The sequence below is a fragment of the Nelumbo nucifera genome, chromosome 5 (genome assembly GCF_055504915.1).
Source record: "Nelumbo nucifera cultivar China Antique chromosome 5, China Antique-T2T, whole genome shotgun sequence".
NCBI lineage: Eukaryota > Viridiplantae > Streptophyta > Magnoliopsida > Proteales > Nelumbonaceae > Nelumbo > Nelumbo nucifera.
In genome coordinates, this window is record NC_142653.1 from 63199293 (window position 1) to 63260742 (window position 61450).

The 61450-nt window shown below is 42.6% G+C and overlaps 1 pseudogene; it reads right to left on the bottom strand.

Moving 5' to 3' along the window:
• Positions 1-20319: 20319 nt before the first annotated feature.
• LOC104588636 (GTP-binding protein YPTM2-like) lies at positions 20320-37236 on the bottom strand (annotated as a pseudogene).
• Between the last annotated feature and the right edge of the window lie 24214 nt (positions 37237-61450).

Genomic DNA, 61450 nt, shown 5'->3' on the forward strand with positions numbered 1-61450 from the left:
TAATATGTTAGTTACTTCTGTGTCCTGGTGTGTTGACTCCGGGGCTTCAACTCATGCGTGTAACTCACTGCAGGGGTTCAAAGTTAGCAGAAGGCTGAGTGAAGGTGAAGTGACACTGTTCTTGGGAACAACTGCAAGTGTTGCAGCTGCGGCAATAGGAACCGTAGAATTGGTTTTTAAAGAAGGAGTCCTTGTACTTAAAGATTGTCTTTATGTACAGAACTTGAAAAGGAATTTAATTTCTGTTTCAAAATTGTGTGCTGATGGATATACTGTTTACTTTAGTAATATGATTACTGTTAAACGGAATAATAAATTCATCGCATGCGGGGAGCTAGAGAACGGTCTCTATGTTCTGCATCCTTCTTTGGAAACTAACTTAACCGAAACTACGCCGGTCGAAAATCCCAAGAAAAGGACTCGTGATACAGTAAATCTCACGTGCCTCTGGCATTACCGACTTGGCCACATCGGTGTCGACCGAATCACAAGACTGGTAAAGGATGGTCCTTTGGATTTTCTAACCGTAGAAAATCTTCCCACTTGTGAACCTTGCCTCCAAGGTAAGATGACTAAGCGGCCATTTGACGGTAAGCCTAAAAGATGTGCAGGCACACTTGACCTAATACATACTGATGTATGTGGTCCCCTGAGTGTTAGGACACGGAATCAACACGTGTACTTCATCACCTTTACAGATGATTTTTCACGATATGGTTACGTGTACCTAATGAGACATAAGTCTGAATCATTTGAAAAGTTCAAAGAGTTCAGACAGGAAGTCGAGAAACAGTTAGGGAGAGAAATTAAGGCCCTTCGATCAGATCGAGGTGGCGAGTATCTCTCTGACGAATTCAGGGACTACTTAAAGGCCAATGGGATAGTGTCACAACTAGCTCCTCCTGCTACACCTCAACTCAACGGTGTTTCAGAGAGGAGAAATAGGACCTTGTTGGACATGGTCCGGTCACTTCTCGTACGCTCAGAATTACCCACATCCTTTTGGGGATACGCATTAGAGACTGCTATCTACGTGCTGAATAGGGTTCCAACCAAATCAGTTCCGAAAACTCCATATGAACTTTGGACCGGAAGGAAGCCAAGTGTGAGACACTTGAAGATTTGGGGTTGTCCTGCACACGTTAAAAGAACAAGTGCGGACAAGTTGGAACCTAAAACCAGCCGTTGCCTGTTTATAGGCTACCCAAAGGATTCGGTGGGTTATCTATTCTATGACCCAAGTGAGCAGAAAGTGTTCTGCAGTCGAAACGCCCGATTCTTAGAATCCGATTACATCCTGGACACCCATCGTCAGGAAATAGTTCTTGATGAGGAGAGCTCAGGAGCAGTGGGAGATGACCCACAAGTTCCAGGTAATGACCAACCTAGAAGGTCCACCCGGGTATCCAGACCACCAGTCCGATATGGTTATGACCAGGATAGTTACCTGGTGGAAGCCTTGACTAGTGAAGAGGATCCCGTGTCTTACGCGGAAGCTATGTTAGACATAGACTCCCAGAAGTGGGTGGAGGCCATGAGAGCCGAGATGGACTCAATGGAGACCAATGGAGTCTGGACTCTAGTGGATCCGCCCTCCGGGGTAAAAGCAATTGGTTGCAAATGGATCTACAAGAGGAAGAAGGGCCCCGATGGTAGGATTGAGACCTTTAAAGCTCGTTTGGTGGCGAAAGGGTATACTCAGAAAGAAGGCATCGACTATGAGGAAACCTTTTCACCGGTGGCCATGCTTAAATCCATTAGGATCCTGCTAGCTGTAGCAGCGTACCATGATTACGAGATTTGGCAAATGGATGTCAAAACAGCGTTCCTGAATGGAGATCTTAGTGAAGATATCTACATGCAGCAGCCGCAAGGCTTCATTGCTGCTGGTCAGGAACACATGGTATGTAAACTTAATAGATCCATATATGGACTTAAGCAGGCTTCTAGGAGTTGGAACATCCGTTTTGATTCTGCAGTCAAAACGTTTGACTTTGAGCAGAATCCGGATGAGCCCTGTGTTTACAGGAAATCCAGTGGGGATAAGATCACCTTTTTAGTCTTGTATGTGGACGATATCCTACTCATTGGGAATGATGTAGGAATGTTGACTTCGGTCAAGGTGTGGCTATCACAGCAGTTCTCCATGAAAGATCTTGGAGAAGCTTCATACATACTGGGTCTTCGACTCTATAGAGATAGATCGAAGCGGATAATTGGATTATCCCAGGCTGCTTACATTGACAAAATTGTCAAAAGATACAGCATGGAAAACTCCAAGAAAGGAAACGTTCCTTTCAGGCACGGAGTCACTCTCTCCAAGAAGATGTCTCCCAAGACTTCTGAGGAGATTGAGAGCATGAGAGACGTTCCCTATGCCTCAGCTGTGGGGAGCATCATGTATGCCATGTTGTGCACTCGCCCGGACATAGCTCAGGCGGTGAGTGTGGTAAGCAGATTCCAGGCAAACCCAGGACAGGAGCATTGGACTGCTGTGAAGAACATACTCAAATACCTTCGAAGGACGAAAGAGTTTTGTCTGGTATTCGATGGTAGTTCACTGCAAGTTCTAGGGTATACCGATGCCGATTTCCAGTCGGATCCAGATGATAGAAAGTCTACAGCTGGGTATGTTTTCACGATAGGATCGTGTGCTGTTTGCTGGAAAAGCAGCAAACAGGGGTCCACTGCACACTCCACAACCGAGGCCGAGTACATTGCCGCAAGTGAAGCTGCCAAGGAAGCCGTGTGGATGAAGAAATTCATACACGAATTGGGAGCGATTCCATCCAGCACATCACCCATCCCGTTGTTGTGTGACAACAATGGAGCGATCGCCCAGGCTAAAGAGCCTCGGGCCCACTCGAAGTCAAAGCACATCGAGAGGAAGTACCATGTACTGCGGGAGATCGTTGGTAGAGGGGACGTCCTAATTCAAAAGGTAGCATCAGCGGATAATGTGGCAGACCCATTGACTAAGCCACTGACACAGAAGGTGTTTGAGAAACACGTGGAAAGTATGGGACTCCGGCTTGTACCAGATTGGACCTAAGTGCAAGTGGGAGCTGTTAGACAGTTTTGTATGCCCTTAGCTTCAATCATTTTGATGTACTTTTGTTGTTTAGTGGAAATAAATAAAGTGCATGTTTGATTCATGTTGTTTGGTTTAATTCTGTGTAAAACCCTAAAACTGGACATTTGTAGCATTAGCCATCTCCTGAGTTATGCGCGAAGTGGATATGGCGCTAACATCAAGCTCGGGGTACGTATTCCGGATCTGGGAAAGGGATTAAGATTATCCCCTATCCAAATACTGATTTGGATTGGGATAACTCCTAATTAGGAGATTTCTTAATCAAGAAGAAAAGAGAGGAGATTTTCGAATGAACCAAAATACAGGGAAATCAGATTTCGATCCAAGAGGTTCTGGTAAGCAAGAAAGGTTCCTGCGAATTGAGATTAGATCTCATTCTCTCCAGAAAAGAAAACAGTTCAGCCTTTTCGTTTCTGGAAATCTCCTCCTGCCGCCGCCATCTGCATTGTTGCAAGATTTGATCTTTGCAGAAAAGAAAGTCAAGAAACCAGTTCTTGACATCAGTCTTGCAAGAAAGACTGAAAGAATTTAGTGTTTAGTACATCCAGGGGATTCTTGTGAAGGATCCAGTGTGTAGGACGCACCCTGCTGGTTCTGTTCCATCCACAGCTGTGTCATCTTCAGCGGGGACAGATCTTGGAGCATTCTTTGGGCGTGAACACCAACTTTGGGAGATACTGCTTCTCCGGATCAGGTATAATCCTCCCATTTATCTTTTGGTACAGATCTGGTTTGATTAGGGTTCAAGTAGATCCTTGAATATTGTATTCTAAATTCAGGGAATATGATTCCCAGTTGGGAGAAGGTAGGAAATTTTTGAAATTCGCCCCACCCATTCCGCAACCTTTATGGCGTCCATTAGATGGATCCTACCATTCTTTCACCACTACTCCTGGGCTCTCCTCATCAAGAACAATTTCTTGCTGAAGATTCTCTAGTATGTAATCTTCTTCTAAAAATAGGAACTTCGACTGCAAAACACCTTTTGTTCTTTTGGATCATAGAATAGGTAACCTACAGAGCCTTTGGGGTAACCTACAGAGCCTTTGGGGTAACCTACAAATAGGCAGCGACTAGTTTTAGATTCCAATTTGTCAGCACTAGTTCTTTTAACATGTGTCGGACAACCCCAAATTTTCAAGTGTCTCACACTTGGTTTTTTCCTGGTCCAAAGCTTATAGGGAGTTTTCAGAACGGATTTGGTTGGAACCCAGTTAAGCACATAAATCGCAGTCTCCAATGCGTATCCCCAAAAGGATGTAGGTAATTCTGAGTGGATGAGAAGCAATTGGACCATATCCAATAGGGTCTAGTTCCTCCTCTCTGATACACCATTTAATTGTGGTGTAGTGGGATGGGCTAATTGTGATACTATCCCATTGTCCTTTAAGTAGTACCTAAATTTGTCAGAGAGATACTCACCACCTCGATCTAATTGAAGGACTTTAATTTCTCTCCCCAACTATTTTTTGACTTTTTATCTGAACTCCTTGAACTTTTCAAAGGATTCAGACTTATGTCTCATTAGGTACACATAACCATACTGAGAATAATCATCAGTAAAGGTTATAAAATAAACGTGCTCATTATGTGTCCTAACATTCAGGGGACCACATAAATCAGTATGTATAAGGTCAAGTGTGCATGTAGATCTTTTAGGCTTACCGTTAAATGGCCACTTCGTCATCTTACCCTGAAGGTAAGGTTCACAGGTTGGAAGATCTTCTACGGTTAGAAAATCCAAAGGACCATCATTTACCAACCTTGTGATACGGTCTATGTTAATGTGGCCAAGTTGGTAATGCCACAGGCACGTGGGACTAACTGTGTCATGAATTCTTTTCTTAAGGATTATTTCTGATGTAGTTTCGGTAATATTTGTTTCCAGGGAGGGATGGAGAACACAGAGACCATTCTCAAGTTCCCCATATGCCAGGAATTTGTTATTCTGTTTAATAGTAATCACATTACTAAACAAAATAGAATAACCATCCACACACAATTTTGAGACAGAAATCAAATTTCTTCTTAAATTAGGTACGAAAAGACAATCTTTCAGTACAATAATTCCTTCTCTAAAAACTAATTCTACAGTGCCTATGGTCGAAGCTGCAATAGTTGCAGAAGTCCCCAAGTAAAGTGTCACTTCTCCATCGCTCAGTCTTCTACTTATCTTGAACCCCTGTAGTGAGTTACACGCACGAGTCAAAGCCCCAGAGTCAATACACCAGAAAGCAGAAGTGACCAACAAATTGGCCTCTATGATGAAAGAATCGAACATACCTTGTTTCTTAGTCTCCAAGTATTGATGATAATTCCTCTTCCAGTGGCCAGTCTATTTGCAAAATTGATAGGCATCTGATGCCTTGTCTTTCTTCTGCTTTTTGGTTTTGCTACCCTTCTTCTGAGCCTTCCTTTTAGCCTTCCACTTTTTCTTGCCCGATTTTCCACCTTCAACAAGCATGGCTATCGGCTTATCCTTCTTAATCAGTTCTTCAACCCTCTGCAACATATTGCTGAGTTCCTGAAGACTAATGTTTAGCTTATTCATGTTGTAATTCATGATAAACTGATTGAAGGACGGAGGTAAAGAATTGAGGACAACATCAATTTTGGTGTCATGATCTAGCCCTGACCTGAGAGCCTCTAGTTCATTGATATAACCCATCATCTTTAGACAACGGTCATGAACATGTTGGTTCTCGGTCATCTGTGTGGTCATAAACAATTTTAAGACCTTTTGTCAAGTAGAACAGTTCTGCTCTTCATACATAGTCTTCAAACTATCCAATATATCCTTGGACACTTTGATCTTATCGAATTGTCATTGTATTAGATTATCTAAAGAGGCTATAATATAACATCGGGCAAGAGAATTTTTCTCTTCCCATTCTTGATACTCTCTTCTTCGGGCCTTAGAAGCCCTGTCACCCGGACGATCCGGAGCAGGGTTCTTAGCAATTTTGTCCAGTTTCTCAGAACCAGTTAGCATAATTAGGGCCCTTGAGTTTGTCATCATCCAACAACTTGGTAAAGTTTCAATTTGCCATTTTTTGTAAAGGCAAAGCAGATTTATAAGTCCACAACCTAATTGATTCATCTCATCACATAGAAAGAGCTTTTAATCTATGTTCCATTTCCATTTTTGGCATCTCTGAGATTCCCTCCAATCTCTATGATGGAGATAGTTGTCTCTGAAAATGTGGGAAACCACATGGGGTGCATGGAGCCAGCTGTTTTAGTTGCAAAACCCCACCACCTTCTGTGAAGGATCTCATCCACTCATTTTATGAGCTTTCCCTTTGGCCTCTGTCAGACAAGGTTCATAGCCATTTTAGGTTAAACCTTTCTCTCCAGTAAGTGCTCACCGATCATGTTCGTGAATACCAAGGTACCGTGAGAGAGTCTTCCATTTTAGGATAGGCCCCTCCCACATCGGTCTATGACACCCCTATCATCTCATGAAACAATCCAGCCAACTGCATTAGCAGATGGATAACCAAATTTTATGGTGCATCTCTACCCACCATTACATCCAACCTTCATACTAATGATGGAAGGCCTTTAGAGAATTCATCATATGAAATTTTCTATCACATGCACTTATATTTAATGGAAGGAACAAAAACCCCCTAAATCTGATTTAGGTCAAACCAAAGTGGCTCCCACTGACTTTCATAAAGCCAAATTCAATGTAGGCCCAAAACGGCTAGGGTTCCAGGGTGTTCCTCTTGGGGAGAAACTGAAGTGAGCCCCACTGAGAAAGGGAGATCATCCAATGATCTTAAGGGCACCATGGCAATGATGTGCATTCAGGCATGGTGTTCGAAAGAGCCACTATCGAATTAACATGGGCCAAGCACTTATGGCCCATGTACGCAACACATCACATGCATGAAATCCATAATTGATCCAATTAATTAAATAACTATAAAACCCATAATTAAAATTTAAAAACCTTTTTAGCCCATTTAAAGCCCATAATATTATCTAGGTATATGGGCTGAACTGCAAAGAGCAGTTCGCCCCATATAGCATTTATGTTGGATTAGGCTAAAGCAATTTTAGTAAATCAAAACTGGGTTTTACAGATCTGGGCTGAATTAAATCTTGCAGTTAACCATCAACTTCTTGGCCCATGAAGGAAATTTTAGGGCTGAGAACAGCCCCATCGAACCACAGATTCAATCCAACCAATTTGGTCCAATCTGGTTTATATGGGTCTAGGGTTTGATGTTTAATTCATGATCCAATTCAAGAAACATGATCTAAAAATAAAGAAACTGAAACATGACAATCAAGAATCAGTAAACAATAGCAAGAGGGTTGTTCATAAGGCTGCAACCCTGCAAAACAAAAGTTAGTTCACAGTTTGCAGTTTCCAAAATTGCAAATCGCAGATTGTTGAACCCAAATCTACAAAATTTTCTCCTTCGCGCTTCTAGCTAGTCTTCAATAAAATACGAAAACCTAATTTTTCTATTAATATTACATCCGAATCAAATTCCTATACATTCCATCTAAAATTAAAAAAAAATAAAAAATTAATTACACACCAAGAATGAATAGAAAAAAAAAACGCAAATGCGAAGATTTCTTGCGTCACAAAAAGATTTCGATCTCCTCCATACAAACAGCCCAAAATTCAAGAAATATAAATAGAATGATTCTAAATATATAATAGAATAATAAAGATTTATTTTTAGATCATTCACCCAAAACAAGGAACCAATTTCCTAGAAAAAATCGCTAACTGCGCAAATGGGTAGAACGCCCCAGATCCATATCTGATTTAATTCGGTTCAAGACATGAACCTGGCTCTGATACCACTGAAGGGATGAGAGATCAATCATATGGATGGCCAAACCCTACAGGAAGGTTGGAAGAAATTTCAAAAATTTCTCTCTCTCCCATATGTGAATCGCATTCCCTATTTTAGAAAACTGCATTTTCAAAGATCTGTTAGACAGTGTATGCCCTTAGATCCAATCAGATTGATGTACATTATGACATTTATTATAAATGAATAAAGTACATATTTGATTAATATTATTGTGGTGTGTTTCTGTGTAATACCCTTAAACTGGACACTTAATGAGACTCGTGTTGGTTTAGAATGTTCACAGCCGTTGGATAAGTATGGGGAGATTTATCCTGCTAAGGCTGACACTGATGTGCTGCCAAGTGTTGGAGTGTCCTGTCTCAGCTGCCAGGGTGAGACCTGAGGTACATGCAGTGTAGGTTTACTTGAAACCCTGAACCAGACTAGATTTCCAGTATTGCCCTGGACCTTGGTGATTAATGGGCAAAACTGGAAAGTTACACCTGACCCCTAGACACGATTATGATACTCCACAAGGTGTCAGATTGGGCTGTCTTTGATATGCCAATCAGTGTGATCCTTAGAAGGGGTCAAAACCTAGGTATGTTGGCACAGCCCGAGAATTCATCTGAGTGGGTGATCATAGTGACAGGATCAACCCCTTTGTCAGACAAGGGTAATGATCGGGGATGCACTCTCTCTGATGAAAATCAAGACTACCGAAAACCGATTTCAATCATTGAAAATTGTTTTGCAAAATATATTTTATATACGGATATAAATATATTATGGTTTCAAATTGTTTGCAAAAAGGTTTTAATTCCTGGGATCCATGTGAGTAGAGAGTGCAGCACTGTCCCTTGCAGCCGAGGGAGAGGTCCTCTCTTGTCGGGCAGTGTTTGATCATTACGGGCTGAGAGGCTAAGTGTAAAACCATTGATGGTAATACCTGATGGGCTAATCTTGCATCTGCCCACAGTCCCTGGGTGTTACAAGGTAGCTTGGCCTAGGGACCACTTAGTGTAAGTGTTGGGCCCATAGAGTCCATGTGATGGGCTCAAGGGGTTCACTGGGCTTTCCAGTGAATTCGGCTTGGCCTTGTAACAAAGGCTGGGCCGTACCCCTATGGCTGATGTGTAGATCAATGCTTGGGTCCCATGCCATACAAGGAAGCCCAACTGGGCAGCAGTTTGGAAGGCTAAGTGAGCACATATACTTATTGGGCCTAAAGCCCATTTCGAACTGGGCTGATTTGATCAGTTAAAGAAGGGGCGAATCTGAGATTAGATTAGCAGATAGGATAGGGTCTTAACCCTATCCACTCAGAGAGTCTAGATTTGAATACAGATTCAAATCTGGAAACCTCCTAAAAAGATTAGGAGAGTATTGATCTAATCTACAAATAAGATAAGGGTCTATCCTTATCACTTAAGGGGAATTCAGATCCAAATATAATTTGGATCAACAACTCCTAATGCGATTAGGAGCTGATCCCTTTAAGGTTATAAAAGGAGGAGGGGGTGGCAGCCTTTAAGAAGATCACATTCTCACCTACAGAGAAAAGATTACAGAAGAGAGAAAACAACTTCTAGTGAGACTGCGCTGATTTCTCCCTGCCGCCGCCGCCATTGCCAGTGCATCTCCACGACAGTAGTAATGGTCAAGATTGGATCTTGATATTAGTCCTTTGTGAAAGGGCAGACTGGAAGTCGTGCTCACGTGCCATCCAGCTGATTCTTGTTAAGGATCTGGTTCTTTGGAAGAACACTGTTGATTCTACTCCATCCTGCACTATGCCATCTTCAATGGGAGTGGTCTTTGGTTCCTTCCTTGGGCGTGAACACCTCCATTGGGAGATATTGTTTCTCCGTATCAGGTATATCCCTCTCCTACTTCTGGTTTCAGATTTGGTTCGATTTAGGGTTCAAGATTGATCCTTGAAAATGCAGATTTTCTAAAACAGGGAATGCAATTCCCAGATAAGGGGAGAGGAAATTTTTGAAATTTCGCCTAACCTACCTGCAGGGTTCGACCATCCATATGATGGATCTCTCATTCCTTCAAGATCAATCTTGAACCCAAAACTAGACCAGATCTGAAACCAAAAGGGAGGAAAGGGATATACCTGATACGAAGTAGCAATAACTCCAAATGAAGGTGTTCATGCCCAAGGAGAAGACCAAAACCCGCATCCACTGAAGATGACACAGTGTGTGATGAAACAAGATCAGTAGGATGGCTCTTCAGCAAGAACCAGGATTCTTCAGCAAGAATCGAATAGGGGCTGGTGAGCACAACTTCAGATTGTTTCTTCAACCAAGAAACAATATCAAGAACCTTTCTTGATCAATTCCACAAGAGGAGATCGAACTGGGTAGGGATGGCAAGAATAGGAGAGAATTCTATAGGTTGCAATGTGTTAAAACTGAGGAATTCGCCCCCAATTTATAGTCTTCTTTCGATCAGCCTCCTAATCTAATTAGGAGAGAGTTTCTTGATCCAAATCTGATATTTGGATCTAGACTCTTAAATGGGTAAGACTTATCTTATCCTTTTAACTAATCCTAATCAGATTATAAATCTGATTTTGCCTCCTTTTAATTAATAACTTAAGCCCAACACGAATTGGGCTTTAGGACCATTAAGCTTATGTTCTCACTTACCCCTTAACCTGCTGCCCAGTTGGCTCTCTTTGTATGGCATGGAACCCAAACATTAATCTACACATCAGCCACATGGGTTCAGCCCATCCTTTGTTATAAGGCCGGGCCGAATTCACTATAGGAGACAGTGAACCACTAAATCCATCACCATGGGCTCTTAATGGGCCCAACATTTACACTAAATGGTCCTTGGCTCCAGCCACCTTATGAAAACCCTAGGACTGTGGGCAGATGCAAGATTAGCCCATCAGGTATTACCCTCAATGGTCTTACACTTAACCTCTCAGCTCATAATGATCAAACACTGCCCGACAAGAGAGGACCTCTCCCTCGGCTGCAAGGAACAGTGTTGTACTCTCTACTCACATGGATCCCGGGAATTAAAACCTTTTGCAAACATTTTGAAACCGTAATATATATATATGTATATCTCTATATAAATATATTTTTCAAAAACAAATCTCAATGTTTGAAATCAGCTGCCAACAGTTTAGGTTTCCATTAGAGAGAGTGCATTCCCCGATCACTCACTTTGTCCGACAAAGGGGCTGATCCTATCATTATGATCACCCACTTAGATGAATTCTCGGATTTTAGGTTTTGACCCCCTCTAAGGATCTCACTGATTGGCATATCAAAGACAGCCTAATCCGACACCTAGTGCAATACCATAATCGAGTTTAGGGGTCAAGTGTAACATTCAAGTTTTGCCCATCTATCTCCCAGGTCTAGGGCAATACTGGAATTTGGTACAGTTTAGGGTTTCAAGAAAACCCACACTGCATGTACCTCAGGTCTCACCCTGGCAGTTGAGACAAGCCTTGGCAGGATAAATCTCCCCAGATCTATCAAACGGTTGTGAAGATTCTAAACTACCACGAGTCTCATAAATGTCCAGTTTAAGGGTATTATAAAGAAACATACCCCAATGACATGAATCAATTATGTACTTTATTCATTTACAATAAATGTCAAAAGATACATCAATCTGATTGGAGCTAAGGGCATAACTGTCTAACACAAGACACGACCAATGTGGAGACTGATGGAATGAGAAATTCATCCCATGGAAACCCAAAGATTGTGGAATAAGGGGCGAATTTCAAAAATTTTTCTCTCCTATCAACTGGGAATCACATTCCCTATTTAGAAAATCATATTTTCAAGGATCATTCTTGAACCTTAAACTGAACCAAATTTGAACCAAAAGGAGTAGGAGAGAATTATACCTGATACGGAGAAGTAGTATCTCCCAATGGAGGTGTTCACGCCCAAGGAAGGATCCAAAGACTGCTCCCACTGAAGATGGCGTAGTGCGGGATGGAGCAGAATCAACAGTGTTCTTCTCCAAGAACTTTGTCCTTCGCAAGAATCAGCAGGATGGCACGTGAGCACAGCTTCCTATCAATTCTTTCTCAAAGAACTGATCTCAAGATCAAATCTTGACTTCTCCCACAACTGGAGATCGAACTGGCAAATAGGGTGGCAAGAACAGGGAGGCGGCATGAGAGTATTCGCAGGGTGCAGAATTCTCTCTTCTTGATTTCAGCACTCAAGAAAATCTTATGTGTGTTTTTCTAAAGGCTGCCGCCCCATTCTTTTGTTAACCTAAAAGATCAGCTCCTAATCCCATTAGGAGCTGCTTATCCAAATCATATTTGGATCAGCCTTCTCTTTAGGTGCTAAGGATAAACCCTTATCTTATATGTAGATTAGATTAACTTTCTCCTAATCTCATTAGGAGGTTTCTAGATCTGAATCACATTCAGATCTAGACTCTCTGAGTGGATAGGGTCAAGACCCTATCCTATCTACTAATCCATCTCAGAATTTTCCCCATTATTAACTAAATAAATAGCCTAGTTCGAAATGGGCTTTAGGCCCATTAAGCTTATGTAATCACTTAACCTTCCTAACTGCTGCCCAGTTGGGCTTCCTTGTATGGCGTGGGACCCAAGCATTGATCTACACATCAGCCACATGGGTTCGGCCCAGCCTTTGTCACAAGGCCTGGCCGAATACACTGTTAAGGACAGTGCACCCCCTGAAACCCATCAAATGGGCTCTATGGGCCCAACACTTACCCTAAGTGGTCCCTAGGCCAAGCCACCTTGTAACACCCAGGGACTGTGGGCAGATGCAAGATTAGCCCATCAGGTATTATCCTCAATGGTCTTACACTTAACCTCTCAGCCCATAATGATCATACACTGCCCGACAAGAGAGGACCTCTCCCTCGGCTGCAAGGAACAGTGTTGCACTCTCTACTTATATGGATCCTGGGAATTAAAACCTTCTTGCAAACATTTTAGAAACCATAATATATATACTTTTATATCTCATATAAAATATACTTTGCAAAACAAATCTCAACGGTTGAAATCGGCTGCCGGCAGTCTTGGTTTCCATCAGTGAGATTGCATCCCCGATGGATGGATTCACTCTCATAAAGAAATTCTATTTCGTATAGTGATTTTCCATCAGTGAGATTCCATAATATATAACCTTCTTGCTACTATTTCGTATAGTGATTTTCTCCATCTTCAAGAAAGGCTTTTAGAAATGTCTACTTGGATGGATTCACTCTCATAAAGAAATTCTACCAACCCCCAAACCACCACCCAAGCTCAAAACCTTCGCCATCCCCACCACTACTGGGATTCTTACCCCGTTCATATTCACCGCGGGTACCACATTGCCGACTCCAAGGCCACAACCTACCATCTTCACCAAGCAACCTGCAGCACCAATAGTCAATCAAGTCAATGACTTTGAAGAAGAAGACTAGCATGTCTCCCAATCTATCCTCCCAACCAAGCCAGTCTCGCTTACGAGCCATCCTATGAGGGATGAAATGGAGAAAATGAAGGAAGAAACCCAAAAATTAAAAGGGGTCCATAACCTGGGAACCACAAACTTTAAAGAATTATACTTGTACCCTGATGCAATACTCCTAGAAAAATTTAAATTGCCTGAATTGGAAAAGTATGATGGAAAAGGTTGCCCTCAAACCCACCTTAAGATTTTCTGTGGAGATATGTTTCAATATGGGTCAGACGAGAGGCTCCTTATCCAAGGCATTCCAAAAAAGTTTGACAAGAGATGCACAGACCTGGTTCGCCATGTTGGAACCTGCAAAAAAGAAGTCTTGGAAACAAGTTTCTGAAGCCTTTTTGGACCATTACTCCTTTGACATGGAACTGGTTCCTAATCGAGCCGACTTAGAAGCCTTGTCATAGAAGGATGGAGAAAAATTTCTTAAGTATGCGTATCGGTGGAGGGAAATGGCATCAAAACTGAGGTATCCAATGCCTAAGGAAGAAATGGTAAGGATATTCATAAAAGCGCTAGGCAAGCCATATTATTCAATGTTGATTGCCAGCCTCTTAAGGACTTTAATGAGGTTGTCAGGGGGGCCACCAAGATTGAGGAGGCCCTGAGGCAAGGGCCTCAAGGAAGAATCAATCCCTTAATGGGGAGAGTTGTCCCCTCACCAACAAGTTCGGCCTAATTTTGTTGCAGCCACTTATTCTAGCAATCCTTAACCACCATTTTTCTTACCTACACCACCACCACCAGTGCTTGTCTTAGCCCAACCATTTTGTCCAATGCCAGCTCCACGACCATACCAACCACCCACTCCCCAGTAGCCACCGATGGTAACAGACCAAAACCCTCGTATCTAGAAAGAGAAGAGGATAGAGTTTACCCCCTTTGCCATACCCTTATTCTTAGTTGTTGTCTGCATTGGCCAAAGAAGGGTACTTGAGTTTGTTGACATGGAAACCACAACCAAAGCCCAAGACAAGAGGATATGATGAGAATGCCCGCTGCACCTACAACCAAGGCCTAGGGCATGTGACCGATAGGTGTTGGCAACTTAAGTATGCAGTTCAGAGGTTGATTGATGACGGACACATTACTTTTCAAGCAGAGCAACCGAAGCAGCAACCAATGGGGATCACTAGAAATCCCATGCCACCACATGGAGCAGGACCAAGAAATAGCATTCATCGAAGAAGATAGACAATTCATGGACCCTATAGTGTTGATTGTTACGATAGGGACCTATCTTCACCCACCTTTTGACACCTTTTGCACTATCAGACCTCCCTTCTGCATCCTTGCTCCTTCCACACAGTCTACTAATGGTGATCAATGGTGATCAACGGTCAGCAATGCACCAAAACCAAAGGTGCCCTTCGCGAGCAAAGTGCGCCTCTAAAGCGCCTCATTGCGCCGCACACACGCACGCACACGCGTGCACGCGCATTGCACGGTATCAAACCCCTATACTCTCTACTATTTCTAAGGAGTGTAAATCAGCTCCTATTGAAATACTGAAAACAAAACTTATAATTTTCCAATGTGGGACAAGTTCAAAACTGGGTTTTGCAAGAGAAAAGCTAATTTTTCAATCAAGTGTGTAGGTGCAATTTCTCATGTAATTGACCAATCAAACCCATTGGATTTAATCTCTTATGAGATTAAAATCCAACAATCCCCCATATTGATTGATCAATTACATAGTTCTCTCTTAATCCAAACTACTATGACACAGTTACACATACAAAAGGTTTTTATCAACTTAAACCTCTTGTTAGTATAGATATCTCAGAGCCTTGTAAAAGTTATTGGTGGTAAGACCTTAAACCAATTACTCTCAAGACAGACTGGAGACACCAATACACACAAAAATGTCCAGTCTCTGCAAGAGTTTCTGGTTTTGCTCAGCACTGTTATGGCCATGAGCTTCTTTCCTGGTTTCATGAACAATCCCGAGAGCAAACCCAAACTCTCATAAGAAGCGGCACCACTTCTATGTTCACATAGGTGAAGTTCTACTATGTGTTTCGTTATTGACACATTTCAGAACTTCATTAAGAGTTTAACTCAAACTCTCATCATAACGGACAACATTGTTTATGTTGTGATGGGAAATTTCTCAATGTCAGTGCTAACAATCACATTGTTGTAACTTGTTGTTACCCATTAAACCCAATACTGATGGTTTTTCAGTTTAGGTTGGGTTACCATTACAGGTGACTAAGTAAAGGGTTTTAATCCCATCTCTTTGGTTGTCATTCTTACCAATTCTCTGGCCAAGCCCTTGGTAAAAGGATCACCCAAGTTTTTACTTGACCTCACATAGGTTATTGTGATGACTCCATCTTGAATCAGTTGCCTAAAAAATTCATGTCTCAGACTTATATGTCTGGACTTACCATTGTAGGTACCACTGTAGGCTCCTAACAGAGTTGTCTCACTATCACAGTAAATGGAAATTGGAGGCATAGGACTAGGCCAAAGTTTTATATCCAATAATAAATTCATAATCCATTCAGCCTCTTTTCCAGCAGCCGCCAAGGCTATGAATTCAGATTCCATGGTCGAGTGAGATATACAAGTTTGTCTCTTGGATGCCCAAGAGATCGCACCCTCACCAAGGATGAAAATCCATCCAGAGGTGGACTTGTTATCTCCATTACCTGTAATCCAACTTGCATCAGTGTACCCTTCTAGTACAGCTGGATAATCACAGTAAAATATGCCAAGTTCCAAGGTTCTCTTGAGATACCCAAGAACTTTCCCAATTGCCTTCCAGTGCTCTATTACGGGATTACTTATAAACCGAATGAGTTTACTTACTGCAAATGCAATATCAGGTCTGGTACAAAGCATAGCATACATCAAGCTTCCTACTACACTAGCATACTCAAGTTGTGCAATTGCTCTACCAGTATTTTCTACTAGCTTTATACTAGAATCATATGGCATGTTGTATTCTTTGAACCCTAAATGCTTAAATTTCTCAAGTACTTTCTCAATATAATGTGATTGGCTTAATGCATAGCCCCTACTATGCTTTTTAACTTTTATTCCCAAGATGGTATCTACTTCTCCTAAATCTTTCATCTTGAAGACAGAGGATAAGTAGTTTTTAGTTTCATTTATGCCAATCATATTTGTACCCACAATAAGCATATCATCAACATAAAGACATACAATTACTCCATAATTTTTAGTGAATTTTGAGTAGATGCATTTATCAACACTATTATGTTTAAAACCAAAAGCTAGAATGCAAGAATCAAATTTCTCATGCCACTATTTAGGTGCTTGTTTTAATCCATATAGTGATTTAACTAGTTTATAGACTTTGTTCTCATTTCCAAGAAGAACAAATCTTTCTAGTTGTTTCATATAAACCTCTTCATTTAAATCACCATTTAAGAAAGCAGTTTTAACATCCATTTGGTGAACAGATAAGTGCTAAAGGGATGCTAATGCTATGAGTGTTATAGTAGAAGTTGTTCTAGCCACTGGTGCATAGGTGTCAAAGTAACCAATCCCTTCCTTTTGACTAAAACCTTTGGCTACCAATCTAGCCTTAAAAGTTTGTATAGTTTGATCAGTGTTGTATTTTCTTCTAAACACCCATTTACATTTTATTGGTTTTGATCGTGGAGGCAGGTCTACTAGTACCCATGTGTTATTTGACATTATTGAATCCATTTCATCATTTACAGCTTTCTTCCAAAAGGCAGCATCTCTAGAGATCATGGTCTTACTGTAGGTTTTTGGATCATTTTCAATGTTTAGGACAATAGGTATCTTATTTAAAATCTTCTCTCTATCAGCCTCAACCAAAAATACAATTGATTTTGTAGAGATAAAATCTGAACCTAAGTGTTTCTCTGTTCTTTGCCTTTGACTTCTTCTAGGTCCTATTGTAGGTGTTACAGTTCTGTCATTTCTTCTTTTAGTCTCATTATTATCAACAGGTATTGAGATCTGAGTTTCTCTTTCTGGTTCTCTGTCATTTTCTATGGATTCATTTTCTGTAGATTCAGAACACAGTTTATTTTCAAAGAATTCAACATCTCTGGGTTCAATTATTATGTTGGACTCTAAGTCTATAAGCCTATAGGCCTTGCTATGTTCTGCATATCCAACAAACATACTTCTCTTAACTCTTGAGTCCTAACTTGGTTCTTTTAGGATTTGGAACTCTATAATATGCTAACCACCCCCACACTTTTAGATATGCTAAATTAGGCTTTCTTCCTGTCCATAATTCATATGAACATTTGTTATTAACTCTAGAAACAATTATGTTGAGGGGTATAGGGAGCAGAGTACTGATGTATTATTCCAAATTCTTCACAAAAAGAATTAAACTCATTTTTAAAGTATTCAGCACCCATATCACTTCTAGGGATTTTAATTTTCTTTTCTAGTTGATTTTCAACTTTAGTCTTATACAGTTTAAACATGTCAAAGACTTCATCCTTAGTTCTCATAAGGTATACCTAGAAAAGTCATCTGCAAATGTTATGAAGTATCTCTTACCTTTTCTAGTTAATACACCATTGAGTTCACAAATGTTAGAATGGATTAGTTCTAGAAGTTGAGAATTTCTCTCAACACTAGGAAAAGGTTTCTTAGCCATTTTAGATTTTACACATATCTCACATTTTTCAGTTGATTCATTACTGTAAGAAATTATACCAAGTTTGCTCATGTTCTTTATGGATTTAAATTTCAAGTGTGCTAATCTATCATGCCATAAAGAGAAAGAATCAACAATATAAGTAGAAACTTTTCCTTCATTAATACTTAATTTGAACATACCATTACAACTATATCCCTTTCCAACAAACATTTCATTCTTGGATAGGATTAGTTTGTCAGATTCAAAGACAACTTTGAATCCCCTCTTATAGACAAGATTTACTGAAACCAAGTTCTTCCTAGTGTTAGGAACATGGAGAACATTCAGGAGAGTCAATGTCTTTCCGGAGGTGAAGTTCAACTCTACGTTGCCTCTTCCAGCAACTTTGGCACATGTTTGGTTTCCCATCTGTACCTCCTAGCCATCAGTCACTTATTCATATGTCTTGAACAAGGACTTGTCCTTGCAAACATGGACTGTGGCGCCTGAATCAAACCACCATCCAGAAGACGATTCTGCCATGTTAACTTCAGTAATCATGGCCACTAGATTGTCTTCTACCATGTTTGTAGAGTTGGTTCTACCTTTCCGATGCCGGCAGACTCGGGCATAATGCCCCTTCTTTCCACAAACATAGTAGGATCCTTTCTTATTGTTGCTCTTCCTGAAGTTTCCATCCTTCTTCTTTACTTGTAATGCAGGGCTAGTCTTCTTTGATTCATTTTCCTCAAAATTGACCTTAGAGTTTAGCATACCGGCCAGGGTCTTATCCCTACTATCTCTAATCCAAGACTCTTCTTCAATACGAAGGTGTTGCTGAATTTGCTCCAAGGTAAGTTCTTCAGCCTTGTGTAGAAACTTATTCCTGTAATCCTTCCAAGAGGGTGGAAGTTTGGCAATGATTGCTCCCACTTGGAAAGATTCAGGAAGGATGATGTTAAGGGATCGAATTTTGTTGACTATCACCTGTAGTTCATGAACTTGCTCCAGTATAGGTTTATGGTTGTTCATGGTGAAGTCAAAGTATTATGCAATAAGATACTTATTCGTACCTGCTTCTTGCACCTTGTATTTGAATTCCAGGGCCTTCCAGATTTCTTTTGGAGATGTAAGTTCCTTGTAGAAGTTGTAGAGCCAGTCTGATAAGGCATTCAGTATGTGTCCTCGGCACAGAAGTGAGTCATCTTCTCGTTTTGCTCTTTCCTTCTTTAGTTTTTCTGAGTCTTTGTCAGTGGGTTCAGGAAGTGATTGCAGATTCGGGTCCAACAGATAGTATAATTTTAGTGTGGTTAGAAAGAAGATCATCTTGTCTTGCCATCGGCTGAAGTTTGCTCCATCGAACTGGTCTAGTCGAACAAGGTCTTGGTTCATCATCTTGATCGAAGTCATGCTTGCTTCCACCTTCATTGTAGGATAACATTCTAAAATTGTAGGTAAATGGGGTCACTGTAAATTTGGAGGAGAAGCTCTGAGGCACGTCTGAAGACACTATCTTTAGAATGTTATTTGCCCCCACTCAGTTTCACTAAGTTTGCTATTGGGTTATAGGCAAATCCGTTCCCAGGATACAACATAGCCTTGGGCGAGAATCTGCAACAAAGTTGAAGAATCTCTGAAGAAACCTTCTATGAGACTGTAGCAGACTGGACTGAGAGAGAGAGAGAAAGTGAATTTCGAAATTGTGTGTTTTTGGAGTCTGATTCATGCTCCTTAAATAGTTTATGAAGAGGTATGAAGGAAAGGTAGGTGCCGGTTTAGAGAAGGCACCTTGAATAGTCATAATTTCAAACATTGTGACTGTTTAAAAAGTAGTTAACAGTTAATGACTGTTAGCTTTGAATTGTGCCTCTTGATCACACCTAATCGAATCGTGACCGTTGATCTCATCAACGGTGATCAACGGTCAGCAACGCACCAAAACCAAAGCCGCCCTTCGCGAGCAAAGTGCGCCTCTAAAGTGCCTCATTGCGCCACAAACACGCGTGCATGTGCATTGCGCGGTATCAAACCCCCATACTCTCCTCTACTATTTCTAAGGAGTGTAAATCAGCTCCTATTGAAATACTGAAAACAAAACATATAATTTTCCAATGTGGGACAAGTTCAAAATTGGGTTTTGCAAGAGAAAAGCTAATTTTTCAATCAAGTGTGTTGGTGCAATTTCTCATGTAATTGACCAATCAAACCCATTGGATTTAATCTCTTATGAGATTAAAATCCAACAAAGACAACTACTTTTACATGCCATTGAGCAGGCAACACAGTACCAATAAATACTTCAATCTAAGAGGAGCAGCATCTAGTCTTCTGCGCAATAGGTTGTCCTTGGAGCTGCACCACTGGAAGCCTCGCATTGTTCATAGCCGGTTGGCTTGCCATCTGCAGTAACCAAAACCAAACAGGAAATGAAATATAGGTAGCTGATACAAGGTCATCCACATAAACAAATGTAACTGAAAGACCCAGCTAATGTTGGATTAGAAGTGAGAAGTCACACCAACGGATAATAATCATAATACTACACTACAAAGCCTTCTCGTGAGAATACAAGTATTTCCATCAGTGTACCAATTTCATATAACCCTCCTTTTATTTGATATGATATTATTCCAATGCATAGAAAGCAGGCATAAGCAGTACATGTTCTTGATCTTAGCAGCCATAGCCATGAAGGCTTGTTCCACATTAGTTGCATTTTTCGCACTGGTTTCCATGAATGGTATCCCAATTTCATCAGCAAAGGCCTAAAACAATAGAAAGAAAATATGAAGAAACCATTTTTCACATCTCCAAGAAGAACATGAGTTGCTTCAACAGAAAAGTAGTCACCTAAAAGCATGGGAATTATCAGTAATACCTTAGATGTCACATAAGAGACAACTTTGTTTGCTGTAAGGTCGCACTTGTCCCCAACCAGAAGCTTGTTGACATTTTCACTAGCATAGCAGTCAATTTCATTCAACCATTGTTTGACATTGTTAAAGCTCTCTTGATCTGTTACATCATATACCACCTGCCCAAGAAATAACCAAGTTTGAGAGAATTGAATTGAAATGACAAGTAGAGAGAGGGGCTATGCAAACAAAGGAAAAAAGAAGTGGAAAATGACTGACTATAATTCCACGAGCACCACGGTAGTAGTTGATAGTTATTGTCCTAAAACGTTATTGCCCAGCGGGGTCCCACTGCAAAATTCATACAAGCAGAATGGGTTAGCATGAAAAAACACCAACTAAAAAAGGTATGAGTGCCCAAAAAACCAAATTGACTCCAATATGTGGTCAACAATCAATCAATATTAGAAATAAGGTTCATTACATGATCATACCATGAATTCCAGAGGGACAAGCAGAAGCTATCCACCCTTTCAGTGGCAAACACACCACAAATGTGAATTAAAATAAAAGGCTCTAGCTAGGATAACCCTAATAAAAAACACTGGCTCAGCAATATTTCATGTGGAGGACTCTGCAATAAAATTATCTAGGGAAAAAACAAAACAAGGTTGGCTGATCTTTAGACCCAGGACCAGAAATTCTCCTCGATCTTGAGCAGTTAGATCCTTTTAAGGTAATCTATTGAAATTTAGTTCCACAATTTCAATAATTCTCTTATCCCACAGCAAGGGCAGAACCAGGATTGAAGAACATTTCTCAAATAAAGTTCAGAACTATTAATTAAAAACAAACAATATCATATAAGTCTTCCAGTACATAAGGAACACAACTGATGGAGGACGATTTAACCCGACCTATGAAATGGTGACACATGGACACTGACTCAGCACGAGCGACAGCTCAGCACTGTAGCCTAGTGCAACCAAGTGACGAGCCCATAAAGCAACTCGCTACATCATAGCTCACAAAAGGAGGAGCTTGCCACAACGCGAGCTCCGGGTTCCCCGAGCTACCTTTGAAGGGATACTCCGAGGCAACTTTAGCTTGCGAGCTAGGGGAACTAGCTCGCCTGAGCTCCCAAGCAGACAAGTAATCCCAAGGACCAATTCTATTAATGGTAATCTTGAAGTATTCCGAGCTCGCTACAAAGTAGCTCGCAAATAAGTCGCATGAGCACTCCTCAAGAAGCTTCTATTTGACAGGCCGTACCGATCAGACTGCGCCACGTCCCTTACTGATGGCGCAGTCCCTGTCCTTTCGACAGTCTGCGTCCATGTCACTCAGCAGGTGGAGGCGTGCCTGCCACTTTGGGGACGTGTCACTCACTCGGACGAGGAGTACGTCACAACGGCCACCTGCACAACCCTGGCAAGTAACGGCTGTGGTAGGGGCCCAGTGGCGGTTATGCCCAACCTGACAAGAACACCCCTATAAAAGCCCCCAGGGCAAAAGAGAAACTTCTTTTGGAGACTTCAAATCTCTCGAGTATAGTGATAAAGCGTGACCTACACTCTTAGCCACCGCACTCTTCTTTCCTTCCTTCTTGTGTTCTAACTTAAGCATCGGAGTATTCCCAATGGGTAAAATCCCCGGGAATCCTTCCTTTCCGTCTTCACAGGTGTCATCCATTGCCAGCAAGGAGCCAGTCAACAACCAGCTAGGAGTGCCCAGATCGTGTCGCATCATTTGGCACCATCTGTGGGAAACGCTTCAAAAATCCTTTCTCTAAACCTTCATAGTTCTTTCTTCCTTGAAAACTCAACACTCATGGCGTCCTCAAGCAACGTCGGACGAAGCATGGAGATGGATAACTACAGGGAACAACGCCAGGTTCCCACGGCCTGCATTGGGCAGTTCACCATTCCTCTCTCGGTGGACGGAGTCCCCAGCCTGAATGTGCCATGAGCAACGGCGCCTGTGGGTGTTCCCCTTCCTTCCTCTATAGAAACGACCTTTGCTGAACCGACTGTCATCCCTCTGGCGACTGGCCAAAGCTAGCTCGACGATCTAATTCAATGCATGCGGGCCATGCAAGACCAAGTGCAGCAGCTCCAACAACACCAGCTTTACCAACAGCAAGTGTTGCACCACGTCTCCTAGTATCACTACCAACAGTAGATCCCCTAGTTGCCTCAACCTCAGCTTCAGCAGCCGCAGTTCCCTCCTTGGCACCCAGCCTCACAGCAAGCTAGGTCTCGCCACCAGGACGAACGCCCCTCTCGTCAAGGAGAGGCCTCTCAAAACCCTCCTAAGAGCCAGGCCTCCTCCCGTGGCAGACAAGAAAGACCAGCTGCCCCGGCTTTGCTGTGGGCGGTCAGGTCGGGAGGACTCCAGCTCACCAGGTCTACATCACCTCGGTAGTCGAAGTTTGAAACCCTGCTCTTGGAGAACCGGTTTCAGATGCTGGCTGCAGATTCCAAGTAGGATCCCTCTATCCGTAGCCATCACCAGCGGCCCGAGCTACTTCCTGCACAAACCATACCTGACAGCACGGAGGTGAGCAGCACAAACGCCGAGCCCGCCAAGAAGCAGAGATGCTGCCGCCGAGCTCGCCGATCTGCCACCCACAACCTGCCCGAGCTTGGGTGAAGTCAAGGCTCCCCTCCTTTTAGTTCCATCCCCCCTGTCTTCCGAGCTCCTGGCAGTCCCAATGCCTAAAGACTTCAAGCTCCCCCCTCTTGACAAGTATCACGGGTCGTTTGACCCAAATGACCATGTAGATGCCTTCCAGTCGGAAATGCACCTGGCGAGAGCCAGTGAGTCGTGCATGTGCGTGGCCTTCTCCACCACTTTCAAAGGAGTAGCCCGCACATGGTAACAGAACCTGGCACCTGGATCGATAAGAAGTTGGGCGCAGTTTGCGCAAGCCTTCACGTCCCACTTCGTCACCAGCAAGCGGTGCCCGTGAATTGAAGAAAGCCTCCTCAACATAGTGCAGAGAGAGGGAGAGTCCATCTAGAGCTATATCAAGCGGTTCAACGATGCTTGCATGCAGATACCGTGCCTGAACCCCGTCGTGCACCTCGTAGCAGCCAAGAAAGGCATGACGCATAAAGAGTTCAAGTGGCACATGGTCGTCAACCAACCGGCGATCATAACCGAATTCCTTAAGCTCACAGACAGGTTTATAGCCATGGAGGAAGAGATCAACCAGAAGGGCGAGGGTGCGCCCGAGAAGAGGAAAAGGGAAGGAGAGCCTTCCAGCCAAGGGGATAGCCAAAAGAAAAAAGATGCAGCTTGGGGGGCAAAGCCGGGTCAATCATTCCGAGCTCCTGTAGCGGGCCGAACTGATTACACTCCACTAAACGCGAAGTGGGCCGAAATCCTGAAAGCGTTCAAGGATGCCCCGTATGTGAAGTGGCCACCCCGTCTAAGGGGGAATCCCAATGAGAGAAATAAAAATTTGTATTGTAGTTTTCACAGAGATCACGATCATAGTACCGATAATTGTAAGAACCTCCGCAACGAGAAAGAGGAGCTCATCCGTCGCGGATATTTAAGGAACTTTGTACAAAATAACAATAATAATAATAATAAAACAGGTCGGCAAGGAGAGCATGGTAAGGATGCTCCCAAGTCCAGTAGCAGGCCGGCCGAATAGTCATAGAGGCAGCCACCAGAAGAGAGGCCGGTTCGGGGCACCATCCACGTGATAGTGGGAGGTTCAATCGTCGCAGGTTGTACTTCAGCAGCAGCTCGGACGTCAGTTCGTGAAGCTGCACAGGAAGAACAGAATCCTCCGAAGCGGCCGAGGACAGAAGATTTTCTTCACGGAGGATGATGCGCAAGGGGTCCACTACCCCCACGACGACGTGCTTGTGATAAAGCTGAGGATCAACGACTTCGAAGTCAGGCGTGTACTCGTTGACTTGGGCAGCTCGGCAGATATTCTCTTCAAGGCCGCGTTTGACCAGCTTCAGTTGCAGGGAAGTGACTTGAAGCCCGTGAACACTCCTTTGGTGGGCTTCAGCGGAGAAGAAGTCCGGCCCCTTGGACAAGTGACAGTACCTATGCAAGTTGGCACATGGCCCTGCGTAGTTAGACTCAACCACGACTTCCTGGTGGTCACGACCCGCTCCCCATACAATGCCATAATAGGATGGCCGATCACCCATGTCCTACAAGCAGTGGTCTCCACCTACCATTTGGCAATGAAGTTCCCTATAGACTTCGGTGTGGGGGTAGCGCAGGGCGACCAGCTCGAGTTCCGCAAGTGCTATGTCGCCGCCCTAAAGGGAAAGACCAAGGTGGCCGATGACCTCGAATTGGAGCAGCCTACGGAGCAAGGCGAGGAACGAGCTGCACCCACAGAAGAAATAGTCGTTGTTCTGACCTCAGCTGCAGACCCAGCTCGGACATTTCAGATCGGTGCTTCCGTCCAGGAACCTCTATGATCCAAACTGGTAAGTTTCTTACTTCAAAATTTAGATATTTTTGCATGGTCCGCGGCCGAGATGCCCGGTATAGACCCCGACCTCTTAACTCACAAGCTCAATACTGATCCTGTAGTTAAGCCCATTAGACAGAAGAAACGCAACCTAGCCCCGAAGCGGTGGAAAGCGGTCGACGAGGAGGTTGTGAAGCTCCTCGCAACAGACTTCATAAGAGAAGTCCATTACCCAAGCTGGGTAGCCAACCCCGTTCTGGTAAAGAAGGCTAATGGCAAGTGGCGCATGTGCGTCGACTACACCGACCTAAACCGAGCCTGCCCAAAAGACTGCTTCCTGCTCCCCAAAATTGACCGCTTGGTGGACGCGACCTTAGGGCACGAGTTGCTGAGTTTATTAGACGCCTATTCAGGCTATAACCAAATCATGATGACCCAACGGATGAAGAAAAAACTGCTTTCATCACGGAGTTCAGTCTATACTGTTACAAGGTTATGCCCTTCGGGTTGAAAAACACAGGGGCAACCTTTCAAAGGCTTGTAAATAAATTGTTTGAGCCATTAATTGGCAGAAAAGTCGAATGTTATGTAGACGACATGGTCGTCAAAACTCAATTTTCGCATGAATTAATACAAGACTTGCATTCTGTTTTTGAAATTTTGCGTAAGTTTAATATGAGATTGAACCCAAACAAGTGTTATTCGGTGTGACATCGGGTAAATTCCTAGGATACATCGTTAACCGGTGCGGCATTGAGGCCAACCCAAATAAGATTAAGGCCATTTTAGATATGAGACCACCCCGGAAGTTGAAGGAGGATCAGAGGTTGAATGGTCGCATAGCCGCCCTGAGCCACTTCATGTCCAAATCGGCGGACCGCTGTCTGCCATTCTTTAAGGCAATTAAGAGCAAAGGGTTTGAATGGACCCAAGACTGCCAGCTCAAATTTGACGAGCTCAAGAGATACCTCGCTAGTGTGTCGATCTTAACCCGGCCCGAGGAGGGTGATGTTTTAGTGAGCGACAAAGTGGTCAATTCGGTACTAATAAAGGAAGTAGATCGGGTCCAACGACCCATCTATTATGTTAGTAAAGTATTGCAAGGAGCAGAGATGAGATATCCGAAGATAGAAAAGCTAGCATATGCACTAGTAATTGTAGCTTGGAAGCTTCGCTCGTACTTCTAGGCTCACACTGTTATCATCCTCTCCAACAAACCTCTGAGGCAAGTCTTACTTAAGCCCGAGGTCTCTGGTCGATTGACGAAGTGGGCCGTTAAGCTCAGTGAGTACGACCTTCAGTACAAGCCGCAAACTGCTATTAAGGCCCAAGCCTTAGCAGATTTCATTGCCGAATGCACTTTCAACTCCGAAGTCCCTGGGTCGGTTGAGCACGAGGCCCCCAGTTTGGGTGAGCCCAGAGCTCCCAGGCCAAGTCCGAGCCCCGTTAGGTAGCAGTCAGTGTGGCATCTCTCCTAGTTAGGCCAGGCGCGAGCTGGGATGAGGAGCCCTGGATCCTTCACGTAGATGGCTCCTCGAACCAACAAGGCGGCGGAGCCGGAATAGTTCTGCACGGCCCCAGTGGCGCAAAACTGGAGTACGTGCTACGCTTCGAGTTCGCAGCATCTAACAATGAAGTGGAGTACGAGGCGTTGATAGCTGGACTAGCCTTAGCCAGAGAAGTAAAAGCCAAGCACATCGTTATCTGCAGCAACTCCCAGCTCGTGGTCAACTAGGTTACCTGCGAGTACGAAGCTCGCGACCCAACCATGGTCGCCTACTTAGCCAAAGTCAGAGAGGCCCTGCTCAACTTCCAGTCACATTTCATCAGACAAATCCCTAGGTCGAAGAATGCTGAGGCCGATGCCCTGTCCAGGTTAGCCAGCACCAGCGACACCACCATGAGAATCGTGTACAAAGAGGACTTGCCTCAGCCTAGCATTCTCGGGGGGGCAGAGGAGGTTGCTTCCGTCGTTCAAGTAGAGCCGAGCTGGATTGACCCGCTCATGAGCTTCTTGCTACACGGGACCCTCCCTACAGATCGCAATGCAGCCAGAAGGGTGCAGCGCCAGGCAGCCAAATACGTCATGATAGACAAACGGCTATACCGGAGATCCTACACACTCCCCTACCTGCATTGCTTGCGACCTACCGAAGTCGAGCTCGTACTCCGTGACACTCATGAGGGTCTATACGGCGGACACTTGGGGGGCAGGGCCCTCACTCAAAAGGCACTTCGATAGGGGTATTATTGGCCAACAATGAAGGAAGATGCTATTGAGCTCATTAGAAAATGTGACAAATGCCAGAAGCACGCCAATATCCACCACCAACCTACTGTCGACCTCAAGTATCTCACCAGCCCGTGGCCCTTTGCACAATGGGGCATCGATCTACTCGGGCCATTCCCGCCAGCAAAGGGTGGGAGGAAGTTCTTAGTAGTAGCAGTGGATTACTTCACCAAGTGGGTAGAGGCTGAACCCCTTGTAACGATCACAGCCCGGAACGTCCAAAACTTCTTTTGGAAGAACATTGTGTGCCACTTCGGGTTACCTCGGGTACTGATTTCTGACAATGGCAAGCAGTTCGATGACATCAAATTCCAGGACTGGTGCCAAGACATGGGAATCCAACAGAACTTTACTTCAGTTGCACACCCTCAAGTAAACGGTCAGGCAGAAGTCACAAACAGAGCCATCCTCCATGGACTGAAGGCACGGTTAGACCGAGCTAAAGGGTTGTGGGCAGACGAGCTACCCAGTGTCCTATGGGCTTACCGAACCACGGAAATGACCGCCACAGGAAAAACTCCCTTCAACCTCACCTACGGCACCGAAGCAATTATCCCCGCAGAGATCGAAGTACCTACGCTGCGACTGGAAGCATACAGTGACTAGACAAATGAAGATGAGTTGCGTACCAATCTCGATCTACTCGATGAAGTAAGGGACCTCGCGTACATGAGGACCGCAGCCTACCAGTAGAGAGTAGCTCGGTACTATAACGCTAGGGTCAAGAAGTGGAACCTCCGCGTTGGCGACCTGGTCCTTCGTAAAGTTATGGTACCTGAGCCTGGTGCTCGCAAGCTCGGGCCCAACTGGGAAGGACCTTACCGAGTAAAACGAGTGCTCGGGGAAGGAACGTACGAGCTTGAGACCCTTGAAGGGAAACAAGTATCCCGGGCATGGAATATTGTCAACTTAAGACAATACTATCTGTAACAACCGAGTAGGCTACGAGCCACTTCCCGAGCCTAAGGGCCAAAATACCGAGCTAACATGACCTCAGCACAATAGGACCCAGTCGCCTCTATGGCATGGGCGAACTCCAAGAGTGGGCTATAAGTCACTCCCAGAGCCTAAGGGCCAAAATACCAAGCTAACATGACCTCGGCGCAATAAGACCCAGTCATCTCCATGACATGGGCGAACTTCAAGGGCAGACCACAAGTCAACCCCTGGCTTACAGGCTAAGGCACTGAGCTAGCCAACACCTTGGCATCAAGAAGGACTTAGCCATTTCGATGATGGGGGTAAAGTATGAAAAGCGTGAGCAGCTCGGGTTTAAACACCAACAAGCATAGCTCGTTTCAGTACGTTGATCGAACTAAAGAATAACCGACGAGTATATAGTTCGGGCACACATGGTAATCACTTCACCGTGCACCATAGAAATGCCTTGAATGATTTAAGGGATAGTTCGAAATAACGATTATCGAGAAGTCCTACTTCGGGTACGTAGCTCTAATAGCTCGGGTGTTGAGATCGCCTTAGCAAAGATAAAGAGTGCACACCATACTTAGAAGAAAAAGAAGAACTTTCATTATCATTTCAAAAAAATAAAAGAAAAAAAAGAAGAGAAAAATGACAAGGCAATAACTGAGCTAAGCAGCTCGGGAAAGTTTAACAATCACAGGGCACAACCGCCCAACCAAAGATCTTTGAAAGACCGGGTTTATTGCACCCGGGAGCCACCAGAAGTCCAGGAAAAACACGGCCTCAGGGATCTGCCCCCTCATCCTCATCCTCTGGGGAGTTAGGCTCCTCTTCCTCCACTTGATCCGTAGTCTAGGGAGACAGGCCCTTCATAGTGATGCCATCGAGGTTGAGCCCGAAGAACTTCTTCCGAACCAATCACCAGTAGAGCTTAAACCCAAAGCGGTACGAATTCGAGCCATATTCCACCTGGAGGTCGTGGTATTCTTGGGAGTCTTTGAAATCACAGACCGCCTTCTCTCGTTCGGCCTCCACCATCTAGTCAAAATTTCAAGTCCGATCTAGAAGAGTGGACTCCAAGTCCCGTACCTACTGCCGAAGGAGCTCCCTCTCCGCCGCTACCCTCGATGACTCCTCCCGATAACGCGTGCTCTCTTTAGAAAGCCGGGCAATTTGGGCCTCTTGGTCGTAGACGAGCAACTCCTAAGATTCACTCCCCTTGCGAGTGTGATGGAGCTCACGCCGAATCCGGTCGAGCTCGCCCTAGAGCTTCTTATTAGTAGCCCATTGGTCGAGGGTGTCAACGTGGTGGATGCACGTCTGGAGAGCCATAGCATGGATGACGGTATTCACCTGCCAACAGAAAGAATATCAGAGGACAGCAAAAGGAAGAAAAATGGGAGAAGAAAGGAAAGAATCACTTACCACCATACAGTGAGAGGAGGCAAACGCGGCGAGGTCCCCAGGCTCCATATTCCCTCAATGGGCGACATCGTCGTTGTTAATCGCCTTCTGGGAACAGAGGGTAAGGGAATGGCTAGAGAGGGTTAAGGGGAGTCACCCCCTGCTGTGGGAGTTCGCCCCCTTCGATACCATCCCCACTAGTTCCCTCGGATGGAGGTAGTGGGATTTCAGGCGGCGGAATCTCAGGCAGAGGGGAGGATAAAGTCAGCTCAGTAGATCCGAATTCAGTACCCCTTGAGGTGGGAGTCCGGTCAGGGCGCGACCTCTTCACCTTGCGCCTCTGGTTGCTTGAAAGAAGGTGGCGTGAGCCGTTACTAGACATGATGACTGCCAAGAAGAAATCACAATATTAGTTCGGTAAGAACGAGATATATATGCATATGAACACAATGTCGTGACAAAAACCACGCGACCTAAAAGGACAACCTACCCAGGCTCAAGCCGGCCTGCATGAGCTTCTCCTCGGCCAAGTAGTCCGAACAGGGGAAGCCTACTAATGCCCAGGACAGCATTGTTTTCTGAGTTTCAGGGTCCAGCTCGATCCCGGAGTCCTGGATGGCGCCCCTCCAAGAAGTAGGGAAGGGCCACCCTTCGGGGTTGCGGACCAAAAAATAATCCCACTTCCAGGCGGGGATTTTCTTTGGGAGCTCATGCAAGAGCTTGTAGCCACGGCGGGGAGAGAAGTAGTAGAGACGCCTCTCCGACAGAGCCCCAGGAGTGGCATTCTTTATACAGAGGATAGCGGAGAAGATGTCTAGACTCAAGGGAAGACAATATTCCCAACACAAGGATATCATCCCAACCAAGTTCCGGATGGCATTGGGATGAAGTTGGTCAATAGTGACATTGAAGTGGTTTAGCACCTCCACTATCAAGGGGTGCAGGGGGAGACGCAAGCCAGCCTCGACATGTTCCTGGTAAATGACTATATCGTTGGGACCATGCTCCCACGGAAAGTTACTAGTGGGGATGTAGTAGAGAAGGTCCCTAGAAAGGTGGAAATAGCTAATCAGAGACCTAAGTCTCCCCTCAGTCATGGAGGAAGGGCCGAAAGTATCGAGCTCCCTTCCCTGTGAAGTGGAAGCTCCTTCGCCAAAGACCTCCCTGGCCCCCAAAACTTGCTCCCAAGCTCCCCCCGAGCTCAAGGGAGCATCATCATCTTGGTCACTTCCCTGGTGACGGACATGGTATGGGTATCCTGACATGATTGACAGTAAGTAAGACTCACCGAAAGGGGATGGGATGAAATAAGTTGAGGAACTCAAGTAGACTTGATAGATGCGCGACCTCATAATCCGAAGACAGCAAGATGGCATGAAGGGAAACGAGGCCCAGAGGGCCCTCCTATTTATAGCCCCCACGTCTCTGAATCGACAGCCCAGATCAAAGCAGATCCAACGGCTCGTAGGTGCACTGACCGCACGCCTTCTGAAAACTAAAGGTGATTGGTGGCACGTCTTCCATGATTAAGGTAATGACGGCTGCACAACGTTTGAAATTAAGAGCCACTTCAGCACGTTTTCAGAATCCGAAAAATCAAAAAAGTCAGGAAATCTCTTGGTTCCTGCAAATGCATTTAATGTGAGTAGTCAACCAAGTTTGAATTTTGGTCAAATCAGTCCATCACACTTCATGAACTCCTCGTGCTAAGGCAATGCTCTCAGCTCAAGGAGTGGGGGGCAATTGATGGAGGACGATTTGACCCGACCTATGAAACGGTGACACGTGAACACTGACTCAGCACGAGCGACAGCTCAGCATTGTAGCCTAGTGCAACCAAGTGACGGGCCCATAAAGCAGCTCGCTACATCATAGCTCACAAAAGGAGGAGCTCGCCACAACGCTTGCTCCGGGTTCCCCAAGCTACCTTTGAAGGGATACTCCAAGGCAACTTTAGCTCGCAAGCTAGGGGAACTAGCTGGCCCGAGCTCCCAAGCAAACAAGTCATCCCAAGGACCAATTCTATTAAAGGCAATCCTGAAGTATTCTGAGCTTGCTATAAAGTAGCTCGCGAATAAGCCGCATGAGCACTCCTCAGGAAGCTTCTATTTGACAAGTCGTACCGATCAGACTGCGCCACGTCCCTTGCTGACGGCACAGTCCCTGTCCTTTCGATAGTCTGCGTCCACGTCTCTTAGCAGGTGGAGGCGTGCCTGATACTTTGGGGACGTGCCACTCACCCGAACGAGTACGTCACAACGGCCACCTGCGCAGCCCTGGCAGGTAATGGTTGTGGTAGGGGCCCAGTGGCGGTTATGCCCGACCTGACAAGAACGCCCCTATAAAAGCCCCTAGGGTGGAAGAGAAACTTCTTCTGGAGACTTCAAATCTCTCGAGTATAGTGATAAAGTGCGACCTACACTCTTAGCCACCGCACTCTTCTTTCCTTCCTTCTTGTGTTCTAACTTAAGCATCGGAGTATTCCCACCGGGTAAAATCCCCGGGAATCCTTCATTTTCATCTTCTCAGGTGTCGTCCGTTGCCAGCAAGGAGCCAGTCAACAGCCAGCTAGGAGTGCCCGGATCGTGCCACATCAACAACTATTTGGTATGTGCTACACTGCTTATAGCCATTGTCATATACATGTGTGAATATATATATGTATGTATATAATATTTTTAATTTTTTCTTTGTTAAACATTGTTTTAATATGTATCCTATGATTTTGAAATTTTATTTGTTATTTTGCTTTGTGCCTAAACCTTCCCTTTATCTAAATCAAATAACCCATTTACTTAATTTGCATATACTTCCTAGTTTATCCATACATATGGATACAATTTATTTCTTTTTACTCAATTTATATATTTACTTTTTATTAAATGGAAGTTCTTTTTGAAAGAATGGTGGGATCCATCGTATGGATGCCAAAGATTGCGGAATTGGGTGGGGCGAATTTCAAAAATTTCCCACCTTTCTTCCAATTGGGAATCACATTCCCTGATTTTAGAATCAAGATTCAAGGATCCTACTTGAACCAGAACTGAACCAGAATTGAACCAAAAAGAGAAGGGAGGGATTATACCTGATCCAGAGAAATAAAATCTCCCAAAGTTGGTGTTCACGCCCAAAGAAGACACCAAGATCAGCTCCAACTGAAGATGACATAGTGACGATGGAGCCAAACCAACAGTGTTCGTCCCATGGACCAGGTTCTTCTAAAGAACTCGATGGAAGACTGTGAGCACCAAACGAACAATCAAGAACCTTTCTTGATTTTCTCAAACTGAGAACTCGAACTGGCAGAAATGGTGGCGGCTGTTATTGGAGGAGAAAAGATAGAGAAGAAGATGGCGAACTGCTATTTCTTCTCTAGGGTTTCTGAGATCTTATCTCAAGAAAGCAAAGTGCTCTGTTGAAAAACTCCTAGGGTTCGAATTCAAGTAATTCAAATTAGGGTTTTTCTCCTCTTCCTTAATGATTAAGAAACCTCCTGATCATATCAGGAGCTGCCCTTATCCAAATCTATATTTAGATCAGGGCTCTTCTTAATCTTATCTGCAGATTAGATTAGCTTTAAGGCTTGTCCTAATCTCAGATCCACCCCCTTAATAGACTGATCAAATCAGCCCAGATCGAAATGGGCTTTAGGCCCATTAAGTGGTAACTGATCAAAAGTCTTCCAAACTACTGTCCAGTTGGGCTTCTTTGTATGGCGTGGGACCCAAGCATTGATCTACACACCAGCCACATGGGTTTGGCCCAGCCTTTGTTACAAGGCCTGGCCGAATTCACTAGAGAGCCCAATGAACCCCTTAAGCCCATCACATGGACCCTATGGGCCCAACACTTACACTAAGTGGTCCCTAGGCCAAGCCATCTTATAAAAACCCAGGGACTGTGGGCAGGTGCAATTTTATTTGTTTCTTTGTTAAACATTGTTTTAATATGTATCCTATAATTTGAAATTTTATTTGTTATTTTGCTTTGTGCTTGAACCTTCCCTTTATCTAAATCGAATAACCCATTTACTTAATTTGCATACTTCCTAGTTTATCCATACATATGGATACAATTTATTTCTTTACTCGATTTATATATTTACTTTTTATTAAATGGAAGTTCTTTTTAATATGATATTCTTTTGTTTTTATTTTGTTTTTTACATTTATATCCTTTTTGTCTAATAAAATAATATTTTTACTTAATTTGCATTTAATCTAGACTACTTTTCAATATATACTAATTTGTAATTTTTTAAATGGATATTTTTCATCATATTCAACTTCCTTATCAGAACTAAAGGGCTTGTAAGTGTCAATGGATAAAAAGGAGTTTGAAAATTTTGTTTGATTTTATTCTATTAATAATTTCTATTTTATTTATTTTTATTTTTTGATTTAAAAAAAAAAACTATAACTATCAATTTTAGTTTGTAGATTGATCGGTCCCATTTTCAAGTCTCATGGATGAATATATGCGAGATCTTTTTAGTCCAGCCAAATAAACAATCAAATTTTCTTAACTTTTGGAGAATATCATAGACTAATATGCTTTTAATATTTTTCTTTCTGAAGTATAAGGTTGTATAGATGAGGCACGCGCCTCATCCAATCTGAGACCTAAGACTCTCACTATGTATTCAACGAGGTTGAGGCAAGGCAGTTTGGCTTTGCCTCACCTCTTGGAGTACATGTCACTGCCTTCTAAAACACTGCCTACTGCTTCCACTCTAATGAAGCTTGGAACATACATCAGTCAAACCCCCCTCAAAGAGTGGGAAATGCCCTTGTGACTGGGAAACACCTCAAATCTCTGAAGGCCTTGGTTTCCCCAATGAGCAATCAGCAAAATTGAACTTGATTGTGTCTTCAGGAGTCAACAGAGCTGAAACAGAACCTCTCCACTCTCTAACTGAAATCCCCAAACTCCTTTGTGGTCTTCAGCCAATGAGCCACCCTGTTAGTAACAAGATCAATTGATACCTTTTTGTTTTTTTTTTTTTTTTTTTGTTTTTGAAACTGCAAGGTAAAGTAGTTCATTACAAGCCAAAACATGATACACGGGTAACCCCTGTACAATGAGATTCTGTACAAGGGAAAACCAAACTGACCCAATTACAATAAGCCCAATAACAAACAAAAAAATATTACAGGTTCCTGACAAAAAACAAAATCCCGATAAAAAAAGAAAGAATTTGTGTCAGATTTTGAATAGAGAGTGATTTGCCAATCAAGAAAATACCATGCCAAATGCTTTTTTGAACACCTCTTCTTTTGAACCCTGCCTCCCCACGAAAATTCTGCTATTTCTTTCACATCCTCCCTTGTCAAACTGTTGTAGAAAGAGTTAACAAAAAATTCACCTGAGTAATTACTATCAATTAATTCATTAGACCCTTAGTAATTACTGGCCTCATTAGTTTGTTGAATGGGTTCCAATCCTCCACCAGCAACCCTTTCATAAGAGACAAACATATAATCAGTTCTTTCCTTTGTCTGTGATGGAAACATGATGAATACACCCTGAGTAGAAAAAATGTCACACCAAAGAAAATCTTTTGCATTGAGTTATTGACTTCAGATCTAGTCCCATGAAAACTTCATATAAGTTAATCATTAGCTTTAGGATCAAAAATATAATCTCTCTAGTGGATTTGGATCAAATAATCTTTACTTCTCCATAATATCTTGTACTATGTAAAGTATGCAGCAAGAGACTACCAAAGAGGGGGGTGGGTGGGTGGATTTCTATACAGCCATTGAAGGAAAGCCATTACTTCAAGAAGAAGTGGATGATTGTATTCACCCAAAGCAAAACAACATGTGATGGAACTCATCATAATTTTATCAAATAAATACCGAAAGTAATGCTGACTTCTTATCATAATTTTGATTTGGAGACGTAATGGATGCATACGTATGTTTTGATTAATTTATTTTCTCCTATCACCCTCCCCATTTCCTCAAAAGTGGATTATTTACTTATTTATACTTCATATTCGACTTCAGATCCTTTGGTTTTAACTACACTAATAGTCATACAGAGGATTCTAGCTAAATTAACATAAGCAAGATACAAAATATTAATAAAATGTGAAGTGATTTGGGCACATCTCATTTTTGACAAAGGGGGCATCCCTCTAATCATTAGTCAGAAAGTGCATGCTTTAAAAGACAAAAATACTGCCAATGATTTCAAATAGTTAATTTTTCTTTTTGAATCTATTCTTGCTAGGGGTATACCCAAATCAATCCCCATAAGAAAGGTAATAAATGCACAGTTTAAGCTAGTCCTGGAATACCTGATAATTGCACTTTGATGCCACTTGGAATATGCTGAATACTAACAGCAGGTTCAGCTTCAGAAGTAAGATACTCTTTTCCTCTAGGTGATAGGGGTGATATCACCAAATCTTGATGATCAACTTGTAGATCAGAAGCTGTTGCAGGCAACAGAGGAATAACATCCACATTAGCCAAGCTAGTCAACAAGAGAAATGGAGAGAAAATAGAGAGTTGATATACATAAAATCTCACAAGACCAGGAAGTTCTCAACTATTTAAGAAAACTTAGGGGCTGCAGCATTTTTCGGTTTGAGACATAATAAAACTTTAAATTAGAATAGTAAGAATGAGTACCTTTTTCTTTCTTTTTGATCAATGATTTTTATTGGGTTAATTTATTAAAAGAAAGAAATAAAAGGAATAGGAATGAGGTTTCCTTTGGACTCCAACATGTGAAAAGATTGATTTTAAAAGATTTCATAATGCTAAAATTTCTGATTTTAGGACTTCCCTTTGGACTCCAACATGTGAAAAGATTGATTTTGAAAGCATGCTCATTGCTGAAATCTCTGTATTTCAATGGAGGAAGCATGCTCACTGATTTTGGGGTTTCTTTTGGTTCCAAGAAAAATATAGTTTGGAAAGCCTTTTCATTGTTGAAATTCTTGCATTTTTTGGTTCTTTTAGTCCCAAGTGTATAAAACATGTTGATTTTTATTTAAAAAAAAAAAAAAAAAACATCCCCATTGTAGAAATTTTTGGGTTTTGGGTTCTTGTTGATCCAAATGTTTGAAGACTGCTTAGTTTAAAAGTGTGCACATTGTTGAAATTTCTGGCTTTAGGGGTTTTTCTTTGATACAAATGCGTGAGGATTGCATACTTTCAAAACCATTTCCATTGCTGAAATTTTTGTGTTATGGGTTCATTTAGATTCAAATACTTGAAAATTTCTGGATTTTGAAATGCGTTCATGACTGAAATTTCTGGGTTGTGAGTTCTCTTTGATCCCATAATGCAAAAAATGCATACTTTTAAAACCATTTTCATTGCTGAAATTTCTGTGTTTTGGGTTCATTTAGATTCAAATATTTGAAAATTCTGGGTTTTAAAATGTGCTCATGACTGAATTTTTTTGGGTTGTGAGTTCTCTTTGACCCCATAATGCAAAAAATGTATACTTTCAAAACTATTTCCATTGCTAAAATTTCTGTGTTTTGGGTTCATTTATATTCAAATATTTGAAAAATTCTGAGTTTTGAAATGTGTTCATGACTGAAATTTCTGGCTTGTGAGTTCTCTTTAATAGAGATATTGTACATATTTATAAAGATATTGTGCATATAGAGTTTTAGGAAGTTAGAGTTTTTTAGGAAGTTGCTAATTTGCATATAGAGTTTTAGGAAGTTAAAGTTTTTAGGAAGTCGCTAATTTTTAGTCTTGTTAATTTTAGTCTTGATGAAATTGTATATATATATTAGTTGTTTCCTCCATTGAAATACAGAGAAGTTACCATTCTTTTTGGGCATCGATCCTTGCAATTATTCTTTATGGTATCAGAGCCATACTTACACTATGGCTGATCCGAAATCTCCTAATTATCTCGGTTCGCAGGACATCCCCGGCTTGGTTGTGACCCTAATCGTCTTGAAAGGCGATAATTATGAAGAATGGGCCAAAGCCATGAAGAATGCGTTCCGGGTGAAGAAGAAATTGGCTTTTCTTGAAGGAAATGTGACGAAACCTGGTGATGATCCCAGCGAATTAGAAGGTTGGTATAGTGTGAATTCCATGTTGGTAGCATGGATATTCAATACCATAGAACTAGGGCTACGATCTACAATCTCCTATATGGAGACAGCAAAGAAACTTTGGGAGGATCTTCGGGAACGGTTTGCCATTGGGAACGATCTGCGGATTCACCAATTAAAGAGTGACTTGGCCAATTGCAAACAAGAAGGCATGACCGTATCCGCATATTATGGGAAGATGAAGACTATGTGGGAGGAGTTGGCTAGGTATGTGAAGAACCCACAATGTACGTGTGGTGGATGCAAGTGTGGAGAGGCAACCGAGCTAGTGTTAGAGCGGGAAAAGGAGAAAATTCATCAATTCCTCATGGGCCTTGACAGTGCAGTTTATGGCACTGTTAGATCAAATATTCTGAGTACAGATCCTTTACCTTCATTGAACTGAATACATGCAATAATTGTGCAAGAAGAGTGGAACAAAACGGTGGCTCGAGCACGTGAAGAACAAGCAGTGGCTGTGGGATTTGCTGTGCAAACTAGAAATAGAACCAAAGCACCGAACAAGGATGAGAAGATGTGCTCATACTATGGAAAAACTGACATGAGGTGCTCGAATGCTTTCAACTTGTGGGCTACCCAGATTGGTGGTTTGCAGGCAAAGGAGGTCGCTCTGGTGGTTGTGGGGGACGATGAGGTCGAGGCACGGGAACAGGAAGGGGTCGAGGAGGGTCTGGTACAGCGGATGCCAATTCTGTCCAGACACTAGGAAGCTGCGGTGCCAGCACCACTGCTGCTGCTGTCCGGACTAGCGATAAAGCTGGTTTTCCCGGGCTTAATGATGAACAGTGGGCAACGCTAATGGCAGTGATCAATTCACACAAGGAATCCACTTCAGAGAAATTGACGGGTAAGAAAATGTGGTTGATAGATTCGGGATGTTCTCACAATATGACCGGGAATTTGGAGTTATTGAAGAATATGCATGAAATCCCTCCTTGTGCCGTTGGACTCCCTGATGGAAAGAACATGATGGTGTTGCAAGAAGGAGAAGTGCAGCTTGGGAAAGGATTGATCTTAAAACATGTTTTATATGTTCCCAACTTGAATTGCAATTTGATATCTATGTCTCAATTTATCGATGAATTAAAATGTACAATCACATTTGCTGACAAAATGTGTGTAATGCAGTACCCCACTTCGAGGACAGTGATTGGTGTGGGTGAGAAGCGTGGTGGGGTCTATCTTTGGTGCTGTGTGGCAAGGACTAGTGCATGCAGATTGGCAAAGGTGGACTCATATGAGCTATGGCACAGGCGAATGGGACACCCCTCAAAACGAGTTGTTAGTTTACTTCCTATTATTAAAAATAAAATTGCTAGTCAGGAAACACATAATGAGTTATGTGATGTTTGCTTAAGAGCTAAACAAACCCGTGATGTGTTCCCTTTGAGTAATAATAAAGTTTTTGCACCTTTTGCCTTGATTCATTGTGATGTTTGGGGACCATATCGTACTCCTGCTTCATGTGGTGCTATATATTTTTTGACCATCTTTGATGATTACTCACGGACAGTGTGGATTTATTTGATGGTAGAAAAGAGTGAAGTTAGTGCTAACATTGTGAAATTTTGTACCATGGTAATTACCCAATTTGACAGTAAGGTACGGGTGATAAGGAGTGATAATGAGTCAGAATCCATAGCCTTGAGCAATTATTGTGATACTCATGGCATCATTCACCAAACATCATGTGTTGGGACACCTCAGCAAAATGGTATGGTGGAACGCAAGAATCGCCATATTCTGAATGATGCGCGTGCTCTATGTTTTCAGGCAAATTTACCTATGAGTTTTTGGGGTGAATGTGTGCTGACTGCAGGATATCTGATTAACCGTACTCCAAGTCCTCTACTTGATGGAAAGAGTACATATGAATTGTTGTTTGGGAAGGAACCAACTTACAAACATATTCGTGTTTTGGGGTGTTTATGTCATGCACATTATCAAGGGCATGACAAAGATAAGTTTGGTTCTCGAAGTCGAAGGTGCATTTTTGTTGGGTACCCTTTCGGTAAGAATGGATGGAGACTCTATGACTTAGATACAAATGAGTTCTTTGTATCCCGTGATATTGTATTCTCTGAACATATTTTTCCTTATAAGGTTGTTGTCTCTGAATCTCTTAACAGCAGTGTGACCGATTAACCACCTGTTTGTAATGATGATGTACAATTTTTTTATGATCATGAGCTGGATAGTGCAGATACTTCGAATGGTGAACCAACTCCTAAAGAAGATTTGACTCCGGAAGCAAGGGGGAGTGGTGAGGTTCTTGATGAACAGAGAGGGGACGACATGAACTTGGAAAGGAACAGTGAAGGTGAAAACCTTGGTCGAGGATGTAGGGAAAGGCATCCTCCTAAGAAGCTGAAGGACTATGTATGCCACACAGCGCAGCACATCAACAACCCCCCCGCTGATCATGCCACATCATGCCACTCCTCAGGTGAGTCTTATCCTATTGCACGCTACATGGCTTGTACTAACTTTTCCTTGAGACATAGACAGTTCTTGGCAGCTATAACTGCAGGGAAAGATCCCACATATTTTTCAGAAGCGATACATGAGCCACATTGGAGACAAGCCATGAAGGAGGAAATTGAAGCTCTTGAGCGTAATGGCACATGGACTCTTGAAACGTTGCCCCCCAGGAAGCAAGCGATCGGGTGCAAATGGGTGTACAAGACCAAATATAACTTAGATGGAGCAATCGAAAGACACAAGGCTAGATTGGTGATTTTAGGGAACAATCAGAAGGCTGGGGTAGATTATAATGAGACTTTCGCTCCAGTAGCAAAGATGGTGACTGTTCGGTTGTTCTTGGCTATAGCGGCAGCACGAAAGTGGGAGCTTCATCAGATGGATGTGCATAATGCCTTTTTGCATGGTGATTTGGCAGAAGAGGTGTACATGCGATTGCCATCCGGTTTTTCATCTACACATCCAGGAAAGGTATGTCGCTTGCGAAAATATTTGTACGGATTACGACAGGCACCTAGAAACTGGTTTGCCAAATTGGGCATGGCCTTGAAGATGTATGGATTTACTCAGTCACACTCAGGTTATTCTTTATTCACTTACCATAAGGAAGGAGCTACACTCTGTATTTTGGTATATGTGGATGATCTTGTTGTGGGAGGAAACAATGGGGAGATGATACATCAATTCAAGCAGTATCTGAGTCGGTGCTTTCACATGAAGGATCTTGGGATGCTGAAGTATTTTCTTGGCATCGAAGTCGCCAGAGGAGATGAGGGCATCTATCTCCGTCAACGAAAGTATGCACTAGATATTATTTCTGAAACAGGATTGCTAGGAGGTAAACCGGCTCATCTGCCCATGGAACAAAATCATCGAGTCGCACTGGCCGACGGGAAGTTGCTTGATGACCCAGAAAAATATCGATGTCTAGTAGGAAGATTGATCTATCTTACTATAACACGACCTGAGCTTTGCTATTCTTTGCACATATTGGCTTAATTTATGCAACAACCACGACAAGAACATTGGGATGCAGCTCTATGGGTGGTCCGACACCTCAAAGGGAATCCAGGACAGGGAATCATCTTGAGCGCCAATAGTGATCTCCGACTGTATGCTTATTGTGACTCCGACTGGGCTAGTTGTCATTTGACACGACGCTCTTTGACTACGTACTTTGTGATGCTTGGAAGGTCTTCTGTTTCCTGGAAAACCAAAAAGCAACATACCGCCTCATGTTCATCTGCAGAAGCATAGTACAGGTCCCTGGCTGCCGCGACGTGTGAACTGAAGTGGTTGAAGAGTGTCCTACATGACCTTGGCGTGGAACATCCTAGACCTATGAGATTACATTGTGATAGTCGTGCCGCTATTTATATTGCAGCTAATCCGGTGTTTCATGAGCACACCAAACATATAGAAGTTGATTGTCACTTTGTTCGTGATGCCTTGCAAGCCCGGACTATTGAGACTGCTCATGTGCGAACTTATAATCAGTTGGCAGACATTTTGACAAAGGCACTTGGCCAACGTCAGTTCGATTTTCATCTTCGCAAGTTGGGCATACGTGACCTACATGCTCCAACTTGAGGGGGAGTAATAGAGATATTGTACATATTTAGAAAGATATTGGGCATATAGAGTTTTAGGAAATTAGAGTTTTTTAGGAAGTTGCTAATTTGCATATAGAGTTTTCTGAAGATAGAGTTTTTAGGAAGTTGCTAATTTTTTAGCTGCTAATTTTTAGTCTTGCTAATTTTAGTCTTGATGAAATTGTATATATATTAGCTGTTTCCTCCATTGAAATACAGAGGAGTTACCATTCTTTTTGGGCGTCGATCCTTGCAATTATTCATTACTCTTCGATCCCATAATGCAAGAAATGCATACTTTCAAAACAATTTCCATTGCTGCAATTTCTATGTTTTGGGTTCATATAGATTCAAATATTTGAAAAATTCTAGGTTTTGAAATGTGTTCACGACTGAAATTTCTGGGTTATGGGTTATTTTTTATCTCAAAATGTGAAAAATATTTCAAAACCATTACATGGTTGAAATTTATAGATTTTGGGTACTCTTTGGCCTTAATATTTGAATAAAGAGTGATTCTAGAAGCATCCCCATGTTGGAATGGGATGTTCTATGTGGTCATTGAATTCATTTAAGACGGATGTGTTGATATAAAGATTTGTTTTGATTGTTGAAATGACATACTTCTTGATGAATAGATTGATGTTTATGACAAGCATGATGATTCCTTGATTAAGTAGAATTGCTGAGAAGCTAATATTCATGAGAACCTTGTCTTGAAAATTATTTATGCTGAAATGAGAACCCTCACCTAAATGATGGAATTAATACCTCAAGGGAACAAAGTTTTGAGGATGGGGTTCTATGATGAGATAAGCTACAAGTGTTAAATCCAAGATATTGAATAAAGCATGCAAATCGGGATTTAGGATGAGAGTTGTGGGATCTTTTAGCTTTAGGTTGGTACGAAGAGGTTTATGTTAGACAGTTTTGTATGCCCTTAGCTTCAATCATTTTGATGTACTTCTGTTATTTAGTGGAAATAAATAAAGTGCATGTTTGATTCATGTTGTTTGATTTAATTCTGTGTAAAACCCTAAAACTGGACATTTGTAGAGACTCATGTTAGTTTTAAATGTTCACAGCCGCTGGATAAGTCTGGGGAGATTTATCCTGCCAAGGCTAATACTGGTGTGCCACCAAGTGTTGGGATGGCCTGTCTCAGCCATCAGGGTAAGACCCGAGGCACATACAGCATGGGATTACTTGAATCCTTGAACCGGACCAGATTTCCAGTCTTGCCCTGGACCTTGGAGATAGATGGGCAAAACTGGAAAGTTACACCTGACCCCTAGACTCGATTATGACACTTCACTAGGTGCTGGATCAGGCTGCCTTTGATATGCCAATCAGTGAGATCCTTAGTGGGGATCAAAACCTAGGTATGTTGGGGCAGTTTGAGAATTCATCTGAGTGGGTGGTCATAGTGACAGAATCAGCCACTTTGTCGGACAAAGGGTAATGATCGGGAATGCACTCTCTCTGATGGAAACCAAACTGCCGGCAGTTGATTTCAATCGTTGGAATTTTGTTTTTGCAAAATTAATATATTTACATATATATGTACGGTTTCAAAATGTTTGCAAATGGTTTTAATTCCCGGGATCCATGTGAGAGGAGAGTGCGGCACTGTTCCTTGCAGCCGAGGGAGAGGTCCTCTCTTGTCGGGCAGTGCTTGATCATTAAGGGCTGAGAGGTTAAGTGTAAGACCATTTAGGATAATACCTGATGGGCTAATCTTGCACCTGCCCACAGTCCCTGGGTTTTTATAAGATGGCTTGGCCCAGGGACCACTTAATGTAAGTGTTGGGCCCATAGGGTTCATACGATGGACTCAAGGGGTTCATTGAGATTTTCAGTGAATTTGGCTGGGCCTTGTATTAAAGGCTGGGCCGAACCCATGTGGCTGGTGTGTAGATCAATGCTTGGATCCCACGCCATACAAAGAAGCCCAACTGGGCAGCAGATTGGAAACTAATTAAACACTGAATACTTAATGGGCCAAAAGCCCATTTCGAAGTGGGCTGATATGATCACCCATCAATGGGGCGAATTTGAGATTGAAGTTAGCAAAAAGGATTGGGCTCTTAGCCTTATCCACTCTTAGAGACCAAATTCAAATCAGATTTGAATCTGGTAACCTCCTGATAAGATCAGGAGTAAGCTAACTCTATCTAGGAAAGGGATTAAGATTATCCCCTATCCAAATACTGATTTGGATTGGGATAACTCCTAATTAGGAGATTTCTTAATCAAGAAGAAAAGAGAGGAGATTTTCGAATGAACCAAGAGAGGGAAATCAGATTTCGATCTAAGAGGTTCTGGTAAGCAAGAAAGGTTCCTGCGAATTGAGATTAGATCTCATTCTCTCCAGAAAAGAAAACAGTTCAGCCTTTTCGTTTCTGGAAATCTCCTCCTGCCGCCGCCATCTGCATTGTTGCAAGATTTGATCTTTGCAGAAAAGAAAGTCAAGAAACCAGTTCTTGACATCAGTCTTGCAAGAAAGACTGAAAGAATTCAGTGTTTAGTACATCCAGGGGATTCTTGTGAAGGATCCAGTGTGTAGGACGCACCCTGCTGGTTCTGTTCCATCCACAGCTGTGTCATCTTCAGCAGGGACAGATCTTGGAGCATTCTTTGGGCGTGAACACCAACTTTGGGAGATACTGCTTCTCCGGATCAGGTATAATCCTCCCATTTATCTTTTGGTACAGATCTGGTTTGATTAGGGTTCAAGTAGATCCTTGAATATTGTATTCTAAATTCAGGGAATATGATTCCCAGTTGGGAGAAGGTAGGAAATTTTTGAAATTCGCCCCACCCATTCCGCAACCTTTATGGCGTCCATTAGATGGATCCTACCATTCTTTCAGTGGTATCAGAGCCACAGGTTCGAATCTTGAACCAAAAGAAAATCAGATCTGACCCTGCGCAGATGGATAGAAGGTGTTCTTTCAAGATTTGCGCAGATTGTTTTCTTTTTTTTCAAGAAACTGTTTCTTGTTAAGGGCGATTGATCTGAAATTAATTTCTATTAAATCCAAAATTTATTTGGAATTGTTCTTTATTTATTTTGATTTAATGGACTGTTCAAACCTGGAGATCGCAGTGCAGTTTTAGCGCAGATGGTCTGCGCACCCTTTTTCTTTTCTATTTATTTATTTCATTCAATTCGGTCTGTAAATAATTTTTTTTTATTTTTAGACTGAATGTATAGGATTTGATCAAGAATGTAATTAATAGAAATAGGATTTCTGTTATTTTTCTTGATTAAAGAAGATGGAAGAAGATGGCGGCGCTGGAGATTTGCAGATGGAGAAATCGTTTTCTGGGATTTGCAGTTTATGAAACTGCAACCCTTGTGATTAACCTCTGTTTTGCAGGTGGTGCGAACAGTCCATAATTGTTTTGTGTTTGCTAGAAATCAAAACTATTAATTTCAGATCATTCAATAATTAATTCTTGAATTGAAAATCAGTTTTGGACCATTTCGGACTAGATTGGACCAAAACTGTTTGGACCAAATCTGGGTTTCGAAAGGGGCTGTTCTCAGTCCAATTGTCTCACACTTTTGTTCCAAATCTGATGTTCAATTACAGGGATTAATTCGGCCCACCTGTAAAGCCCAGTTTTAAAGGGTTAAAACTGCAAAAGCCCATTATTGTGAGATAAGCTGTATGGGCCGAACTGCTATCTGCGATTCAAACCATACACCTAGTGGACATTAATCGTTAATGACTTGGTTTTTAAATGGGCCGTTGAATGGGCTTTACAGCAATTAATTGATTGGATCAATTCCTCCTTTACATGTGATGTTTGGATGTTTGATGTGCTACGACCATGGGCCATAAGTACTTGGCCCGTGATGACTCGTTAGTGGCTCTTGCGCACACCATGGCTGAATGCACATCATTGCCATGGTGTCCCTGAAGGTCATTGGATGACCCCCCTCTTTGCCTGGTGGGCCCCACAACCCTGAAAAGGGATGCGTACGGAACCCCTAGCCGATTAAGGCCCACCAGAAATCTGACTTTATGAAAGTCAGTGGGAGCCACTTTGGTTTGACCTAAATTAGAACTAGGCCGTGATTTTGTTCCCTCCAGCAAATATGAATGCAAGTGATAGGGAGATCCATATGATGGACTCTCTAAAGGCCTTCCGTCATTAGCACAATGATGGGTCCATCAGTAATGAGGAAACGCACCATAAAATTGGGCTATCCATTTGCTGTTGGATCTGTTAGAGTGTTTCATAAGATGATAGGGGCGTCATAGACCGATGTGGGAGGGGCTTCACCAGAAAATGGGAACTCTCTCACGGTACCTTGGCGTAACCTGAATATGATGGGTGTGCACTCACTGACAGAAGGGTTTACCTGAAAACGGCTCTGAACCTTGTCTGACAGAGGCCAAAGGGAAACTCATTTGATGAGTGGATATGATCCGTCACAGAAAGGTGGTGGGGTTATGCAGCTGAAACAGTTGGCTTCACGCACCCCATGTGATTTCCCACATTTCCAGAGACATTTCGTCGTCTCCGTCACTGAGATAGGAGGGAAATCTCAGAGATGAACAAATGGGAATGGAACATAGATTAAAAGCCATATCTATGTAGGTAAACATGAATCAAACTAAGGTTGTGGACTAATGATTTTGCTGTTTTATCAGAAAATGGCAAACGGTCAATTTGCAAAGCTTCTAGACGATAACAAGCTTAAGGGCCCAAACTATGCCGACTGGTACAGAAATCTTATGCTGGTCCTAACTTCTGAAAAGTTAGACAAGGTAGTGAAAAATCCTGCCCCGGAACGTCCGGGTGATAGGGCTTCTGAGGCCCGTAGGAGGGACTACCAAGATTGGGAGGATAAGAACTCCCTAGCCCGCTGCTTTGTCATTGCCTCATTAGACAACTCAATACAGAGGCAGTTCGATCAGATCGAACTTGCCAAGGACATATTGGACAGTCTAAGGACAATGTATGAGGAGCAGAACCGTTCTACTCGACAGAAGGTCCTGAAATTGTTCATGACCGCGCAGATGACCAAAGGGCAGAAAGTTCATGACCATTGTCTTCGGATGATGGGATACATCAACGAACTTGAAGCTCTTGGATCCGGGCTAGATCTTGGCACGCAAGTGGATGGCATCCTAAATTCTTTGCCCTCTTCCTTCAATGCGTTCACTATGAACTACAATATGAATAAGCTGAATGTCAGCGTCCAGGAACTCAGCAATATGTTGCAGAGGGCCGAGGATTTACTCAAGAAGGATGAGCCTGTGGTTATGCTTGCTGAAGCTAACAAATCGGGCAAGAGAAAGAGAAAGGCAAAGAAGCCCCAGAAGAAGACTACCAAACCCAAGAAGCAGAAGAAGAACAAGGCATCTGATGTCTGTCACTTCTGCAAGCAGACCGGCCACTGGAAGAGGAACTGTCCTACCTACCTGGAATCTAAGAAAGGTAATATCGAAACTTGTGTCATAGAAACTAATATGTTAGTTACTTCTGTGTCCTGGTGTGTTGACTCCGGGGCTTCAACTCATGCGTGTAACTCACTGCAGGGGTTCAAAGTTAGCAGAAGGCTGAGTGAAGGTGAAGTGACACTGTTCTTGGGAACAACTGCAAGTGTTGCAGCTGCGGCAATAGGAACCGTAGAATTGGTTTTTAAAGAAGGAGTCCTTGTACTTAAAGATTGTCTTTATGTACAGAACTTGAGAAGGAATTTAATTTCTGTTTCAAAATTGTGTGCTGATGGATATACTGTTTACTTTAGTAATATGATTACTGTTAAACGGAATAATAAATTCATCGCATGCGGGGAGCTAGAGAACGGTCTCTATGTTCTGCATCCTTCTTTGGAAACTAACTTAACCGAAACTACGTCGGTCGAAAATCCCAAGAAAAGGACTCGTGATACAGTAAATCTCACGTGCCTCTGGCATTACCGACTTGGCCACATCGGTGTCGACCGAATCACAAGACTGGTAAAGGATGGTCCTTTGGATTTTCTAACCGTAGAAAATCTTCCCACTTGTGAACCTTGCCTCCAAGGTAAGATGACTAAGCGGCCATTTGACGGTAAGCCTGAAAGATGTGCAGGCACACTTGACCTAATACATACTGATGTATGTGGTCCCCTGAGTGTTAGGACACGGAATCAACACGTGTACTTCATCACCTTTACAGATGATTTTTCACGATATGGTTACGTGTACCTAATGAGACATAAGTCTGAATCATTTGAAAAGTTCAAAGAGTTCAGACAGGAAGTCGAGAAACAGTTAGGGAGAGAAATTAAGGCCCTTCGATCAGATCGAGGTGGCGAGTATCTCTCTGACGAATTCAGGGACTACTTAAAGGCCAATGGGATAGTGTCACAACTAGCTCCTCCTGCTACACCTCAACTCAACGGTGTTTCAGAGAGGAGAAATAGGACCTTGTTGGACATGGTCCGGTCACTTCTCGTACGCTCAGAATTACCCACATCCTTTTGGGGATACGCATTAGAGACTGCTATCTACGTGCTGAATAGGGTTCCAACCAAATCAGTTCCGAAAACTCCATATGAACTTTGGACCGGAAGGAAGCCAAGTGTGAGACACTTGAAGATTTGGGGTTGTCCTGCACACGTTAAAAGAACAAGTGCGGACAAGTTGGAACCTAAAACCAGCCGTTGCCTGTTTATAGGCTACCCAAAGGATTCGGTGGGTTATCTATTCTATGACCCAAGTGAGCAGAAAGTGTTCTGCAGTCGAAACGCCCGATTCTTAGAATCCGATTACATCCTGGACACCCATCGTCAGGAAATAGTTCTTGATGAGGAGAGCTCAGGAGCAGTGGGAGATGACCCACAAGTTCCAGGTAATGACCAACCTAGAAGGTCCACCCGGGTATCCAGACCACCAGTCCGATATGGTTATGACCAGGATAGTTACCTGGTGGAAGCCTTGACTAGTGAAGAGGATCCCGTGTCTTACGCGGAAGCTATGTTAGACATAGACTCCCAGAAGTGGGTGGAGGCCATGAGAGCCGAGATGGACTCAATGGAGACCAATGGAGTCTGGACTCTAGTGGATCCGCCCTCCGGGGTAAAAGCAATTGGTTGCAAATGGATCTACAAGAGGAAGAAGGGCCCCGATGGCAGGATTGAGACCTTTAAAGCTCGTTTGGTGGCGAAAGGGTATACTCAGAAAGAAGGCATCGACTATGAGGAAACCTTTTCACCGGTGGCCATGCTTAAATCCATTAGGATCCTGCTAGCTGTAGCAGCGTACCATGATTACGAGATTTGGCAAATGGATGTCAAAACAGCGTTCCTGAATGGAGATCTTAGTGAAGATATCTACATGCAGCAGCCGCAAGGCTTCATTGCTGCTGGTCAGGAACACATGGTATGTAAACTTAATAGATCCATATATGGACTTAAGCAGGCTTCTAGGAGTTGGAACATCCGTTTTGATTCTGCAGTCAAAACGTTTGACTTTGAGCAGAATCCGGATGAGCCCTGTGTTTACAGGAAATCCAGTGGGGATAAGATCACCTTTTTAGTCTTGTATGTGGACGATATCCTACTCATTGGGAATGATGTAGGAATGTTGACTTCGGTCAAGGTATGGCTATCACAGCAGTTCTCCATGAAAGATCTTGGAGAAGCTTCATACATACTGGGTCTTCGACTCTATAGAGATAGATCGAAGAGGATAATTGGATTATCCCAGGCTGCTTACATTGACAAAATTGTCAAAAGATACAGCATGGAAAACTCCAAGAAAGGAAACGTTCCTTTCAGGCACGGAGTCACTCTCTCCAAGAAGATGTCTCCCAAGACTTCTGAGGAGATTGAGAGCATGAGAGACGTTCCCTATGCCTCAGCTGTGGGGAGCATCATGTATGCCATGTTGTGCACTCGCCCGGACATAGCTCAGGCGGTGAGTGTGGTAAGCAGATTCCAGGCAAACCCAGGACAGGAGCATTGGACTGCTGTGAAGAACATACTCAAATACCTTCGAAGGACGAAAGAGTTTTGTCTGGTATTCGATGGTAGTTCACTGCAAGTTCTAGGGTATACCGATGCCGATTTCCAGTCGGATCCAGATGATAGAAAGTCTACATCTGGGTATGTTTTCACGATAGGATCGTGTGCTGTTTGCTGGAAAAGCAGCAAACAGGGGTCCACTGCAGACTCCACAACCGAGGCCGAGTACATTGCCGCAAGTGAAGCTGCCAAGGAAGCCGTGTAGATGAAGAAATTCATACACGAATTGGGAGCGATTCCATCCAGCACATCACCCATCATGTTGTTGTGTGACAACAATGGAGCGATCGCCCAGGCTAAAGAGCCTCGGGCCCACTCGAAGTCAAAGCACATCGAGAGGAAGTACCATGTACTGCGGGAGATCGTTGGTAGAGGGGACGTCCTAATTCAAAAGGTAGCATCAGCGGATAATGTGGCAGACCCATTGACTAAGCCACTAACACAGAAGGTGTTTGAGAAACACGTGGAAAGTATGGGACTCCGGCTTGTACCAGATTGGACCTAAGTGCAAGTGGGAGCTGTTAGACAGTTTTGTATGCCCTTAGCTTCAATCATTTTGATGTACTTTTGTTATTTAGTGGAAATAAATAAAGTGCATGTTTGATTCATGTTGTTTGGTTTAATTCTGTGTAAAACCCTAAAACTGGACATTTGTAGAGACTCATGTTAGTTTTAAATGTTCACAGCCGCTGGATAAGTCTGGGGAGATTTATCCTGCCAAGGCTGATACTGGTGTGCCACCAAGTGTTGGGATGGCCTGTCTCAGCCATCAGGGTAAGACCCGAGGCACATACAGCATGGGATTACTTGAATCCTTGAACCGGAACAGATTTCCAGTCTTGCCCTGGACCTTGGAGATAGATGGGAAAAACTGGAAAGTTACACCTGACCCCTAGACTCGATTATGACACTTCACTAGGTGCTGGATCAGGCTGCCTTTGATATGCCAATCAATGAGATCCTTAGTGGGGATCAAAACCTGGGTATGTTGGGGCAGTTTGAGAATTCATCTGAGTGGGTGGTCATAGTGACAGAATCAGCCACTTTGTCGGACAAAGGGTAATGATCGGGAATGCACTCTCTCTGATGGAAACCAAACTGCCGGCAGTTGATTTCAATCGTTGGAATTTTGTTTTTGCAAAATTAATATATTTACATATATATGTACGGTTTCAAAATGTTTGCAAATGGTTTTAATTCCCGGGATCCATGTGAGAGGAGAGTGCGGCACTGTTCCTTGCAGCCGAGGGAGAGGTCCTCTCTTGTCGGGCAGTGCTTGATCATTAAGGGCTGAGAGGTTAAGTGTAAGACCATTTAGGATAATACCTGATGGGCTAATCTTGCACCTGCCCACAGTCCCTGGGTTTTTATAAGATGGCTTGGCCCAGGGACCACTTAATGTAAGTGTTGGGCCCATAGGGTTCATACGATGGACTCAAGGGGTTCATTGAGATTTTCAGTGAATTTGGCTGGGCCTTGTATTAAAGGCTGGGCCGAACCCATGTGGCTGGTGTGTAGATCAATGCTTGGGTCCCACGCCATACAAAGAAGCCCAACTGGGCAGCAGATTGGAAACTAATTAAACACTGAATACTTAATGGGCCGAAAGCCCATTTCGAAGTGGGCTGATATGATCACCCATCAATGGGGCGAATTTGAGATTGAAGTTAGCAAAAAGGATTGGGCTCTTAGCCTTATCCACTCTTAGAGACCAAATTCAAATCAGATTTGAATCTGGTAACCTCCTGATAAGATCAGGAGTAAGCTAACTCTATCTGGGAAAGGGATTAAGATTATCCCCTATCCAAATACTGATTTGGATTGGGATAACTCCTAATTAGGAGATTTCTTAATCAAGAAGAAAAGAGAGGAGATTTTCGAATGAACCAAGAGAGGGAAATCAGATTTCGATCTAAGAGGTTCTTGTAAGCAAGAAAGGTTCCTGCGAATTGAGATTAGATCTCATTCTCTCCAGAAAAGAAAACAGTTCAGCCTTTTCGTTTCTGGAAATCTCCTCCTGCCGCCGCCATCTGCATTGTTGCAAGATTTGATCTTTGCAGAAAAGAAAGTCAAGAAACCAGTTCTTGACATCAGTCTTGCAAGAAAGACTGAAAGAATTCAGTGTTTAGTACATCCAGGGGATTCTTGTGAAGGATCCAGTGTGTAGGACGCACCCTGCTGGTTCTGTTCCATCCACAGCTGTGTCATCTTCAGCAGGGACAGATCTTGGAGCATTCTTTGGGCGTGAACACCAACTTTGGGAGATACTGCTTCTCCGGATCAGGTATAATCCTCCCATTTATCTTTTGGTACAGATCTGGTTTGATTAGGGTTCAAGTAGATCCTTGAATATTGTATTCTAAATTCAGGGAATATGATTCCCAGTTGGGAGAAGGTAGGAAATTTTTGAAATTCGCCCCACCCATTCCGCAACCTTTATGGCGTCCATTAGATGGATCCTACCATTCTTTCAGTTTAACCGAATGCTCCTAGATTAATCATGGATAGAATGAAATTCATTGAATTTTGTGTGTTGTGAGGTAAAATAAATCAGCTTTAGGGTAGAGGTTTAAGCAATAAAAGAGAAACATAGGCTAATTCAGTTTTGGTTAATGACTTCTTTGAAATATTTGATCTTGAACTTGTTTATTTTGGAGACATTAGAAGAAGTTTTCAGCATTACTCCTTTGAGGTTTATTGACTTGCCAAGCTAAAATAAGAATGAGTTTCTAGTCTTTTGGGTAGAATTGACATTCTTAAACTTGATTAATTTTCTCATTGTGGATATGATTGGGAGATATTTCATCCTTGTTTCTTGAGGATAAAAATGATTAAATGCTGAAATGAAAAGACAAGTAAAACCACGATCCTTTAAGTCATAAGAGACCATGAAAACCCACTTAAACTAAATTACTTAGGCTTTGTAAGAAGAATTTCTTAGGCTGAAATGTGTTCAAGATTCAAGACAACAAAAAATACAAGAAAAAAAACAAATATTAGTGTTTAAGGCAAGGAAACAAAAGGGAGGGTTTACATCCAATAATTTCACAATCTAAAGAAGTATACTCCCCTAGATTGAAAGCTCAATTTATGAAAATATCTCTTTGATGTTGCTTATTGTTAATGAGAGTGATCTTTGCTTAGTGTTTAGTTTCTTTTGTTGATCTTGTTATTTACATTTATATGTGATGATATATCCGGTTATATTTCTTTTACTTCACCTTTTGCATGCTTGATATCACTCACTCTTTTCACACACCACTTGCATTAGATTCTAGCATCCCATGTCCTATTAGGAGCAGGGTCAGTAAGTGGTCAAGACACAATGGACTTTGCTCCCTGTAGTCGCACCCAAAGCCCCCAAATCAGCCACCAACTAGAGAAGCCCGTTTGTCCAATGGTTGGAGGTTTAAAGGCTGGCTACCTTGTTGGAACCTCGTGTCTAGAAATAAACCAGGTCAACCCATACATTTTTCACCTAGAGTCCAAGTTTTGAGTCTAGAAAGGAGTAGAGGAAATTACCTTTGTCCAAGAAAGGACACGTGTGTTAAGTACTTTGTGGGTAACAAAAGATATATATAAAATAAAACATGGTGGGATATATAAAAAAAAAGAGAGAAGCAAAAAAAATGAACAAGGAAAAAGCAATCAAAATAAAAGGGTAGGAAAGGTTAGTTAAGCACAAATACAAAAAAAAAAAAAGAAAATTAAAAATCCAAAAAATTGGAAAAGAGAAAGTAGGAAAAAAGGGGACAAAAAAAGAGAAGAAGAAGAAAATATATAAAAAAAGATTAAAAATAAAAAAAACAATAATAATAAATACAAAATTACCTAAAGGGGAAGGATTAATCATGTTTTCTTTTAGATAGATAATTAAGAGACAAAAAAAGAAAAAAAGTAAAAAAAAAATAATCAAAATTCAAAAATAAATAGAAATCATCAATATATATATAAAGAAAAGTGGAAAGTGTTAAAATAAAAAATCAAGGAAAATCGTCAAATTTTAAAATCAAAATCAAAAAATAAATGAATGAGAAATCAAAAGAGAAATAAAAATAAAGAGGGACTAAAGGGCACGAAAAGAAATGCATACACATGATAATAAACGAGGTGAACCAAGATTGAAATGTGCTAAGTGCCCGGATTTTCCATGCAATGACAAATTCTGCCTTTTGTACACAATAATCGCACATCAACCCTGAAATGTACGAATACGAAAGTTGCCACCCAGAGTTAACCGGCCGAATTCGAGCACAGGCTCAAGATATTTTGGACTTAATTGGCACTATCACATTGGGAAATGTTATCCACCTGGCCCGGGTTGATCTGAATTGGCCGTTATTGATAGCAACATTTAGATGTTGGGATGCCAAGAAATTGGATTTTTGCTTTGGCTATAATCAACTGTGTCCGACCCTTGAAGAAATAGCTTATTTGCTATGCATGTACCTTAAAGACGACATCCTGATGCCAGTTAGGGGTATCAAACTGATCTATCAAAGCATCTTTAGTGCAAAGCCCATCAATTGGAAATATCGGATAATCACTTGGTTCCACTTTCCTATTTGCTCAAATGAAGCACTGCCCGCTAATGAAGAAATGGGACAAAAGAATGCATTGTTTATGGCAGTTGTCGGGCATTTGTTGTTTCCTTAGGACCAAGAGTATATGCATGCCTGTTTGACCACAGTCTTGTCCCGTATAAACCCACTCAAGGAAGCTCCAAGAGTTGCACACACTACTTTAGTTCCCATGATACTAGCAGAAATATTGAGGGGTTTATCATTGCTCCAGATCGAGAAGAGATGGTCATTCCAAGGATCTTTGCAAATACTATAATTGTGGCTCATCCATCATATTCCATCATTGGTAAACCCGGGACGGAGCATGTCACAGAGACCTCCCTTTCGGGTTGTGCAAATTTTATATGCAGGCCCCCGGTTTAAGCTTTCCACGGAACAACAATACCATGAAACTCTCCAACAAGTTCCGAAGGAGGAGATAGAAAGGAAGTTGGACGTTCGGCTTCAAGAAAGATCAACCCAACCTCGATTGACCACAGAATAAAGGCAGAGTATTGTTCTGACCAGAGCCTATGGATCCACTCCCTATGTTCCGATGAGAGTGTTGAGGCAGTTTGGCTTCATGCAAATAATTCCCATCATCGACAATGTGGAAGCAGATCTTATCCACTTTACAAGATCAAATGCTAGCATGCAAAAGGCCTTTAAAAGTCATTGGATGTTGAGCAAGAGGGAGTTATCAACACTGGTACAAACCGAACAACCCTCTTATGAACCCACATACTATTAGTGGTTGCGGCTGCCCATGGATCCACCACCGTCATTCATGTCATACCCTGAGCTCCCAACACCAGTGATGCCTCCCTCCAAGGGGACCATCACAAGAACTTTGGAAGACTTGAATTCGCGTGCCTTCTTTGAGCATCAGTCACGAAAAAGAAAGAATCCAGAAGTAGAAGGATCAGACCGTCAAAATGTGGAGCCTAATTGAAGAAGTCGTAGCATGAAGGAAAAGGTCCGAGCAAACAAGAGGTACAGGCCGGATTACACACTTCTCTCGTCTTCTTCTTTGTAAATACATAATGTAGTCCACCCATTTTTCTTAAAAAAAGAAAGAAAATTTGGAAGTTCCGTTACTTTTCTCTAGGTCTCTTCATATGTTTTTCTTTTTGTTTAAAAAAAAAAAAGAGAAAAAGAGGCGAGAGATGTCAGGACATTTGTAAACCTCTAACAATTTGTCATTGTATGCGTAAGCCTCGAGCTAAAATAAATAAATATATAATAAAGGACAAAAAAAAGAAGAGAGAAGGGAGAGAAATGATAATGGTAAACAAAAGAAGAAATAATTGCTAATTGAGTTTTGTTGGTTAGCAGAGCACCGTTGGGAATCCCAAGACTGCAACTCGTCATATAATCACCCCGATCTGTTGCACGAGCAATGGCGCAAGAGTCATGAGAGCACCTTGCCCCCTTCATCCGCAAGTTCAGCTACTTCACCAGACTCGAGGATACCAGCATCGGTCCCATAAATTGAGCACCTCAAACTTCAAGAGCAGTTAGAAGAGGTAATAGCCCAGTTTGCAGCTTTTAGCGAAGAGCATAACCAATGTTAGGAGCCTCCTCCGCTAGCATGCCTCCCAATACATCAACCCCTAACATCATTTTTACGCCCCCTTCCTTTACATTCATTGCTTCATCTCAACAACCCCCACCTCAATCATCTTTTAACTTTATAGAACAACCTTACTGCTAGCCTCCACCTCCACTAGCCTTTAGCTTTGCAGAACAACCTTATTGTCAGCCTTCTTCCCAACCAGCCTTTACTTTTACTGAACAGCCCTATCATCAACCCCCACGTCATCCAACCTTCAGCTTTCCAAGACAGGCCTATACTCAGCCTTCTCCAAATCTTTTGGGTGAGGGCGATCCCAAATTCACCATAACACCTCCCCTGTTCCAAACCCCCCTCAAGGATGATCTAGAAAAGTTAAAAGAGGAGATAAGGCAAATGAAATGGGTTCACAATTTGGGGATCACTGATTTTAAGGAGTTATGTCTCTATCTTGATGCCAAGTTGCCTAAAAAGTTTAAGATACCTGATTTTGAAAAGTATGATGGGAAGGGTTGCCCACAAACTCACCTGAAGATTTTTTGTGGAGACATGTTTCAATATGGGTTTGACGAAAAATTGTTGATCCAGATGTTCCAGAAGAGTCTGACAGGTAGCGCAAGAACATGGTTTGCCAACTTGGAGGAGGAGAATAAAAGGTCATGGAAGAAGGTATCAGAGGCCTTCCTAGACCATTTCTCTTACAATATGGAGTTGGTCCCAGATTGGGATGATCTTGAGTTAATGAGTCAGAAGTCAGGAGAACCATTCCTGGATTATGTTTTATCATTGGCGCTAAGTAGCAGCCAAGCTCCGTAGTCCTCTGCCTAAGGAGGAAATGGTTCAGACTTTAATAAAAACATTGAAGGATCCCTATCACACATTGTTGGTGGCCCAACCATTAAGGGACTTTAGTGATGTCGTCAGAGGTGTTGTAAGGATAGAAGAATTTGTGTGTCATGGACACACGAACCCAATAATAGCTAGGGCAGGAAACCCAAGCAATTCGACTCTTGGACCAAGGAGACCCTCACCCAGACCAAAGACTAAAGTTGAGATACATGCAATCCCCACCTACGCCTTTCTGCAAATTAGCTTCATGGCCACTATTCAGCCCAATCCCTCGCCTATCAGACCACCTCTTGTAATGAACCCCCCACTTCAACCTCAACCACCTCGCCCAGTAGTCCCCTATCGGCTTGAACCTCCAATTAACCCCCAATATCCCCCTCCCAGATACAACAATGTTCCCTATGTTGCCTATCCTCCAGCTTTTCCACCTTGTCCCTACAGGGAATCAAGGGAACTTACCCAAATTTCATACCCACATTCTCAGTTATTGCCCACCTTGGTCCAAGAGGGATATTTGAGACTATTGAAATGGAAGCCGCCTCTAGAACTTAAGTCCAGGAATTATAACGAGAATGCATATTGTACATTTCACTAGGGACCCAGTCACACTACAGATCGTTGCTGGCCTTTAAAATTCGCTATTCAAAATTTGATTGAGCAAAATCTGATTACCTTCAACCTGGTATAGGACCATCCTCCACAACTAAGTATGGGCATAACACAAAATCCGTTACCTGATCACAAAGTTGACCCCAATTCATCCATTAACCTTGTGGAATCTGGAGAAGAAACTTTTATTGATCCCAAGAAGTTTATAGTCCCATTGGAAAATTCCGTCATCTTGAATTATCCAGTAACCCACCTTAACTCGTTTATCCTCACCATTGAGCCCAAAAGCCCCCTCTTGTTCTTTCTTACCCATTGCCTAGAAATCAACATTGCTCAGTTTCCTCCCACCGTCCATCTCTCAGGCCCATTAACTTTCCACCCCAAGTACCTTCTGTCATCTCTTACTAGGAGAATTGACTTACCGGGTTGCTGACTGGGTCCATAAAAATTATTTGGTGGAACTTGTAGTAGCCCATATGCAAGACCCCTCCGAAGGAGAATGCAGGGCTTTACTGCAGTTGGGAAGGATTGTTCCCTCAAGAGCAGATAAGGAAAAAGCAAAGGTGTGGGAAACTTTGGAGGAAGTTAAGTCAAAGGAAGAGGAAGCAAGAGAGGAAGACGAGTTTCGAAGAGCTACTGAGAAGTCCCGATATAATGTGGTGGACCGATTGGTGAAAGTACCCGCTCAGATATCTATTTTAGGACTTCTTCTCACAACTGAACACCATCATTTACAGATTATGGAAGTATTTCGGAAGGCTCATGTCCTTCCTACTATTCAACCTGAAAAGTTGGTACAAATGGTTAGCATGGTTCTGGCCCCCAAAACCATCACTTTCTCTGATGATGAGATCCCCACATATGGCACTTCTCATAATTTACCATTGTACATCATAGTTGTATGTAAAGTAACGAGGATTCCCTCAGTGTTGATTGATAATGGATCTGGTTTGAACGTGTGCACCCTAGGTACCCTATACGCCTTAGGTCTCGGGGAAAGGGATATAATGAACCGACCAACAACCTTGGCTATGTATGGTTGGGGCAGTCTCCCCATCATTGCATCAGATGCTGAAATTCATATATGAGAATGATCTAATCATAGTTTTAGGGGATAGTCAAATCACCCTTACAGGAGAATCCTCAGTCTAGCATATGGAGGAAGGGAGGAGGTACTATTCGTATCAATTTGAGGAAGTGAATTTAATAGAGAAGGTAAAAGAGAGCAGGAAGCAAATAAGGAGTTGGCCCCACATCTAAGGATGATGGCTAAGATAAATTCAACCCAATTGGAGGTTTAGGGAAGAAACAACAAGGGAGAAGGAGTCCTCTTAAAGCTAGGGAGTCGGCATGCAGGATTGGCCTTGGGTATAGACCTGATGAACATGATTTATTTGGTAAGAGGAAGAAAAAAGCATCATCCTTGAGCACCCTGATCCTTTTTGTTAAGGCTGGAACATTACTTGAAAACCAACCTCCCCAAGTCCCAATCCCTTCGACCCAACCTGAGCTTGCCAAAATCGTTGACCTTTCTACTCTCTTCATTGAAGATGAGGTTAGTCAGTGTATGGGAAGGAGTCTAGTGTCTTGCCCAATTATCAAAGGCAACAGCAGTAGTGAGAATCGGGGCCTGGTTTTCACAATCGACTGCTCTATAGTCAAGGTTCCTGAAGCAGTGCTATTGGAAAAGGAAGAAGAATCCCACCCCCAGCTTTTCTCAGAGTTGTCTAATAGTAATGTTTGTGCAATTGACCAAGATGATCATATCAATCCAGCACATCTTATCTACCCGTGTCCAGAAGAGGTTACTACTGGAGCGCCTATCCCTTAGTGTTGGGAGTTGGCACTGAGACTGATTCGTCTTCTCAGGTTTGAGTGTAATGCTAGAATGGGGAGTCAATGCTTTCTACCCCACTTCTATTCATATCGAGAGTTTTTTATGTAAATAGTCAAATTTCAGTCGTTTTTAGGTCATTCCATGACACTAGCGGAACTAGGTTAGGCCTGATCTCTTTCTTGAGGGTACATAGCACAACCCATATCACAAGCCCGACTCCAATCATAAATAAATTTTTATTTCCCCCAATACTTATTCCTCTACCTTTCTTGTTCCCAAGAATCCATACTTGAGTCATATGATTTCGACATTGAGTTAGATTTCGCTCTCATGGAAATTGAACAAGAAGATCCTAACGAGGGAATTTCGAAGGAGCTTCTTGATTAAGTGGAGCAACTTGAAGAAAATAAGTCGAAAGCTGAAGACCGTATATTTGGGTACTAAGGGCGAGCCAAAGGAAATATTGATTGGAGCTGACTTACCCCATGAGCAGAAAATAGACTTGATAAAAATATTGCATGAGTACAGTGATATTTTTGCATGGTCTTATAGAGATATGCCTGGTTTGGACACTGATTTGGTGGTTCATAAGATTCCCACTTATTCTGATGCAAAACCAGTCAAACAGAAGCTCTGTAAACTTAACTCAAAATGGTTGCTTCAGATCCAAGAAGAAGTCAAGAAGCAGTTTAAGGTTGGGTTCCTAGAGGTAGCCACATACTCGGATGTGTGTTGATTTTTGAGATCTCAATCAGGCAATCCCTAAGGATGATTTCCCTTTGCCAAATATTGACATCCTCATTGATGACACAGCTGGTCATGAAATGTTTTCATTCATGGATGGGTTTTCGTGTTATAATCAGATAAAGATGGATGAGTCAGATAAGGAGAAGACTGTTTTTATCACACCTTAGGGAGTTTTCTATTACAAGGTAATGCCTTTTGGGTTAAAAAATGCTGGGGCAACTTATCAGCGAGCTATGACTACCCTTTTCCATGACATGATCCACAAGGAATTGGAGGTTTATGTAGATGACAAGATAGCAAAGTCCAAAAAGGTGGAAGATCATCTATGGGATCTTCGCAAATTGTTTGACAGGCTCAAACACTTTAAATTGCGGCTTAACCCCCAGAAATGTATTTTTGGAACACAACCAGGCAAACTCCTCAGATTTATAGTCAGTAGAAGGGGTATTGAAATAGATCCTTCCAAGGCCATAGCCATCATTGATATGTCTCCACCTAGGACGGAGCGAAAAGTTCAGAGTTTCTTAGGACGTTTGCAATACATCTGTAGATTCATTGCACAACTGACTCCTATTTGTGAGCCCATCTTCAAGCTACTCAAGAAGAAAATTCCTATAATCTATAATGAACAATGTCAAGTTTCCTTTGACAAAATCAAAGATTACCTTACACATCCTCCTATTTTGGTACCACCAACACCATGTCAACCTCTCCTAATGTACCTTTCAGTTCAAGATAGTTCAATGGGTTGTATACTAGGGCAACAAGATGAAACTAGGAAGAAAGAAAGGGCCATCTACTACCTAAGTCAAAAGCTCAATGAATGTGAATACCATTATATAATGGTGGAGAAAACCTGTCTCGCTCTCACATGGGCTTGTCAAAAGCTGAGGCACTATTTGTTGTCCTATCCTGTTCTTTTCATAACTAGAATGAATCCTTTGAAGTATTTATTTGAAAGGCCAGTAGTTACTAGCTGGATATCCAAATGGATTGTGCTCATATCAAAATTTGACATCACATATGTAACCCAAAAGGCAATTAAAGGTCAGGCTATAACAGATTATTTGGTAGGGAGCCCTTCCACTGGTTTTGATGCTTTGGTGGCAGATTTCTCAGATGAATCTAAGTCCAA